This window comes from Taurulus bubalis (assembly GCF_910589615.1).
Source record: "Taurulus bubalis genome assembly, chromosome: 17".
In the NCBI taxonomy this organism is placed as follows: domain Eukaryota; kingdom Metazoa; phylum Chordata; class Actinopteri; order Perciformes; family Cottidae; genus Taurulus; species Taurulus bubalis.
Window position 1 is genome coordinate 15,031,883 of NC_136605.1, and position 61,085 is coordinate 15,092,967.

General features: G+C 42.0%; 3 protein-coding genes across 3 annotated transcripts; 2 read left to right on the plus strand and 1 right to left on the minus strand.

Moving 5' to 3' along the window:
* Window positions 1-8,995: 8,995 nt before the first annotated feature.
* Window positions 8,996-16,659, plus strand: nptx2a (neuronal pentraxin 2a; the record flags this gene model as incomplete). Its single annotated transcript, XM_079232638.1, has 5 exons — window positions 8,996-9,445; window positions 11,610-11,856; window positions 12,749-12,993; window positions 15,674-15,853; window positions 16,432-16,659. The coding sequence occupies 5 exons, from the start codon at window positions 8,996-8,998 to the stop codon at window positions 16,657-16,659; spliced, it is 1,350 nt and encodes a 449-aa protein (XP_079088764.1).
* Window positions 16,660-29,881: 13,222 nt separating this feature from the next.
* On the plus strand, window positions 29,882-55,659 carry baiap2l1b (BAR/IMD domain containing adaptor protein 2 like 1b). Its single transcript, XM_079233873.1, has 14 exons — window positions 29,882-29,983; window positions 31,941-32,016; window positions 32,232-32,318; window positions 38,776-38,837; window positions 40,246-40,317; window positions 40,913-41,047; window positions 44,245-44,397; window positions 44,750-44,905; window positions 45,671-45,785; window positions 46,154-46,370; window positions 48,663-48,725; window positions 49,646-49,865; window positions 54,601-54,647; window positions 54,736-55,659. The coding sequence occupies exons 1-14, from the start codon at window positions 29,930-29,932 to the stop codon at window positions 54,806-54,808; spliced, it is 1,530 nt and encodes a 509-aa protein (XP_079089999.1). The 5' UTR covers window positions 29,882-29,929; the 3' UTR covers window positions 54,809-55,659.
* A 139-nt stretch (window positions 55,660-55,798) lies between these two features.
* bri3 (brain protein I3) lies at window positions 55,799-60,679 on the minus strand. Its single transcript, XM_079232802.1, has 3 exons — window positions 60,219-60,679; window positions 59,135-59,243; window positions 55,799-57,130 (listed from the first exon to the last, which is right to left on the minus strand). Exons 1-3 carry the CDS (start codon window positions 60,361-60,363, stop codon window positions 56,998-57,000), a joined length of 387 nt encoding a protein of 128 aa, XP_079088928.1. The 5' UTR covers window positions 60,364-60,679; the 3' UTR covers window positions 55,799-56,997.
* Between the last annotated feature and the right edge of the window lie 406 nt (window positions 60,680-61,085).

Sequence of the window (61,085 nt, forward strand, 5' to 3'; positions counted from 1 at the left end):
TAACAACAAGAAATGTTGTTATGGAGAATGCTTCTCAGAGTCTTGCCCAAACCAATACATGTTTTATTTGAACAGCAGTGTGCTTTTCAAAGTTGTGATTTAAGAAACTCTATAATAATAATAAGGCATCTTCCATATTGGCATATTTACATGCTATTTGAATCATGTGACGAACAGTGGATATCACAACCATAGCATTTAATAATGCTCCATCAAGTTGACTAGTTGACTAATTATTAATGGAAAATGTACCTGATCAATCTGTTTTCTTTAGTATCAATGAGTTGTGCATATTTGCGCACATGAAAAAATAATTATCTAAAGCATCTTTGAGTCCATAGAAAAGCGCTATATAAAATGAAAGTATTATTAGTATTATTATTATAATTATTCTTATTATTATTAATAGACAACATTCTAAAGAAAGGCTACCAAAATTAGCTCAATTTTATTCATAGCATCAGTTAAACCGTGTGGAAAGAATGATAGTGTTGCAGTTTGGGTTATTTTTAGATTTATTGTTGCTGCTTTTATTTTGTAACAGTCCATCCTAAAAATGTTTAGGATGATGGTATAATGAGTTTTACTGACATAAACTTGACTTCATTAACACGTGTTATCTGTGACCAACACACATGTATGTTAATAGAGGAATTTAATGTTTTATTCTATAATCAGGTTTGTCTAATATTACGGTAGATTTCTTTGCTGTGTGATTACTCCTTCAGGTGTGAAATATGTTACAGTGCATGGGCACTCGATCCGTGAAAAATGTAAGAATCAACATCCCTAGTTTCCATGGTGATCTCCTGCAACTTTGAGACCATAGCTCAAGCTCTTTAAAAACAAAGCCCTTCACTTAAGATGCTGTCGACATCTGAGCAAATCAGGACTAATATGTCTTGTTTGAATGTATAAAAATTCACAACATGGTGTCAGGTTCCATCAAAATCTGACTATTGGTTTATCATGGCTCACGTGGACAGACCAACAAACCGGCATTGTAGTGCGATGCTTATTTGTGTTGCTTCAGCTCAAAGTTCCTCACAGAGTAAATCCAAGCCGTCCTGCACGCAGCTGGCTTTACTGCTCATCATGTAGATGTATATCAGTCTGCAATAAATAATCTTCATACAGCAAATCAAGTGTGATGCTCGCACATTCACGAGAGGTAATATAGTACACAACCCAGCAGAAACACATAAACTGCCCCACACAAACACTCACCTTCAAGTGATGAAATGTTGCAAGAAGACTCGTGGGATAGACTGCTCTTACTGTAGAGGTTAATTGATTTCCAGTTGCTTCATTTGAAGTGGGAGTGTGTTTTTTCTGATCACAAAGCTGAAAGACGAGGCCTGCTGTTCTCTCGGGGTTGTGCGGCACATTCCTCAAATAGCCCTCCAAACACTGGCCTGTTATTAAAATACAGAAAGAGATTGAAAAAAAAAATCTCTCAACAGCTAGTAATATCTATTGTTGTGCTAAGGGAACTGTCTGCGAGAGCTGAGTGCATTTTATATTACTCTCAACAATTGAGGTATGGAGAGATGGGTCACCGGAGGACTAACTGCATTCTGAGCATTTCAATTGCAGCGGGTTAGAGCTGTTTAATTGATTTCCTTTATTTTATTGTTTTTGTTTTAAGCATGCACACATAAATACACATGTGTCTATACACACAAACACTGACTCATTATGGCCCGGCGCTGATGGCATACCATGTGGTGTTTGTGGGCGGTCATTCCCTATGGCAGCGAGTGAATTACATAATGGCAACCTGTGAGCCACCCTGTTTGTTTTCAGTCATTGAGCTGTGTGCTTTGCCATAGACTATAAATTAGACGTTTTCGCCCCTTCCACATGATGCAATGCTCACAGCCTTGAGAGCAATGTAGCACACTGCTCAGAGCAAAGAGAGAGCTCTTTAGAATAAATCTCTTCAATATGCCTGCAAACCTTGAGGCGTTCATAATAGTTTACCTGATAATAGGTTACTCCTCAAAACGCAGCAGATCACTGTTTGAACGCTAAAACAGAAGTCATTTTGACTTATGCTGAGCGAAATAAGTAAATGTTCAACATCGCATGACAGTGTCTTGTTTCATTTGGCTCTGCATCACAAAGCTCAAGACGAGCCAACATGTCTTCAATAACCTTTCCTTCACGTGTTCCCACCCATTTCTTTCAAAGTGAGCACTTGAAAAGTCTGATGACATGACCAAGACAGAAAGAGATTAAGTTCTTTTCAATTTGAACTGGATGATTCTCTGCTCAATGCCATCCTGCAGATCAAAGGAATTGGCGGGCTATTGAACTAAGTCAATCTGGGCTTTTTCTTTTTTTTTTAAAGAAGGCAGCTGTCCTACATCCAGCATGATAGCTGCATAAAAAGCTATTAATGATGCACATGTGGAGAAATAATGATCTAATTTCAATTGGATGTGTCTTGCAGCACTGCAATTGGATGGAGAAAAGCTATCTGTTTGTTCTACGCTGTATCCTCCTTTGCCAATTAATTTACCAAGGCTAATCATTAGATGGCTGGATGTCTGTGTTACAAAAATGTAAGAGTCAAGTTCTGCTCTCTTAGAGGACATGAGGGAGTTACAGTAAATTCTCCTCGAAACTGCATTTGATACAGAGCCTGATGATAGTTATTATGTGGAATCTACAATGTTTGGGCTGGCAGAACAAATCAATCTGTGGCCTTTGCCCTGCTATGCAACTCACTATATATATGAGGTGACTATCCTGTAAGCACTTTCTAAACTGTGTGCATCGAAAGGACACACGGAGAGTACTAGCCACTATGTGAAATGGATAAATTGAAACTTTACATGATGCTATCCTCCCAAGAAAAATGGATGCATTAGTAGGAAGTGGAAAAGAAAGTAGTGTGTGATTACAGCCATAAAATCCGCAGATGAAGGTGGTTCGGGTGGTTGGATGGGTCAATCAAATGTTGGACTTTTACACAAGAGCCTTTTTTGCTTCCTGTTTCTTACAGACAATCACAGCTGGTTTCTTTAACCACGACCACGATCGTTCCCTGACCTTAACCAGGGGGTCAACCTAACTGAACCTATGGTGAACAAAGCAGTCTAAAAAATACAGAGATTTAGATAAGGTTATAATTTGTGCGCCCAAGTTATTATCTTCTGCAACAATCTAAAAAAAATATGTATCTTGTTTTTCATGACTTCCAGGACTCCTCTGTTAGTATGCTGGACAATTTAAAACGTTATAATCCTTGTATGGTCGCCCCTGCCATCAGTGTATGAATGGATGTCAATGAGGTGAATGACATGTAGTGTAAAAGCACTTTAGACAAGAAAGACGCTGTACAAATACAAGTCCATTTACTATTCCTGTGTATACCAACATTGTCAGCGTTATCCACCTCCAACCTCAGCAGGTCCAAACAGCCACATAACTGACACATGTGTGGGTGTCCAAGGCCTTTAACTCTACAATAACGTATCATATTCTATAAGTTTCTATAATTCTATAAGTTTAGCATAACATATTTGCATCTAAAGTCAAAATAACTGCAGCTTTTGAATAAATGCAGTGAAGTAAAAAATACACTGTTTCACAATAAAGTAGCATGAATTGAAAGTACAATTCCCTTAAAATTACACTTAAGTACAGTACTTGAGTAAATGCACAGTTTACAAGAAGCCAATGTACAATGTACTCAGTTCGCTATGAGTAATGAATCCACAAGTAACACCAATATACATGTTGTAGGTCGACAGCAGAGACATAAGGGCAGAGATTACCAGCCGGCAGATGCCAAGACATCGCCTACAAGCAGATCTGCAGCAGACCAATAAAGCAGCTGCACATTGCCAAGCACACAAACAGCGACTCAACAAAGCCCGAGCATGAGCTCACAATATTCCTCCGGCTTGAAGTGCTGTTGGAGGCTGACAGCTGATGTGAGGAACAAAAAGAGATGCTGAATAGCAGCAGCGGGGAGTGCGTAGCAAACACGATTATTCCCCCACTAAGTCGTCCTGAAGCAACATTTCTGTTGGAAGGCGTAGTAGTTTGCAAAGGAGCCCTGGCCTGCCGGTGCCCAAAGCTGTTTAAATAGATTGCTTATCACAAAGGGTGCGTTAGATATATTGCAGCAAGGAGAGTATGTCATACTGTATGCAAGTATGTACCACTACTCAGTCAACACATTTTCACTCGTCAAATACTGACGCGAGGTCAGTGTCTATTCGCTTTAAACTGTAGCGCTCTATGGATGTAGCAGGAATACACCTCTGTCTAAATAGGAAGTTAGGTTTAGGCAACCAAACCACTTAGTTAGGTTCAAGTAAAAGAGCATGATGTTAACTTCACTGACTAGCGCCTCTCATCACTACCGAGTGTAACTAACAGGGTTTTCCTGGACGAAATGTTCTGTTTATTTGACCGTTCCACCTCCACTGGCGCCCGTCCTGTGTGGACTATCTGGCTCTTTTTTCTCCCTCAGTTGCTCTGACTGCTTAATAATGACGCAGGTGGGTTTATATTGGAATTAGTTGAAAGCCCGTTGCATCGCTATCAGACCACTGATCAACGGTAACGGTCGGTATTTGACGAGTTGGTCGTGATGCCAGGTCAACTTAGTTGTCTGAATTTTTTGTTTCTTTATGTCTGTTCTTTTAATTGTCTCATTCTGTGACTGTATTTACCTTCATACTCTTTTAGTACAATGGGACAGTACTGAGCCATGACCTTTCTTTCTTTATTGTCATCAAAACATAAAGAAAATACTCAATATCTAGACTGCAGACAACCTACACAAGTGCAATTTCAAGAGCTGCAGTTTTCATTATGTTGTATTATTCAAATCTTTAGTAGAGGAGAACATTCTCAGACTTTTATTCATAATGTATTTCACTACAACAAATATTTAACATTGAAAAAGTCACATCGTGTGTGTGTGTGTGTGTGTGTGTGTGTGTGTGTGTGTGTGTGTGTGTGTGTGTATCATGATTTTGTTGGAAATGTTGTTCTTTGTTCATTGTCCAGAAACGTGACTGCAGTGTGCGTATTACAAAATCTGACTCACAGATTTCACATTTGTGATGTGCTCTTCTCTCCTTTGTGTCCGTCTTGGTACGCCTCCAACGGCATGTGTGCTCTGTGTGCGTCCGTGTGTACAACGTGTGTGTGCTATCCTCGTGTGGGAGTTGTTCCGGCCACCGACAGCTCATGTGGATGAGCAGGTAGCCAGCAGCAATGTGGAGGAATGAGAGATGGAGGCACGGTGAGAACACAGGAAGAGTTGTGACTAAACGTCTATGGGTGTCACGCGGGGTGAGTGTGACTCCGTCCAGAGGCTCTGGGTGTTCAGCGTCCACTCAATAGGTGGAACTCCAAAGTAGTGAAATGCCAAAATGGTGAGTAGGAAGGTGTGCAAAGGAGGATCTGACACGTGAAACAGGCTCGTTAAGAAGACGTCAGATAACTGCTGAGGTCTGAATAGTTCCATTACCAAATGTGAATTATTTCAAAATGTAATCGTAAATACGTGGTCTCATATTCACAAACTATATTCCACAGTTGTATGTTCAATAATTTACCAGACTCTTAAAGGACCAGTGCAGATTTCAACCAACTAAATACCCATCGTAAATGACCTTATGTAAAGCCAGTGTTTGGTGTCTCCGTACTGGGCAGATGATTTAACATGCAGACTCTGTGGAGAGGACTGGATCTCCAGATATGAAGAGCTCATTCAAAAGTAACAAAAACACAATGATTGTTAGTTGTAGGTAGTTAGTTACACATTAATGAATACATAGTTATGAATAGTCACTCCATTTCTGTCAATAGAGCCGCTCAATGCATCCCATTGATGTTAATATAAGCAGGAAAACTGCAATTCCACACAACAGTTGTCGAATCAATGCTTCTTTTATGAAACATATTTAAAAAAAACTGTTGCAGATAAAAAAATGTTGATACAATTCTGGTAATGTTTAGGCTGTAGAGGGGAGGAGAGGAGATGTATCCCTAAAACATATGATGACCAATGTATATTTCTCTGTAAATCAGTGCCTTTGCTTGTACCGACAAAAAAATAAATCATTGTATTTAGTAAAGAGCAAATTGTAACTCTGAGATGTGTTCATTTATATGGGAAACTTCAGATAAGAGTTCAATCCCTGCTGACATCTTAACCCTCGCTGAAGGCGCTTAAAAAAGTAAAGTTACTTCACCCCTGCGCTCACCAGTTGCAACATGAAAGGGAAATAACTTTATCCCATCAACTTTGAAGTGAAAGTTGTCATCTCTGCTCAGTCTTCAGTACTCCCACTTCGCTTCTGCTAGCACCGCACCGCACCGAGGTGGGAGTGGTGGGGATCAGGGAGGATATGAGGTTTCCATGGTGATTGTGTGTCCCTTTTTCCCCAGGGGACCTGTCATATTAGAAACTGCCTTCCTTAGCATTGACTTCACCGGCCGCTCCCTGTCAGTCCCGGTTCTGTGTTCCCATTGTACGCTGAGTGTGCATTAATACCGGCTGACATTCAGCTCTTAGGCCCTGTGAGCAGATAGGAGCTGATGGCTGTGATGGGCAGCACAGTAATGCTGCACACCGCGCTAAGAGAGCATCCCGCATGGGCTATCACTGCCCCACCGCTTCATGTTTTAAGGGAATTATCTTGAGAAATAAAAATTGATGAGGCAGTTTTGGGAAACAAGACGTCTCTGTGCTTGATAGCAGCCATGCTGCGCTCCATTCATAATCTGAACTGAGTCGACGTCTGGCTTTGAAGTTTTTTCATATTCCACAATTATAAGCAGGTATCTGACAGACGCCTGCTCCCTTGTCTCAGTTTGATGAAACATGAAGGGAGCTCCAAACAAAACCTGCTGTGATTCTCTTCACTCTTTATCATTGTCAAAGGAGGCTAATGGTGTCATCTTGCCACCGAAAAACATCTGCCTGCAGATTTCTAAATATATAGAACCGATAACATAAAATCCTGTTTCACATGCAACAGCATAGAACTGTACTTTGCTGCCGAAATAATGATCACTTCTTTTCAAATGTTGTTCACTGTGGGTATTTTGAGAAGTGTTGCCATCCTGAAAAGGCTTTGAAATCAGTTTTCTCCGAAGGTTTGACGTGTTTAACGGGGTGAGATTTGTGTCAGAAGGGATTTGAATATTTGAAAATGTTTGTCACGCAGTGAGGTTTGTATGTACCGTGCCTCCTGATAGATACATGTTTTCCTCTTGGACTGCAACCGACAATTTCAGGAACTGAAACAGACAGCAACATTCATTTTACATGCTATTTTTTTCACTTGCTGTTCCTGTGAAACTGTTATCTAATGATTATAGGATAAACTCCCACCAGCTAGATTAATAAAGCAAACACCATGGATTATTTTTAGTTCTATTTGGCCCAGGTCACAAGTATTTTACTCACCACAAACACACACCACAATTAAACACGAACAAGCTTTCCAGTAAACCGTTGCATGGCTTTATTATCAGCAATGAACAAATAAAATAATTACTGCAGCACTGCGTCCTCACATCAGCAGCCCATGTGCCATATCAGCCGGGCATAAGAAAGTCTCTTAATAGCTGGCTCTACCAAAGCAGTTTCAAACCTAGATGGGAAAAAATAATCCTAAAACAGGTTCTACCCTTAAATGAGACCAACCTGGGACAAGACCCCATAATGCAGAGTGCACTCACTGTTTAAAGAACACGTATAAGTAATTATGTTATGCTCTATTGAGTTATGCTATTTATCTGCATTACATTTTAACAGCAAACCAGAGCCAACCTGTGACTGTATTCAGCATGGCCTTGGTGCCATTCAGCATCGACCATCATATTTTCAAGGCAAGACATGAGTGTTTAAGTTTAAGTCAAGTGTTCGGTTTCATTAATGTGAATTAAGAAGGAGAATGAAAGTCATTTTCTTATGCACAAGAATGAGAGAAGGCAATGGGGGAGCTGGTTTTAATCAGACTCCTCATTTAAACTGTGGATTTCAATTGGAGTAACTAATCCTTAAAGTTTGACGTTAGACCAAGTGTTCCCTGTTGGAAGAAAAAAAAGTTTTTAACAAATGCAGACTCTGAGGGGCATAGAGAGTGCAACAATCCCCTGATACAAGATCCCGACAGATGTGAAGTTAGCAATCAATACTCACAGTATCATACTAGTGTGTATTATGACCCTATCACGAATGTTTGATGCTACAGTTACATCATAAAAGCTACACAGAGCCGCATTGTCCTCCAGATGGTATCGTACACACATAAAAGCAGGCAACCCACTGAAAACCAGAACTCTCAATGTGTTTTTGTTTCATATTTTAAAGCTAAACAGGTCATAAAGATTCAATGAGATAGACCCGTGGGTCTGAGTTGGGATTCAGGGATGACGCAGCTACTGTATCCTGGAGCTGAATAACCAGAGCGCACAGATGATGAGCGGAAGCGCCAGTGCGCACCTCCCTTTAATAATCTGGCTGAGCAGCGTCGCTGTCTTTTCAGCTCACTGACAATCCAGCCGACCGGAGAGGCAAGACAGGCGAAGCTGACTTCTCTGCAACCCTCTGTGGATTTAAAAAAAATCAAGATTACAAATCAGTAGAACTTTTTGCGTGTCCTGTGAAAGGAGCTATCAGATCCTGATACCGAGTTCCCACCTGCTGAAAGTAAGAATTGAGATTTGTTGGTGTATTTTTTTTTTTTTGCAGGAGCGACCATGCGGTTTGTGGATGTATGATTTTATGATTGTTCACTGCGGATTTTGATTAGTTTCTTTCCATGGTTTCAATGTAAACTAAGTTTGGTCTTCTTCTTTTTTATCACTCTTTGGAAGTCTAGACAAATGAATTCAACCACTTGAATCAACGAGTTGTTGTAATAAGTTTATTATTTTACGGGAGACTTCAAACCCTCAGTCAGTAATTCCGAAGCCTTTTTTCCTTTAAGTGGAATTTGCGGATCCAGTCGGGATGCTGGTTCTAGTAGTTGGACTTTTATACCTGGTCAGTGGACACACGGTGCGAAGCCAGGATGCTACAGGTAGCCGCTTCGTCTGTAACGCCATTCCCCCGGGCGCAGAACCGGGCTGCGGGTATGGTCCCACGGGGAACCGTGTCCAGAGCAGCAGCCCCGTGGAGGACGAGCTGCGGAACACGATCATCCAGCTCCGGGAGACCATCCTGCAGCAGAAGGAGACCATCGTGAGCCAGCAGGGGACCATCAAGGAGCTCAACTCCAAGCTGGTGCGCTGCGAGGCGGCAGCCGACGAGTCGCCGCAGGGCAAGTCCCGAGGTCAGGGCTCCAGGCGGAAGGAATACGTCAAGAACACCATGGGGGACCTGCCCCGGGACCCCGGCGATACCATAGACCAGCTGGGCAAGACCATGCAGAGTCTCAAGGGTCGGCTGGAGAACTTGGAGGTAAGATGGCACACAAATGCTGCTCATGCGTAAACGAGCCAGATAAGCACTGATTTAGTTTCTCCTAAAAGCTATTCATTATTTCTATTAATAGCCACCAACGAAGCCACATGCAGTACACATATGTTCGTGCTTTTTTTTAAATCAGAGATACACGCGCCTTGGCAATACCTTTTAGCCCTTTCATAATGTAATATTCCTTACTATGGAGCACCGCACACACGTCTGACAATAGGCCTACTATGTGCTGCAGGAGTCCTCTCAGGGGGATCGTGAGATCAAAGGGTCACGTAATAGGCATGTCACATCAAAACGTTGTTATCATCAAAAGATAACTCTGAAGGCGAAACCCGCAGTATAAGAGTCGTCAATAAGAAATGAGCAACAACAAAACAAATACACGTCAAAAGTGTAATCACGCATGTGGTGCCGGGATTCGTAACGCAACCTTGAATAATGTATGCCAGCTGTGTGTGTGTGTGTGTGTGTGTGTGTGTGTGTGTGTGTGTGTGTGTGTGTGTGTGTGTGTGTGCGCGCGCGTGTGTGTGTGCGCGTGTGTGTGTGTGCGTGCGTGCGTGTGTGTGCGTGTCCGTGCGTGTTCCACATAATGTGTTATTTGCAGTGGTGCACCTGGTTATTCATAGAGCAACAACAGCTGATGAAATTAATTCCCGCAGATTTCACCTGCATCACATGCTTAATGGTTTAGTCGTTCATAAATTCCCGTTGCCCTGCAGAGCTTTATCTCCACCCGCCTCAGGAGACCTGCTGTGTGTATTCATTCCACAAGGCTCCGAGATCACAACTGATATTGAGGTCACCTCGACTGAAGTGCTTCACATACAGCAGAAGGCCAGTGTGTAAGCCATGGCTTTATCTCTTATGTCATGTTACCAGTGTAGTACATTTTTCAGCATCTGAAATGCCCTGATAACATAAACAATTACAACTCTGATTATTTAAATTCAAGGTTGTGTCTATACAGTATGCTGCATTGCCGATCCATCCATCTCTCATCCGTCCTTTAGTCATTTCCCTGTGTCCCTCTCTCCTTGATGGGTTGCTTTAATACCCCGATCAAATCAAGGATTTACTGCAGCTGTGAGGATACATATTGTATTGCATTTTAATCACATATCTATTGATCTGCATCTGCTTAACATAATTATTGTAAGACTGGCTGATAGTGCATGGGTCCCTTGAGCAAGATCTCTCTAACTAATCAAACCCATCTACATATCTCAACAATTGCATTTAGGACCTTTTGTTTGCACCAGCTTGGTATCACTCATTTGAGCTATTCAGATGGCTCCACTGTGTTTTGAAAGATTAATCAAACACTGTGAATGGGTCACAAAGTGTGTGAATCCCAGACAGCAGGACAACATCCAAATGAACATCTGAGGGCATTTTGCTGCACGGTGAGACACCACTATAAGCGTGGGACTGTGCAATTTTTGTCAGTCCCCTTTTTTCAAAAACCTTATGCGATGGTGAGAACTCAGGGCGACATCGTGGCGCCTACCTTTATTATCCTGCCCATGGTGTTTGGCAGGTCACCAATGAAAGTCTGCCGCAGGGACAAACTGTCTTCCTTTTATTATTGCTGTATCAAAAACAATGATGCTAAAGGATATCAGGGCTAAGGGTCAATACAATCAGTCCTTTACTGCAAATCCAGGTCTTAATGCAGACTGAATGCTTGTTTGAGTGCACAAGAGTAATTGGATTCAATCTCTTTGTCATTGTTTGTATGTGTCACTACCTTCTGCTCCGTCCATCCACCCATCATCTATCATCCGTCCATTCATCCATCATCCATCTGTCATTCATCCATCCATCCATCCATCAACCACCATCCATCAATCCATCAATCCATCAATCCACCATCCATCCTCCATCTGTCATTCATCCATCCATCCATCAACCACCATCCATCAATCCATCATCTTCATCCATCATCCTTCATCCATTATCCATCCTCCATTATCCATCAATCCATCAATCCATATCATCTTCATCCATCATCCATCATGCATCATCCATCATCCATCCATCAATCCATCAATCCATCATCTTCATCCATCATCCATCATCCATCAATCCATCCATCCATCATTCATCATCCATCCATCCATGCAATATTTCCCTCTCGGCCTCCCAGCAGCAGAATTTGCGTCTCCCCAGCACAAACGTGTCAACTGGAGGGGTCTCGGCTCTGACTCCTCTGCCACCAGAGCTGCGCGAGCTGCTGCGGCAGCGTCTTGGGGCGCTGGAGGGCCAGCTTCTCCGGAAGGTGGCCGATCTGGAGGAGGAGAAGAGCCAGCTCTACAATGAAACTGCGGCCCACCGCCAACGCACCGAAAGCGCTCTCAATTCCCTCCTAGAGAGGATCACGGAGCTTGAGAAAAGTAAGTGATACAATGGGTGCTGTGAATTGTTGGCCAGAAGTAATGCCAGACTTTTTTTTGTCTGCCAGATTTAGCTCTAATTAGTCAATCCTTGTGCAAATTCCTGATGATGGAAGTAGAAACCTCAGAACGCAAGTCTTTTATTCTCAGAGCAGTTCCTGGTCTTGAAAAATAAGGCTTGAAAAGCAACACTGAATGTTTAATTAGTTTAAGAACTATTGGAGAGATGTCCACACTCCAGGGAATCACTTTGATGGTAGACATCAGAATAACAGAATATCTTTGCCGAAAGCAAAATTACTTTTGAAGATTATGTCACCACTCACCGGACATCTCCTGTGAGACCTGTGTCCCCCGAGACGTAGTCGATTGAGTCAGGGGCTGTTTAAAGGATACAAGTTTTAACCAAAGTTGATTGCTCACAGGAGGTGTCCACAACAGCACACCCACCTGTAGAATATAATGAGTCAATACAACAGCACCACAATAAATAGTATACCTTTGTGAGCCTTATTAAACTCAATTTACGTCAAGGCAATGCAGGCGGTGTTAAATCAATTCTACACTGACGTTTGAGGCTTTGTGGTGTTGTTTTGTGAGCTGGAAATGTGAACTTTTTTCTACCGATGATCACCCTTCAGTGAATGTGTAACGTGATCTGGTTGTCTCCCTGCTCTGGGCTTACAATAACGAGTACCAGGGATCGAGTACAGCACCCTGTCACCCTGAGAATATTGCGCTTGAGACTGTCGGAGAACATTATGACAATCTCCAGTTAGTGGCAGAGGACCATGTTTATTGCATCAACATCGGAAGAAGACTTTCTTGATTACATCAAATTATGACACACCAAAGGTAATTTTAAAAATATGTAATTATTGTCCATCAACAGGTAACAATGCCTTTAAATCACCCGAAGATTTCAAAGTGTCCCTCTCCCTTCGCACTAACTACTTGTATGGACGCATCAAGAAGAGCCTCCCAGAGATGTATGCCTTCACCGTGTGTATGTGGCTCAAGTCCAGCGCCAGTCCCGGCATAGGAACCCCGTTCTCGTATGGCGTGCCAGGCCAGGCCAACGAGATAGTCCTCATCGAATGGGGAAACAACCCCATTGAGCTACTGGTTAATGATAAGGTAGGTCCACAATGAAAAACTGGCACACACTGTTCTTTAGTTATTTGTTGATGGAGAGAAGAACAACTTTGATTATTTCCCTCTGCCCTGATTTTGTGAAGAGGGAAGCTCAGAATCATTCATGATCGCCTGGCAGCACCGCTGACTGTAATGATGCTGGTAAAAGTGGATCAGCAGTGGCGCTAATTAAATGCAAAGAATGCATGAATATGTTCATGTCGGTAGCTACTGTATGTACATGTGAGCACAACCATGATGCAGCTCAAAGGACACTCGCTGACCATCAGCTCTGAATATTCAATTTTGCACCTTATAAACATTTCATATCATTGACCGACATTCCATACACACACACACACACACACAAGAATAATTCATTAGAGAACTTGTGCTGCCGTATGTGCTTATTTAAAGGCATCGCCATCTTTGCGCTCTGCAGAAAATACTGTTGCTACACAGTCATACTGTGAGGATTCAGTCAGCGAACTGGATTTCAATTACTGTAACACAAGTGTTGGAAGTATGAATATTTTATGGCATTTAGTCTTAATAGTGTTAATGTTGATGCTGTAATAATATGTTTTCCTGGTGGCACAGTTGCTTTTGCAACAGTGCAATGTTGGATTTGGGGGATTTCTTTGTAAAATGCTCGCACACTGGAGAGGCCCGCCCCCTTTTCCTTTCTCTGTGTTGTTTACGTTGGTCGTTATTGGCACAGGCAGGTCTCCTCACAGTTATTCCCTTCCCTGTGCATTATACATGTGTTCAAGTCAGACAGATGAGAGAAAGATGGTGGGAGAAAGGGATGTGAGTATAAGGGAAAAGAGGAAAAGAGGGGAGGGAATAGACAAGCTGCAGAGTTGTTGGAGGCGACAGGGTGCTGAGGAGAGCGAGGGGAAAGAGCGAAAGATCAGAAGATGCCACGGAAAAAGGAAGTTATAATGTAGCAGAGAGAGAAAGCATCAGAGAAAAAGAGAGCAATGTGGAGGAGAGTGAAGCAACACTAGTGAATATGAATACCGTATGTGCAGCAGCACATCCATGTGTTGAACTTGTTCACACAGTGATAACACGGTCCACTGGGGCACATTTTCTTATGGTGTTTATTTGGCTGCATAGTGAGAGGGAAGCAGAAAGCTGCCTCGACTACCAAAAAGTGCAACATTGTATTTTATATTTGTGGGTGGGTAGAGGGACTCTTTATTGTTGTAAAGTAGCATCTTCATCCGAAGAGTCACTCTCTCAACTTTGTCAATATGTCTCCCCCAAAGGTAAAACCATGTAAAACATGCTATCTTTATTTTCCAATTGAATGCAGTTGCTAGGAGTTTAATCTGTAATGGATTCAACTGGTCTTGTACAATATTAAAAATGAGTTTGTGTGCATGTGTAATCTGATCGGAAATCTGGTGTTATATACAAGACAATTTCTCCACATTTTAGAAAATCTTTAAGCAGTTCTGTGCATTTTATTTGGGATTATTACAGAATTGTCATACCATTCAAAATGTATATGGTGGACTTGTTTTTCTTCGACACCGTACATGTGAGCTGATTTTTAACAAGACCTTTCTGACTGTTGGTTGGAAGTACATAAGTATATGACCTTCTTGAAACATTTTATCTGCAGAACCTCATCTACAGCCTTTTGGAGCTGAAGAAGAAAATGTCCTTTGAACCAGATGTAAAATATATCATATTTTTTCACATCAGACATTTTGACATTTTACAGCAGGAGAAGCATATCCGTATATCAGTTCAGGCGTCAGGGTTCCTGCGATGAGAAGTCAAGAAGTGTAATTCTAAAAAGGCCAGTGGGAAAATAAAAATCTCTACTATTATATTCACTATAATATTGTACCTTTTATTTTCGAGATTGAGATAATTTGTCGTCTTTTAGAAGAAAACTAGTGAGTCATGTATTCATAAAGTATGCTTTGTGTGGGTGTGGTGTTTAAATATTAAACTAGTTCTGTACAAAACATCACTGCTGTCATATTTAAAGTAGTGCAGAATATTTAACAAAAAAATATTTTTCATTTCTAAATTTCTAAATCTTTAATAGTAAGTGAGGCTTAGACTCTTCCAACTCAGACAGACTTCATAATAATAATGCATTCCCTGTCGTCCCAGTGGTCTTTAAATGCCACCAGGCATCCTTAACCAGGACAATTGCCTCTGTAATTGCAAGTGGCTTGGATTTTATTTCTAGTGGCTCTTCCCATCTTTTCAGGTTTTATGTGTAACTGCAACAAGACACAAGTGTGAAGTAACTCTGTAGGCTCAGACGGAAAAGGCTAATGAGATACTCTTAATCTCATGTGATGTTCTGTATCCTCAGAGGACCATGATGTCATTGGTTGGTAAAATCACCAGTTGTTTTTCTTTGATCTCTGAACAAAGCGCAAAAGCATAAGAGGACACAGTTTTGCTGTTAGCGACCCAACTGCTTTGAAGGATGTTCCATCCCTTGATGTCACCTGGGTAATCTAAATTATATATGTTACACTGGCTACATCTGGAGAATTCTCTGCAGAGGGCTGTCTCTTTGAAGCGCTAACCCTTCTAATTGCTGTCCTTGTTTCTAGCGTGCCCCAATTAATCTCAAACCTCTCTTGACTCCTCTTGCCCCCTTGTGCTCCCCTCTTCCTGCTCCTTGCTCTGGGAAACTCCTGACCAGGTGGCTCAGCTCCCTCTGTCAGTGAGTGACGGACGCTGGCACCACATCTGCATCACCTGGACGACCAGAGACGGTTTCTGGGAGGCTTATCAGGATGGCGAACGTCTGGGCACCGGGGACAACCTGGCCCCCTGGCACCCAATTAAACCTGGAGGGGTGATCATCCTGGGCCAGGAGCAGGTGAGAGCACGGAAAAAGCTTAGCTGGTAAAGAACAGGTGTGCTCGCATGCGTTAGGTGTGTGTGTGTGTTTCCTTGTGTCACTAAGATCCCTGGGTGCATTCTCCTCTGAGTTCAATGCCATAGGCAGGGAGCAGGGGAGAGAGGATAGGGAGGCTCTTCTCACGCTATCATGGCCCTTTCTGTATTACCTCATCCGTCTACTTTTAAAGGGCACTTTTACGCCCTTTGGAGCTGGATTAGCGGGTTATTTTAGCGGTTACCTTCATGACAGCCCATGTATAGACGAAAGAAATGTACAGTGACAGATGAATGGTATCCTCAGAGAGACATTACATCATATTGCATTAGGACGGATGCTTTCTGGCTTTCCCACAAGGTGAGATTGCTGCATGTTGCAACGGTATTGGAGACTGCACAACACTTGGATATTTAAAAGTGGCAGCACACTGAAAAATATTCAGAGTTGTTTGGCAGCTTGACGGAAATCAAACAGAATTGATGCGTTTTAATTAAAGTTTTATTACAATTCCGTCAGAAGGGAACTCACAAACTCTCATCTCCTGCTTTTCCTTAAAGGACATAGTCGGAGGCCGTTTTGACGCCACGCAGGCCTTTGTGGGCGAGCTGAGCCAGTTCAACATGTGGGACCGAGTGCTGCGGCCCGTGGACATCATGGGTCTGGCCAACTGCTCCGCCTACATGCCGGGCAACGTGGTTCCTTGGATTGACGCTAATGTGGAAGTGTTTGGTGGTGCGAGTAAAGCTGCTCTGGAGATCTGTGAAGATCGGGCTTTTGATTCCTAAAGGATCTGATGCAAGGAAATTCAGCACTGCAGCAGGGATCGAGAGGCCAAGAAATCTGACTGTTTGCTGCTTCAATCAAATCCCAAAGAAAAGGGGAACCAGTGCAACATTTTTACATATTTATATGGTATGACTGCACATCTGTTGATGTGTCCATTGAATTTGAACCCTGCAGACATTGCAGAAGACTTCAAATTAGTGTGTTCATCTGAAGAAGATATGCTGTTGCATCAGTCTACTGTAATGATATGACTTACTGTCATTCTGTGCTTTCTCTCCAGTAGATCAGCTTTCCTTTGACTCCTCTTTGAAAACAGCTCTTTTTGGTTGCATTCCTTCTTCTGACAATGCTGCACTGTATTCGTAGTGAATGTGAGCTCAAACAGGCTTTGATGTGCTGTGGAACAGTATTCCTGAGTTACATTGTAGATTCCTACACGCTGTGAGTATCCTCCCTGTTTGAGGAGAAATGAGGCACCAAACCAGAAAACAAAGGGAAATAAGGTGGATGTTCATGAGTTCAAAGTGGACAAAGAACAACCTTCGCTGTAAAATGACAAAATGTCTAAATTGTATGCATGAGCCCAAGCAGTGAATGGATGTCAGTTCAGAAGTGACAGCGCATGCTTTGTGTCAATATACAGTGTGTGTGTGTGGTGCGTCCAAAGCAAGCCAATGCAGCGTGCCGACAGCATTACGCAAGAGTGTGTGTGTATGTTCACGGGCGTATGGCTTGTCTTGCGTGTAAAAAGACCAGAGATTATGACGGAGGGAGGACATTTTCATTCTTGTAAATCTATGCTTAATACCTCTCTGCCCCTTGAGCAGCTGCCATATCCCAAACAGCTTTATGGACGGGCTGGCTCTGCTCAGGTTAATAGCGATGTCGGACGGCTGCCCAGGTCTGGCGTATCGACAGAGTTGTGGAGCTCTGCTGAGTGCGCAGTGAGGGCAGGGGCTTGACCTTCGAGGACAATCCTTAATTCTTCATCTGGGTAATAATTGTGCTCATGAATGAGTATGGTGGTGAGCAATGCGGAGCTAAGTGCGCCATGAAGATAGACGGATACAATCTCGAGATGCAGATGTCAAACGAGAGCAGCACTCAATGAACAAGAAGACACATTTTGTTCCATGGATATAATTTATTTTTAAAAGAATGTAGAAAATCAATAGATTTTGGCGCACCTTAGTGAATAAAATTAAATGCAGCTTGATTTTTGTTCTTAGTGTTGTGGTGAACATTCGTTTCAATGCTGTTCGTCAGTACAATAGTATCAAGCCTGGTGCTGGAGCCCCATAAGAAGACAATATAAAAGGGGCAACAAAAGACATTAGCATCGCTTACACCTCCAAAGTTGATTTTGTTCTTCCTTGTGGAATTTCTTCACATAGTAGACAATATCACACAAGTCATTAAACAGCTTCTATCCACCTTAGAAAAAAATACAGTAAAAAAAGATGGAATCGATTACTGGACAGCACAGAATGTTGTAAAAAGGGAGGGTGTACTTCTTGGATATGTCACCAACACAACGTGAATGTTCCTCTTTTGAGTGTCTTTGTTAACAATGTTTCAATGTAAAGTCAAGAGACGTCTGTTAAATTGAAAATGTATTTTTTTTGCTGTTTCTGCTCATGATTTTTGTCCATTAGCAGCACAATATGTCTGAAAAAGTACCCCAAAAAATGCATAAGTACTTCTAGAGATGCTTTGTTTATATGGTGAATGGCCTTTTTGTAAAAACCATATGTGCTTTTGCTTGTTCAAACTTTCTTTTTCAGTTTTTATAGCACTAACAGCTCAGTAGCAGTTCAGTAGAGGGACACAAGAAAAAGACAAATGTGTTTGCTATATCATTGTTTTAAAGTCACCTTCATGTGCAGAATCCATTCAAGTTTTGCAACTTTCTAACATTTGGTTGAATGTCCTTTTGCACCCAATAAAAGAGTGAACAAATTCCAGGTGTGACAATTAAAGCAGCGACTCAAAAACTTGACAGAACCGCTGATGAGCTGTTTGAACAGTTGAAGCATGTTTGCTTAGAAAATAGCATTGCACTGAAGTAGTGATGAGGTCAGAGTTGAAGCATTTATAAATGCAGCATTTATGTTTCTTAATAAGGAAATTGTATTCTTTGATGAAAATTATCACTATTTTTTTACATTTCTCATTGCACAAATTCAAACAGACATGTTTGTGTTTGCCTGGTTGGTATAGCCATATCATTTGTATGACTAGCCATAATAAACATGCAAGGATACGTCCTCTCATCTGGGCAATGTCATGTTGTCAGCAGTGGACAAATCCTCTGGACTGGCAGACGTCCAGGTGGAAATGAAATAATCTGCCCATGTGGATTATGGGCGCTGCCACAATGTAGGACACTGTGAGCCTTCTTCATTCTCCTCAGCGCGTTGGTGGTGACGCACAAGGGGGGCCTGTTTTTTAACAACAATCTGAGGCCTCCAATAGACAACCAGAGTTGTGAAATATGTGTGTTGCTGTTTCTTTTAGCATATTCTTTACTTCTAATTGTAATTGCATTGCTGCTGTAACATTCACTGCACTTCATGATGCTCTCAAATGTTAAGCACAAATTAATGATTAAAGAAAAACATATCAACTTGTGTTTAAATAAATGAAACATGTTGCAGATTGTCCTCAGAATCCTGGAGAACAAAAGACTGATGAAGATATCATTCATGGGTTAATTTGTAAAACACCACGTGGTTCCTTATCCAATCTTTTCTACGCGAAGATGCAAGATACATATGACATATTATGCAAATTAAACAAGAATTTTGTATTTCCGATGGTACAAGTCAAAGTTGGTGCAAGACGTGCAGCCGCAACATATTTCTGTCTTTGAGTCCCGGTTAAATTCATCCGTGAAGCTGTCAATGCAGAGAAGAGGAAGCAAGTGTGTTGGAGGAAGATGAGGGTCGGTGTCACCCGGCACAAAAAAATTTGAGGGGTTTACGACAAACTGATTGTTGCTGACAGGTCATACCTCATGCTTTAATTGCAGCCATTCTCCAACAAGTCTGTTGACTATTAACTAGGCATGAGACAAATGATCTTTCAGAAAGGTGTTGCATGGAACTAATGAAACCTAAGTGGGAAGATATCATATCATCTGTCTACATGACGGTGGTGTGATTCCCCAGGATGTGTGACTGAAAGCAACACTTTGTTGGTAATTTGGGAAGAGTAGATTTGTTCAAGTGATTGAGTTCTTCTCCCACTACGGTGGAGTTTATAAGGGAAATCCTGGAGGGTTTCGTGAGGATGTTATCTCAGCAGCTGCTGTAGATGTAATGATAACAGTACATCACTTAAAACAAATTACCATCTCAGCGACATTGCCAACTTGTCCGTTCCTTCTTTTCACATGACTGGATAGAGTGACAGTGAATACTTATTTGGTACAGTTTTATTAAAGCTTTCTTTCCCGTCCATACACTCTTCTCTCAGTCCTTGAGATAATCTGGTTTTTCAAACATCGCCCGAGGTCGTTTTAAAGTGTGTGAAAATCCCATAATTACAATCGAATCACAATTTGATCGCCATTGGATGCATGTGCTGATCTGCAGAGGGTGGAGGAGATGGGAGTGGGATGAGGGGTAGATTTAAAGTGCCATTCTGCTCCTAGCACCCTCTCTCTCTCACACACACACGGGGTCCCCATGGAGCCCCAAAGACGAAGCGCAGTTAAAAACTGTAAGAAAAACAAGTTTCAGGATTGAGACTTTGGCTTGGTAATTAAAGCCTGATGGAAGAAAAGCCTGTGCAGAAAGCGAAGCTCTCCGAGGCATTTGAAAACTGCTGTTTTCTTGGATGTCACAGACTATTAGTGAGACCCACAAAGCCCGTTCAGCCTGTATCACTGCCTTTATGAAATTATGCATCAAAAATGTTATATTCTGTTCCCATCTTTGATTCTGTCCGGCAGCGATTTTTAAATCAGTCACACAAGGATTCTCACTTTTCTTTTGGACAATATGTTAAATATGTTCTCTAAATATACATTGTTTATTAGTATCAGTAAAGTATTATTATTCTACAGACAGTGTGCATGTTTTCTCCAGGAGAGGAGGTTCAACATCCCAGATCTACCTAATATTTATGCTCAAGAGGAAGAAGAAAGAAATGTAAATGCTGTTTTAAGGGACTGAGAATAAAAAGAGTGAAAGCAGAGATGACATGAGGGAGGGATGAACAAATTAATCAGTAAAGAAAAGGAAACATCTGCGCAATGACACCTCTCTGAAGATCAAAGAGCCTGTGGATGCTAGATTATGATGAATATATCCATTCATATGTATTCAAGTAATGCACATATCTATATAGCATCTGTATAGCAGAGGATATTAAATCAGACATTTCTTCTTACAAAGCTTCATTGCCACAATGTTCTCTATTTCAGAAGATGATGTACTATATTTGTTCCAACCGAGACGATTTACATTTATAACAATATCTGGGAATGTCTGCTTAAACTTTAATAATTAATCTGAAAGACAGGCTGTAATTTTCTATCTGCAAGGATGAGAGCATATATCTTTGCCACAATCTCTTCAGCACCTGTGTGGACTGCAAATTCAACACAGTCCTCTTCTGTCTGTCTTTCAACAAGCAGAGACGCTCTGCAGCTACACATCTCTCATTGTGCATCGCTGAATGTGCCCTGTTGTTTTATCCAAAACACTTGTGTTCCACCGCAATAAATAAAGATGTTGACTGCAAAATAGCTTGTGCCTATCTGTCTTTTCTTGTGTGAAACATTTACTGGTAAGTGTGTGAACCTGGAGGGTCGTGCTCAGTTTCAAGGTCATTAAATATCCTTCAGTATGTTTCATTTTGACACGTTCCTTACTATATACTAAACATGGAGCTACAACCAGTAGCAGGCTAGCTTAGCTTAGCAAAAAGACTGGACACCGGGGGAAACAGCTCGCCTGGCTTTGTCCTAAAGTGCAGAAACTCACTCAATATATCTCGACACATCGTGGTTTAATAGTACCTTGGCTGCATAAAGTAGCTTCTTGGAACCTCTGTTGTGTGCTTGGCAACCACATTGTGATGATAAAATTCCAGTCACATCATGCTAGTAAGAGAGCTTTAGAGATGCTGCTTGTTTGATTTTGACATCTTTGGACAGAGCCAGGTGCTAGCCAGGCTAGCCAGTCTGAGTGCTAAGCTAGGCTAACCGGTTAGCCTAATCTTCACAGTAAGAACATGAGTGGTATCGGTCTTCTCATCTGGCTAACTCTCGGAAAGAAAGTACAGAAGCCTGTTTCCCGAAGTGTCGAACTACTCCTTTAAGCTACACAAAATATACAGTATGTCATTAGTTCATATTTAATTCATTCACATGGGAAATTCACATTGCCAGATTGCCAAATTTCTCGATACTTCTAAACCATTAACAGAAAGGAAATATGAACAGCTGTGAGAATCAGTTGTTTCTCAATTTCATGATGCAGAATAGAAGAACAAAATGTGACCTGAGTTGAGCAGGTGCGAAAATTAAACTCACCTAAAGAACGCAAGTGCGATAAACAAATCAGCACCTCTTGACTGGAGATTAAACACAGAAAGTCATCACTTTATTATCTGATGTCGATTCATAGGATTGACTCTCAAAGTCACCCAGTAATAAACTAGACATGTGACTCTTCATGATCCTTTTATCTTTGTGGAATCTAATCAGATGTCGGCAGCTCGCCTTCCCCCAGAGGTGCCGTGGATAAGTGTATTATCTAGATCATTCCACCGCTGCTAACGAAGTCACCACCAGCCAACGTTTCCTCCCCAAGAGACGAAACCACCCTCCCGTATATCGAGCACACTCTTGCTGTGTGATTAAGCCGCTGCTCTCTGCTGACATTAGTAGATCATGTGACTTTCATCAGGAAAAGGATCTGGGGACATAAAACCTTATATTTGTGGACATAAATCCATGAAGGCTCTATTTATAGAGCGGTGTACTATTTATGAATATGAACTTCCTGTTTCCACTGGCTGAAAGTAAGCCCATGCATCCTGTTTCGGATCAGGCAACAAACTCTAGTTTATTACTCACAGATAAGAGGCTACTGGTCCACGACAGATGGGGAACATGGCCGAGCATGTTTCAGTGACTAGTCTATTAAAAAAAACAATAGTTTTAGCTGGATGTTTGAGTTTTTTTTTCAACTGAGGGTGGATCAGCAGAACAACAGAGAGCATGAAAAATACGCATCTGTGGATCTAAGAGTGGTGTGAGAGGAATGGTTATTATACGATGAGCACGAGGCAGCTAAGATCAACAGCCTTGTTGCCAAGGTCACAAGCATCACGTTACCCATATGTTCCTCTTGCAGCCTCCACGTGGCTTAGAGGATGTTGGGTAAAGCTTCAGCAGATGTGTTGTGTCTTCGCGTGTGCTTTACAGAGGACCGGTTTATATATGTGTGTGCGCTCATGCTGTTTGAACACAGCGTACCTTGTTAGTGAGCGGATCGATTGAATTAGTATGTGATTCGTGCACCGGCTGTAAGATGTTTGTCACTGTGATTTTCGGAAACGCTGAATGTCTGTTTTTGTTCAAACTTAACTTTGAGCCACACACAGATGTACAGCTAATGAGAGTTTTCCGCACACAAGCATGTTTTACAAAATAGGACACAGACAGAAAGTCCATGAGGCAATACACTGGATCAACAGAGAGAAATTGCATAATTTGATTATGTTTCTGCCTTGCTCCATTTTACGCAATTCAATTCTTGTTGACGACGTGTCACGAATAGCCGACAACACCATTAACTAATCAAGCACTAATACATTCTGTTACGGTGGTGGTGAGATGCTATCGATATGCACAGTTGGAGGAGATTTAGAAGCAGGCAGGCACTCAGGAGACTGTCGTTCACCTGAGTTACAGTGGCCGCGATTGATCGCGGCAAGAGTTTCGACTGACTCATTGTGCCAAAGAGTTTCAAGGTTGTTCGCAATAACAGCAGTACATTTTGCATAATTGATAGCAGACTTGTACTACAAGTCATTCTTCATGAGGCCACAGACAACAAAAGGCATCATATTCCTCACTGATTGCCTCAGCTCCGGATGTGATCCAGCTGGATATGAGTAAGGACATGTGGTTTATGGACTAAAGAAGTTTGCATTAAAAGTTGTTTTGGAAGCCGTTTTATGGCTCTGACACAGCTAAGATGGTAATTCTGCTTTAAATTTTGAAGTGTGCATCTGTTGCTTAAAAGATCTTTTTTTTTGCAGACAGCAGATTTCCCAAATTAAGTTTGTGTTCTTAATCCTGATGTCTCTCTTATCATCTTGTGGGATTTATGAACTAGAGCCACATGCTATGATGCTTAAATGGCCGGAGGACGTTGCAATATTCCCACTGCCTTTCAAAGTGCTAACCGGTGCCCTTTGAGGACAATTCAAGGCTTGTGTAAATATGTACCCGCTCAAAGGTGAGTTACACTTCCATGTTTAATCAGCTATAGAAAAATGCACAGGCACGCACACAAACACAAACCTTTAACCTCTGTATCCAAAATGCATGATTGTTCTCTCCCTGAATCTTCATTCTGTTAGGATGCTGCTGCTGAACCATGAATTAGGAGCAGCACCGGTTACACCTCACCATGACACATAACTGCATCCTTACTAATCTGATGCCCTTAAAGCAAACATGACACAAGCACAATAATGTAAATTTAAGATTTTGCTGTGGAAACTTTCTCATATTCCCATATGAATTATAAACACTGCATCTGCTCTATGTCCTGTATTTGCAGAGAGGAAAAAATGCAATACATTTAATGGAAAGATAATTCCACGAATTATATGTTACACAAAGCTTCTCTTGTCTGCCATAAGGCAGATTTAGACGGCGAGGCGTAGATTCAGAAGGATTAGGAAGGTGTAATTAACCCAGATGCAAACCTTAAGTATTTAGGGAAGGAAATCGTGATGACAGAAACAGCAATTAGCGCGTATGCATGTGTGTGTATTTGTGTGCGAAGAGCCTTCAAACGCTCTCAGTTAAGGTCCCCGAGCACAGAGCTTTGTCGCAAAAGAATGACAGCTCTTGTCTCATTCAGACAAGATTTGTGGGCGAGATGTCTCAGTGCAGCATTACGAGCTTTTGTAGCTTGGAGATGTGACTTTGGTGTGATCAAAAAGTGTCTGGATTCCAAAAGAAGTTCTGCATAAACACAATTATGGGATCAATGCTCGTATAAATGCCTGCCGCCAGCGGGCATGGAGGTGAGTTTCAAAATAGTTAAAATGTGAATATACGCCCTGCACCCGGCTCCAGGCAGCAATACATTATCCACTTGTTTCCTCCCTGGAGAAGAAGTTCATTTGTGTGGCATTTTAAAGATTACACTGATTAGCCCCATAAGGTTGCTACAACTGCAGGTCAACAGAAGGTGAGAAAACAGGGCCGCATCGATCACGGCTACATGGCCCCTGTGCTGCTGCGTTGCTTAATATCCTTCATCGCTAATGAGTGCATTTTCTCCATGACATTTACCGATTGCAGTCACAATGCACAAGCTGCTTTGATTCTGTTCAGTGGCCTCTGACAGAGCACAGAAAACCAGCCCCCTGATGGATAAAACGACCACTTATTGTCGATGCAGGGATCGTAGCTGCTCTGTTTCCTGTTTGTCAATGTTTTGTAGCGTCAGTGAAGCATGGCGAGCTCATACATGGCAGGGGACTTTAGATTTACCCGACACGGCTTATCCAGTCAGATGTGGCGCCTGACATCAACTGTGTTATTAAATTTTCACACACTGCTGACCGCAATATCATCAGGAGCAAACACTCGCTGCTGTGTACCGTCGCATGCCCGGGCCTACTTACTCTGTGTGTGTGTGTGTGTGTGTGTGTGTGTGTGTGTGTGTGTGTGTGTGTGTCTGTGTGTGTGTTTTCTGTTTGTGCACTGGGGGTCACATTGCTCTGCTGTTACTTCTGGAGGCTGACTGAACATGTTTTTCCATGAAACATGTGTGTGTGTGTGTGTGTGTGTGTGTGTGTGTGTGTGTGTGTGTGTGTGTGTGTGTGTGTGTGTGTGTGTGTGTGTGTGTGCTGGTGTCGGTTTGCTGCATGATTCTCTGTTGGGAGATACAGAAGTGCAGTCACAGTATCTCCACCTCCAACACTGGAGGTACTTTACTGATTTATTTTGCCCCTTTACAGGGTCAACACAGACCTGGCTCTCCGCTCTGAGAATGATTAGTTATTAAATGTATATCTCATCTATAAAAGATAAAGTTATTGGACATGAGTGGACAATTAAATGGCAAAAAAAGGACCAAGTGATATGCAACTGTTCGCTCTTTGTAGACGAGCTGCACATCAAACCGGCCCGTGCCTTTTTTCAATATAATGTTGAAGAATACCTGAGCAGATGATTCAGTGATTTGAATCAGCAGTTTATCCTCACAAGAATAACATTTCAGACTTTTGTTCTGATCAAGTTAGAATAAGAATGAGTTTAGGAAAATGCTTTTACAACTGAGGATCAGCTACATTTACATTTCTTTCCCTTTCTTTCTGTCTGTATGTGTTCGCCAGAAAAATATGTTTTAAATTAGAGTGAAATAGTTTTGACCCTCTAAAATGTATTCCTTTAAAAATCTATTTTCATATATGAAGTTTTTTCCCTTACTCAAGTTCTTCCAGCCTCCTTCAGGCACCAGCACACCATCATCTATTCAAGTTTTATTTTAGACTGAGATTCATGTCTGCCTCGACTTGGGAAATGTCCTGGGAATGATTTGGTGCAGTTCAACCCCAAAAGCTCCTCAAATCACAGTTTCTGTACCCATCAAGACGAGCCTGTCAGCGCTCAGCGCCTGGTGTTTACTGATGATTTGTACCATGAATACTGTGACGCTGAACAATGTAATGGATATCCGGTAGCTGGTGTGTCACTAAAGTGCTTGTATATATGTTGTTTTTCTGCTAAATGCACCATGCAGTGCTTCCATTGAACTACATTTGCACAAGAGCCTATTGTGTCTATTTTTAGCTTTCATGGTCAAGCTGTTACTTACAAACGTCGTTGTATATGAGAATTGGTTGTTTGTCTTCAGGTCTTCAACTTAGCCAAAAGGATTAAGGCTAGATTTATGATCAGGAAATAATAGTCTTATAGCACATCGGGCCATGGTGTTGGTCAAAATGAATGAGTACGAAGACTTTTGCATATTTTTCTTCTTTCGTTGTATTCTGTCCTTGCAGTATTTTATGAACAGCACGAATCACGTCAATGAAACAAAGAAATAAAGAGTTTCAGAGAACGAGGGTTTAAGTTAACATTTTTGCAAACTGTTCTTTATCACAGCTTCTGCCGATTAGACTGGATAGGTTGTGGACTGTGAAAGCATGTGGTACATCTTCAAGGGGAAAAAGCAAATTCTTAGCCATCTCCATTGTCCACCGCTCTGTGAAGCACTGCCGGGAAAGATATGGCATGCCTGAAAAACAAGTTGGCCTTGCTGGCACAACACAAGAGGGCTGTCTTTGGAAAGCCTTGCTGCACTATTCTGTCACAGCGAATGGGAGGCTGTCCTTGCGAGGACATGCACAGCAGAGACAATGAACCAGAGGTCACAAAGAGCGTGGACAACACTGGCACCGAGTACAATACATGCAGAACTTCTACTAATATGTGATGTTTTATTATACGGGATATACTGTGCAATGCTTCTTTTCTCTTTATCATCTGGGCCCCAAAGTTAATGCTAATAACATCAATTACTTCATCACAGTTGACAGTTTGGCAGGTTGTATGATTGTCTGAATGGTCAACTCACTGATGAAGTAAAATGGGCAATGATGGGAGACCGGGGTGTTTTATAAGTCTATTTCACAGCGGCACACTCTGCGCTCAGCTATTCTTTACAATTTCTCAAAATGGATGGCACAGGTCAACTTTGGTGAAAGTAGATGTTCAACGACCAAAAGATCCTCTGACAGGGCATGAATACTGACAGCTGACTAGCCAAGACTACTTCAATTGGATTTAGATTTACATAGGGCTCAAAAATGTAAGAACATCCATCAAAGAGCAAATAAAAGTTAGTGAAAGCCTGACATTTCTTTTCAGCCCTTCAGAATTGACCCTTTATTTGGCCTAATATTCCATAAGTATTGATTTATGCCTACATAAATATAATTCAGTGGGAGGTTGTCAGGGCGGCCGTGATGCAGGCAAGAGAAAAGTAGTAAACCTCTCACCAAGTGGCTTTAGAGACTAATTAAGTTGTATGTGGCACTTCCGTGTAGCGTTTTTGAGTGCCGAAAGTAGTGGTATGTGTGCAGAGCCTGAGGGCACAATCTCATTTTACATTCAGCTCCTTTTGTAGCTCCCCTGGATGCAGGGTGCTTTCCACAGTTTTAACATCAAATGACATTTACAAAGCAAAGGCTCTGCATATTTGCTCTTGCAGTTGACACTTGTGATATTTGCCACTGCTTTGTTTGATTTGTTGGGCGTTGAAATAAATGCAGAAAGTTTAGGGCCTATGTGAGTTTGAATTGGTAATTTATTAGTATTGATCATGTCACCTTGTCATGAAATATAACAAGAAAGATAATATGTATACATAGCAAACACTGAGCATTGAAACAAGAATAACTCTACACTCTACACTCTATTTACACACAGTGTAAATACATGTTTGATGCACAGATATAGGGTATTTTGATCTCAAAGGTTATGAAACTTCTCTCAGCCTGAGAGAAAATCAGCTGACCATGAGGGACATCTAGTGGTAAGTCATGAAACCTCCTCAGTAGCATTACATTATTCAAGCAAAGAGCTCCCACTTGTTACTTCTACTGCACTGTTTTGCATGATACTTATTAATTAAAAGAACAAATTGAATTCCAAAGCTGTAGTGATAATATTTTTACAGTATAGCACTGCAATCTGTGGTGCATTTGAGTAAAGTCAATATGTTCTTAAAGCTGCACTTTAAGCTAATGCAAACTTTCACCAGGAAGAAATTCATGGGTAAAAGGAAAGCACTGTAAAAGCAAATTGTTCATATCAGTTAGTACAAAAAGTACGAACTTTTTAAATAAATAATGTAAATGTAACTTGACCTGAGACCTAAAATGGGGGCGTGATGAGTGTTTTCATTGTGTTAGGGATCAGTTGCCTCCAGGGAGCGCCCGTCTCCAGTATTTAGCTCACTGGCCACCTTTTATAACCTGCCTGCAGAAAGTGTCAAGCTAGAAAGAAATGTATACAGAACAATACTGGAACAAGGCCTTCAAAATAAAGACGTAAAAAAAAAACAAGGACGAACAATATTCAGTGGAATCAAGAGAGCTGAATCCAGACAACCACAAATATACAGAGTTGTATAAAAAAAGAGAAGATAATGAAGAGTGACACTAAAATAATTTGTCATTCAGTCAACAAGTTTTAAGTTTATGTAGTAAGAGAGGTAGTAGAAATGTGTTCATTTGTTACATTTTGTTTGTCAGAGAGATGAAAGCAATGTTTTTGTCAAGTCTAATGTTGCTTTCCACGTCTCAGATATCATGATTGGAACTGAGAAAGTATTTTTGAAAGTATGTTTCCATCCCAAGAAGTATATAAAGCATTTACTTTTGATATTTTAACTAGAGCTTCAATTTGCAGATAATACTTTTACTTTAGTGAAATGTTGAATGCAGGACTTTGCACTTTGTGATTGAGTATAGCAATGTATCTCTACAGAGCGTTATCACTACTTTACCGTAAGTTAATGATTTTAATACTTTTTTCAATCAATGAAAATGTCGCAAACAGATTTAATTTGAAAGCAGCCAACCGGAAGTGTTTTTATTCTTGTACTCGGGTCCGCTTGACACCTGTCCACCTTATACCTCCCCACCTTCACGGGCCGGCCTGCCTGCCCTCCCTCCTCTGAACCAACCACCTACAACAAGTTTGACAGCTCAGCTTTTTTGTGTGCTCATACGCAGAGCAGCAGCAGCAGCAGCAACAGGCAGCTAACTCTCCTTCTCTGGACTTTTATTTGTTTCTCTCTCTCAGCTTTTATCATTTGTGTTTGCATGTGTGCCTCCTGCGTCTCCTGCTGGATATGAGGAGTTCCATGTGTCCGTAGCTTTGGTCACTTTTCCCTGTTGGATTCTTTTTTTTTTTGGTTGCGTCGGTTTAGTTTTATATATATATATATATATATTTTATTTTTTTCCTAATCGGGCGTAGCGAGAGGATCTATAAACATGTCGAGGAGCGGCGCGGAGGAGGTGAACAAGCTCACTGAAAGTACATACAAGGTGGGTACTGGTGGGAAAACAACAGGTGAGACCACGACACGAGAGACACGAACCTCCATCCATGAAAGCTGCATGCATGTGTCCACTAATAAAACACCTCCACCGGCTGCGGGTCAACTTCCACGTTTACCAGCTGAAGGGGTTTTAAACAGCTGGTTGAATATTAAACTGTTTACTAATAGTGTTTACTAACAGGCAAAGATTGAGGGAAGCCTAAACTCATCCTGCAATATCTTGAACTTTTTTTTGGCTAATAATATCGCCATATATCTGATTATATGTATTATAAATTAGTGTCAATGCTGTATTCGAGCTATTTGAACGTCCAGGTTGGGTGTTGTGAGTTGTTAGCCTCTGCATCAGTAGAGACAGACTGCAGTGTTGAAACAGGTTTCATTAACAGATCTTACTTGGAGTGGCTTTAACAGACCATTAGTGAGTTTGGACCACTGGTTTTGAGGGAAATAGATCCACCCTAAGAGTTCCATTGTTGTGGTTTCATTAGGGTTAAAAGAGAAATCTGACCAATGAGTAAAAAGATCATGCATAAATGGATGTGAGGCAAAAATCTAGGTCAGTCCTCGACCAAAATAAGTTGATTTAAGACTGACAAAAGCATCACTTTAAATGTGCTTTATCAAAGATGTGCTCATTAGTTGAACAAAGCATTCAAAAAAGTATGAATCGAATAAAGAAATCATATCCGGCGAAGACTAAAATGACCAATTTATCCCACCATGAGTCCCACCATGAGCTTTAACTTATTACACTGTGTAGCCAGTCTGCATACTCTACAGGTGGTAAAGTGAAGGTGATGGGAGGGGATGTGAGTGGGGTACTTAATTATTTTTCTCATAATCTCTAGCCTTCTTGAGTAGCTTTTACCCGCTGGCCTCCTCTCAGGACAGCCTCCACCGCTCCTCGGTGTGATGAAATGCAGGAAAAAGACTCCGGGTTTAATAATTTAGCTGTCTGAGTGAGTTGTGTGGTAAGATTACACAGCGAACTCCTCGGCAGCCATCACCTCTGGCTCGCTGCTATAATCAACAGTAGCTGTATGTTTACTTGAGTGGTGCAGCAAGTTAGTGGAAAATTGTGTGGCCAAAAGATTTGTGTGTACACATTTCATCATTTCTGAAATGAGAGGATCAAAGGTATCTTTTCCTTTTGTACACTCAACTGGACAGCTTATGTGTCACTTATTGACAAAGGTCTGAATCAGTAGTGGGGGAGAAACATTGTTTTCCCCATGTGACTTAAAGTGGATTACCAAAGTGTAGTTATTTCCTGGATCCTGGTCTTGGGTGTGAACCTAAACTGAGACGATATCATGATGTCATGGTGTGTGATACGGCAATAATTGCAGAGATAAGAGTCTAAGACGTGATTACTGATGATAGTCCCACTTTCTGGCATTGATCAATGCTGGGTGTTCTTTATGTAAAAACCCTAAATGATTCATTGGAAACATCTTCTTTTCTTCTACTGGTAATGTGTCTATTGGTTTCCTCTCATCGGCTTTCTTTTATTCTTCCTCATTCTATCTTTTTTTGTGTTTGCATCCGTTCGTCAAGCTCTGTGTCATTTTCCATGGAGCAGCTTGTCTTCTTTGACATCATGTGTCATGAAGATCAAGACTGCTTGCATAGCATGCATGTTCATTACTTTTTGCCTAAAGGTCATAGGTCATAGCTCCTGTTAATGAATAGTCAGCAAGTTTTAACACTACTCTGTGTCCTTGTTCACATCTGACGTCACTCAGTCGGGTTGGACCGTCACCCACCTGCTGAGTCAGCAGCGTTACTATGGCATAACAAATACAAGCTTGAATGAAATCATCATGACTAACTGTCTGTCTTCTGTCTCCACCCCCCCAACACCCCCCTTCCCCCCCCCCCCCCCCCCCCCCCCCCCCCCCCACACACACACACACACACACACACACACACACACACAGAGTGTAATGGACCAGTTCAACCCAGGACTGAGGAATCTGGTCAACCTGGGAAAGAACTATGAGAAAGCAGTGGCTGGTGAGCATGTGTCTAGACTCTACATGAATAAACATTCAGTAACTCTTGAGTTTAGAAAAACAAATGCTTGTAACTAGAAGGTTAAGAGGATAATAAAGGCTTTTTTGGGGGTCCAGGTATACTTTCATAGAGAATATTTAGATTGTTGTTCAATACTCTTCAACATGCATTAGGGAGCCAACATAACATTAATGGTCGTTTTATCATTTCCCCAGCAATGATCCTGGCGGGAAAGTTGTATTTTGATGCAATGTCTAAGATTGGGGAGAATGCTGCAGTGTCTCCTGTCTCCAGAGAATTAGGTAAGTTTCCATGTTGCCATGTCCTCTGGATCTCTACAGCTACTGTAGGACATCTACAGTGTGGATATAGTTCCTGCTTACCTGAAACAGCTGTTTGTCTCACTTAGGACCCCGAGGCGTTTAACATTGGCTTCCAGGGGTGCATTTACACAGAGTATAAGTTTATTTATAGAGGGCATTTTCTGGATACTTTCTTCTCCATCAGACATCAACAGTTTCTCATTCTACCATTTATGTAAATGCAGCTGTTTTCATAGCAGTGTTTCACAATCAGTTGAAATAAAAGACTAATCGATGAGGTAAACAGTAATAAATGCAAGATAAAGCGAGATAACATAAATACCACCCGTCATTGTTTTACAACGCTGCCAGCTAGAGCTCATCGTGCAGGTAGGCAAATTTCCAAAAAGCCCTGATAACCAAACCTTGGCAGCTTTTTCTTCCGCCTGGACAGAGAGGAGCCTGCAATGAGGAATCTCATAAAGAAACAATGATCTGATACACAGCACCGCGAGAGATGCATGCAAAGTAATAAACTGAATCTACAAAAACGCCCATCCCTTTTACAGATGTGGCTGTGCCGCGGCTCGTCAGTTAAAGGCATCGCAGCTGAATCTTCATCAAATTATTGTGCCTGTTTTGTTGAGATACACAAGCCAGTGGGCACTGTAGCTTGAAGACAGCAGCAGTTAACCTTTGATTATTGCCACCGTGATGCTTGGGATGGATGTGCGTGTGGTGAGCTTAATACACTGTAGCAGAGGGTTTGTTTGCTTCTCACCAACTCCCCAGGCTTCAGTTCCCACAAGCTCATTTGTAGTCCAAAGATGTCTGGCCTTCTAACTCGCTGTCACTAGTGGCACACTTTGACAAAACCACACTATGTCTCTCAGCTCCCCTGGTGATTAGCTGCAAAGCTGCTAATTAAATTCAGCAGCACAACGGGAAGAGCCACCTGGTGTCAATATCCTGGGACACCTAAAGTGACACAAAAACATGAAACTTTCCTGAATACTCGAAGGGTAACAATTTGCAATCTCCTCCTGAAGAAATGTGGCTACTCACAACCGATTCTAATGGTGACATGTTTTAATTGTGCAAAAGTGTGATTATAAATCCATCTATTCAGCATGTTGGCAACAGTCATTGTTTCTGCTACAAAGACTTGAGTGTCTGCAGCATTTGAGAATATGGACAAGTGACAAGTGACCTGAGTTGATAAATGTAATCTCAATATGGTTAAATGTTCAACAGTCGGCTTTTTATGAATCTACAAGTGGTTGATAATCACAATAAATCTAAATGTTGCTTTGTTGGTGGTTTATCAGTTATAGTTTGTGATCTTCTCCCATCGTAGAAAGTAACCATTTCCTCTCCACGTAAACATGATGACATGGCAACACCAAGGTGTGTCATCTCTAGGTCATAAAATGAACTCAGTGTGCATGTGAAGCACTTTGGCTTTCGGTCTCTGAAAATCAAACGTGCCATGACACCGTGCCTTCTATTTTAAAGATGACAAAGGATTTTCACCCCAAAATAACCAAATTGCTTAAAGAAAGCTTTTCTGTATTTAGTGTCCACATGGACATTGCTGTTGCTTCCTGCTGAGAGGGCTTTTTTTATAGCAGTTTACAGTAAACTAGGTCCTCTTGTGGCCTCTTGGATTATGCTTCCTGTCATAGGAAGTGAAGAGGAAATGAGGGAAGGGAACTAAACAAATTGCCGGATATTATCAGTGTCCATCTAAGAAATTATAAAAAACAATTATCACCCGTTTTACTATTCAAAATAAACACAGAAATTCCCCTTTAAAATAAATGATGAGAAATGATGAGTCCGAGGGATGACGTAGACATGCCATTAGCATTATAAAACAGTTTTAATGTTAGGTGAATTACGCTCAGCGCCCACTAATCCCTGTATTAGAGACACAGACAGAGACATAGAGACACATGGTCTCATGGCAGATCCGTTTGGTCTGAGTCGTTATGGGGGATTATGCAGAGCAGGTGGTGATTAAAAGACACACTACAAACTAATGAGCCGGGCCTTTAATGCATCGTAACCGGAGTCTGCACCAGACGTCTCTAGAACCAGCCAGCATGGGCAACCTTTGAATGTGTCTTTCAAGGCAACAATATGAATTATGAGGAAGCAGAATTCCCTGCTCGAAACATGAGGTGTTTCACAAAGAATAAAAACGTCTCTACACCTTGTGGACTCGGGGATGTGAAGCTGCCCCGTCAGAAACCTGAGCTTCAGTGACGCGTAGCCAACCAGAAACCAGATACTCTTGAGAGGCATTGGAGGACCGGTGCACCTCGCCGTCCGCCCTTCTTCCTCTAATTCCTTTAGTCTCCCTCCTCCTCCTCCTCTTCCTCTGCCAGAGTTCAAATGTCAACAGCTCTTTCATTCAAGCACTCCTTCGCTGGTCAAACCAGGAGCAAGAGTTAAGACCTGAAGCTCCAGGATGTTAGTATTTGAGGTGAAACTAAGTGTCACAGAAGCTTGAACCTAAAATATGTTATTGGTTTCCTCAAACCATTTTCGACTAGGACCATACAACTGTTGCCAAAAAAAACCTGAAGAGTATTTAACAGCCTGAGAGACGCCGTGACCGGGGAGGATTTTGTTATCCGCAGGGAATTGAATCCCATCCAATCTTGTCCTTTTACAGCAGCAAAGGCTTTACAGACGCTTTATAGACACATACACAAACAGAGACACACACACACAAACGCAAACACACACGCGGCATCCTTTGATGGGCCCCGCCCGATCAAATGGCATCAGGCCCACTTTACATAATCCAAGCATGTTTGCATGGTGTGTCAGGTGGCTCTCTCTCTGCCAGGATGATTGTGCCCACAGTCAAAAACAGTGTAAGAACTGTGGGCTGCTTTGCATGCTAGCAGCGAAATGTTGTTTACAAAATCAGCTCTAAGTATGGAGTTTATTTCCCCACCCCCTCTCTTTCTATGTTTTGCACACGTTACGTTCTGTTGAAGTGAACAGACTTTCTTTATTTTACTTTATTTCTTCTACATCATCACTGCTCCACGGTAGCCACGGAGTGCATGGCTCAAGAATGAAGTTGATAACATTTCTTCAATGTTTTTATCTGTTGCAATCAAGTCTCCGTTGCTCACAGAATGCAGAAGAGCATGACCCATCGATCTGTTCATTAGGAATGAGAACGAACAGAATGACCGAGAACATTTTCTTTCCTCCTTGTGTCACTTGCTGTATGACGACATGTCAGAACATGACATGTTTTCTCACGATTTACGCCTTCACCAGAGGCAAGGTCAACCGATTCAAACCACTAAGTAGTGTTGAATGACGTCGCCTACAATGCTTTAAAAGGACAACAGCGCGTTTACTGCAGCTGTTCTGTTGTCTTTCACATACCTCGAGGAACAGAAGAACCATTATAGCCACAGTTTGCTCTCCCAACCATAGACCAGTTTCACATTTGCATACCGTCTGGCTCATCTGAGCGAAAAGTTCAACTTTAGGCCCTTAACTTGCTGAGTCGTCAGACGCTAGCTTCTGTGTTTAAGTCCCAGCTGTCAGCCCTGTGATGTAGAATGTAAAACGATGAGTGCAGCCATGACTCCAGACCCATGCACAGCCTGGGCAAACAGGTCTGGACTGTGTGGGTTTATCTCGGCTTGGTTTTGTTAGCTAATGGCGGTGGATTGCTGGCTGTGTAATTCACATCGTGACACGCTTTTGCCCTCGCTACTTGCTCGATGGAGAACACCTGTTGCTTGGCAACGTTTTGCACAGACCCTAACAACAATAAACACATGAGTGTGAACTGCTGTGGGATAAACGCTGTTGATTCACGTGACGCTACTGTAGCTTTGTGTCAGTAACGTTACACGCTTGCTTTGATTTCGTTATTCAGATGTGCTCTGTTGATGACTCACAACTTTGGGGCTAACAAATAAACCAGTCTGTCAGGTATTTGACTCTATACCACACCTAGTGACGTGTTTCAGATTGCATTGTTCTTAATGTGAGATAAGGAAACTTTAAGGTCAGATGTGGTTGTTAGCCTGACCGCTTCAGCGTCTGCTTTGCTGGTAACGCAGCGTCCATCTGAGTAATGCGCTGAACTTTATCTCGCACTCTGAGCCAGAAATCTCCACTTCAGTGTTAGTTTCATACAGCAAACTTTCCCGTTTCATTCCTACCTTTATTCTAAAAGTGTTAGCTGGTAGGTTTGTTCATATATCATTCATAACCTGAGTTATAGAACATTTTATTCCGGAAGAAAATGGCAAAATATAATCAGATTCATCTATTGGTAAAAAAAGAGAAAATATGTCTGAAAAAATTAAAAAAGAGTTTTGAACCTGGCTTTATCCAATGTTCAGATTTCTGCTCTAGTGAATTAGCTGATATTTAATGAGATAATACCTCATTTGCATATTTAAACATAGAATTTCAGAAAAGCTGAAAGAGCCAGGTCGCCATAAGGCAAGGTGGGGCAGTGAAACCAGAGTAGGGAAGGGCCGTGTGTACAATGAACAGGACAGTGATGCATCAGACGAGACGAGCAGCTTGTTGAACGTCAGTCAGAGGTTTGCGTCATAAATTTGAACACATCAGAACACTGTTGAGAAAAAGAAAATAGGATTATTACTTTTTCACGGGAGGAAATGCCACCTTTTTAAGAACAGAAAAAAAGGTTTAAAAAGGATTTAAACAGAAAGAACTACTGTCAAGGCACAAGGACAGCTGTTCCCTTTTATTACTATTTAGAAAAGTGGTGTGTGTGTGTGTGTGTGTGTGTGTGTGTGTGTGTGTGTGTGTGTGTGTGTGTGTGTGTGTGTGTGTGTGTGTGTGGATGACTCCTTTTCACATTTGGTGCAATATTGGTCTGCAGCATCAACAAACATGGACATATTGAATGACTAAAGTCTTATTTATTCACTGAGCATAAACGCCTCCACTCTGCGATGGCCCAGGTCTTCTATTAATATACAAATTAGCTAGTTTCTGAATCAGAAGCCACTGTATCTGTGGAAAATGTGGCTTTGAGCAACAGCTCAAGGTCACATCCCTATCTAGAGCTCTGTGTACAGTACAGTTGCACTAGTTGGCTACTGAAGAATGTTTTTTCTTTTTTTTGTCGTGACATTTTCTAACGGTACACAGACAATAAACTCCTATGGGAAAAGCTCAGTGCGGGAAAAATACATAACATCCTGTATCAAGTTTCCATTCTGAACATTTGCATCCTGCTTTTATATCTAGACGTCACATGATCCCGCGGGAGAGAGACAGTCATCATTTGGTCACATATCCTACTGCATACACAGAAACAATACCAAGCATACACTTTCTGTAATTTTAACTGTAGTTTGATTTAGATTCTTCGGACAAATGGACACTGCTGACGATCATCTAAATGATTTGCTGACATCTGAAGTTGCAGCCGAATATCAGCTGCTGTAGTGTTGATCAGTCTTTCTCTTCATAGTGACCCCCCATCTGTGAGAGACAAGTTCGCAGAATCGTTGGCCCAAACACATCTTTGCAAACACACATTGTTCCTTCATGTCTTCTGAGGGGTGTTAAAAAATGGTGTTTGTCAAGGGATCAGACACACACACACACACACACACACACACACACACACACACACACACACACACACACACACACACACACACACACCTTTTCCATCTGGGAGAAGCGCTATCCAGGCCACAGACAATATGTTAAGTCAGAATGAAGGCCATCCGGCTCAGAGTAGAGTTATTGATCATAATGTGAATGCTATTACTAATAAGTTTACTGTTTCCTATTATTTAGACGTTTTGGAAAAGGCAAGAGTTTGTAATGTATTTGTTTGTTTTCATTAAGAAATGAGGTTTTGTGAATTCAAATGTGTTTTTTTTGATCGCTGAAGGTGTGCACTGTAACGGGAAAGTCATTAAGAAAATTGTAATTATAATTTTCCTCATAATGCCCCATGATTCTAATTTGATTGCCTTCATGCAATGACAGAATGTCGTATTTTGTGGCTGCCCGCCATCTGAGCTCTTTTTGATTAGCTAAAACAGGAGGTGGTCCAGTTTTTCTGGTCCAGCAGCATGCATTTATCTTACTTTCATTCCAGCAATGGAAAACCTTAGTAACATAATCTGTAGCCGGAAAAATATGATGGCTTTTCAGGTTAAAAGTGACGCACATCATTTCTCAACGATGCTTTCAAACATACACTGTATATATTATGTATACATTGTGTTTATTGCCATGTACACTGTTGTCAGTGTATTTCTACTGAGAAAGTAAACAAGACGTTCCTGCCAGCCTATGCATCTTCTGACGTGTGTGTGTTTGTGTGTGTGTGTGTGTGTGTGTGTGTATAATGTGTACATATTTATGTATAACCAGTGACTATGTATTTCTCCTCCTCCTATTCTCTTTGTGACAGGTGTAGTGCTCATGGACATCTCAGAGGTCCACAGAAAGGTTCATCTTGAGCTGGAAGAAAATGTGAGTGCTGGATATGTTTTTGCGCCTGCGCGCATTCTTCCTGAAAATTCCTGTGTAACCTAAGTTCTCACTAATTGCGTTGCCTCACCCAAACGCACTTTTGTCAGTCGCTGAAACTGTTACTCGAGACAAGCGCAAGCAAAGCCTCAATTCACTAAGCACCATTTAGTGGCACACACAGTCAACCAGGAGCTTTTGTCTCCTCCTCCTTCCCCACCTTCACTAACTTGGACAGGCATAACACAAAGAGGTCGGATGAGGAAACAACAGGTTTGGGTTGTAGGAGCACCTGTTGGTTTCCTTCCTCGTTGAGAACAGGGGGCAGGCCTCAGCATGTCTCTGGAAAGCACCAGCTGCAATCTGTTGCAGACTAATTTAGATTATTAGCACGCTTACAACGGAGTAACGCTGCAAACACTGATTATTTTTATTATTAATTCATCTTTTAGTTGTTGGGCTGTCTTTAAGATAGAAGTCAGGTGGTCATTAGAAATTCCCAGTGCCCAAGGTTGCATCTTCCAGTCGTTTATGTTGTCACAAGTTTAAAAACTCAAAAGGTTTGTGACGATATGAGGTCGAAAGAATGCTGCAAAATGTCACATTAAAGAAGCTGTAACCTATAAATGTTTGACATTGGATAAATTACATGAACAAATAAACTGATAACTGATCGTCCACAAATAGTGAAATAGTTTCAGCATTATACCACAACAATTGGCAACATTTATGTTGTTAATGGAGCCTGTTAGATCTCAACACTGTCCCCACGAGATCTTTGCTGCATGAGCAATTTGTTTGGGAAAATAAACAATGCCAGAGTTTGATAATAACCTGTTAAATCTGAACTTTGGGGCAGAAAAGTTGCGAGGCACTCCTCCGAGACGTTGCTGCTAACGGCTTCAGTGAGTGGGTTGACCCATTAATGGACTCAGCTGGTGAGTCACAGCATGAATTCGGGTCACGGGAGAAAAAAAACGATGGAAGAAAAACCCTTTCACACACTTCGATGAGGGTGTGTGTTGTGCGCGACAAGGGCTCTCCGGTCTCCTGTGTGTGTTCAGTAATGGAGTCTTCTAATTCTTTGCTCCGCCCCATGTGGGGGCCGCCGCTGCATCCCATCATGGCAGTGGCGATGGAGGCACTTTGACACCCTCACACTAATGGGAGAGAGTTAAAGGGAAAGGGAGAGAAGTCTGTGGGCATTCCCACGCTTAGTTTCTGACTCATTCATCAGCGCAACCTCGGACTTGGCTCTAACCCCCGCACACTCGCACAGATATTCGCTGAACAATCGCTCTACATTTTTCTCTTTGAGACTTGCCATGTTGTCTCTGCAGCACTTCATCCTCCCATCAAGTTTAAAATCACCAGTGTGTCTTCTTCCCTCCTCCTCCTCCTCCTCCTGAAGTTCAAGAGGTTCCACAGGGATATAATAGCCGAGCTGGAGAGAAAGACTGACATGGATGTCAAATACATGACAGTAAGTCATTTCTGTGCACGTGCATGTTTGTGTGTGTCCATTCCCCTCATGAGAACACACGCTACTATAAAAGTTGTGTTATGTTTTTGATATGTCTGTAAGTTAAGGGCTTCATTTTAAAACATTTGATTATTGATAGTTGTAATCATGAGCAGGTAGATGGATGGAAAACTAAATTATATGAGGGTTTCATTGGCACTTAAACACTCAAATCAGTGCTATAATTTTCTGTCATTATGACTGCATACATGGCAATTACTGTATGCCCTAATGGGAGTTATTACTGCACCACAAAAAACAAGGTCATATTATCCAGCACCATCACGAAACAACGTCAAAACAAATTCATATTCTATAATACCCCACAGCAGCCTTGATAATGTGATACATGATGTTATATACAGTGATGACTTCAAAATGAGGTATAGACATAACTTTTTGAAGAGAAAAGTCACCAAGCTTTACTACACTGAATTGAAATTGAGCCGGTTATTCCAAAAGTGCAAACTCGCGTTTTGATTTCTGCCACCTAGCAGGGTGGATATCAGGTTGGCGTTTCTGCATTCACATGGCTTTCCTCTTCCCTCTGCTGCAGGCCACGTTTAAGCGGTACCAGATTGAGCACAAGATGAAGCAGGACTCGCTGGAGAGATCCCAGTCCGACCTGAAGAAGCTGAGGAGGAAGAGCCAAGGCAAGAACGCCAACAAGTACGAGAACAAGGAGAGCGAGGTGAGCTGGACGCACACGCACAGAGGCACGCGTGACGCTCCGTCTTTGCGTGTTTTATGTGCGCGCAGACAGAATTACACAGAAAACGCACTCATTCACAAACCTAGACACCCGAGATGCACCGTGTCAAAGACAGTGTAACAGTAGTCGGGGACAATGTGCAAAGTGTCTGTCTGTCTGTGCAGTCGTGCAGGAGAAGATCTGTTTGTTGTCGGCTTCTTTTGTCCGCTCCACTAATACACCCGCATGCCGTCCTCTCTGACTCCACCCCGCATGCTCGCTGATAAGAGGAGACACACACGTGCACAAAGGACGTTAAACATTTGATCAGAGTTGGCGGGTATATGCGACCGTACAATCGGAGCACCTATTTGCAAAGATACGCACAAGTGCTGCACTGTCTCCACACTCATGACAACCACGGAGATAAATGTGTGAAGTGGACATTACCTTGATGCATGAAAAGACAAACCTGTGATCTAATAGTTGTCCCAATTCTGTTTGTAATACGATCAATTCGTGATCTGTTTTAGAAAATAAGTAACTTATTTTGTCATTGTTGTTACCTCAGGTGTTTTCCCAGCAATAATTAATCTGTAAAAGGAATGTGAAACTATTACAGACAGTTATTACCCGGTGCCACCACACCCCAACAGGGACTGAGAGGAGTTTAATGTCAGAGCTGCGTCCATGAGAGGATGGCCTCAGATGTTGCATAACCGCTCTACCATCGATCGTGTGTGTGTGTGTGTGCGTGTGTGTGTGTGTGTGTGTGTGTGTGTGTGTGTGTGTGTGTGTGTGTGTGTGTGTGTGTGAGAGAGGGAGGGTCTGTGTATCCTGTCACAGTCTAGGTAGACACAGTCTACCTACCCCTACCCTGGTCGAGAGAGAGCAGAAGAGGGAAGAGAGAGGCAACCAAAAATGAATAACTCAAGGAGTTATATAACCAATATAGTTTTATTCCAGCTTTAACTTTTAATTTATCATTACCCAGAAAATAAAATGAATGATTTCATAATAACAAAAATTGTGAGAAAAAAAAGTCCCTTTCTCTTGTCATGTAAACTTAGATTGTCTCTTTTGGTGTCAGCGTGCTTCTCGTTCCTCCACACTCTTCCTCCACTATATCTCCATCGCCCCTTCCACGTCTTTTACTCTTCTCTCCTCTCCTCTCTCCCTACCCGTCACCAAGCCATGAGTCAGCTTGTTCGCTCGCTGCTGTGCTCAACAATCTAACTCAAGGCCAGGTATTAGGATTTAGCAGCAGACACCGATTGGCCGTGCGGACAGACACTTGGTCTTGGCTTAGAGGCGGGACTTGACAGCAGCAGAGGATTCACTAAAGACACTTCAATGCCTGAAGGTTTTACCCTCTGTGCATAACATAAACAAAGATCAAGATGCGTATCACGGCTCCTACGGGTCAAAGACGGAAAGTGTGTGTCTTATCTCTCTGTTCCCGCCCCTCGTTCTTCCTCCCTATGGTAAGACTTAGGATAGCATTTCACACTCCCACTTGTTTTCCCTCATCCACTTGTTGGTGGAAATTAAGCCGCCCACCTCTCCAGTTCTTTAAAGGTGCTTGTTGCTTGTGGTTTAAAGGTTCTTGTGCTCGTTCTCCATCTCTCTTAATTATATTCCATTGAAACAAGGTTAATTGGACAACAAACAAAACAATAATGAAATTACAACGACATAGTCGAACATCGCAATGAGCTAAATGATTGACATATTTTAACAGTGTGGCACACTCACCTTTCAAATTTGCATTTGCTGGTTTGTTGACGTGTAGCCACAGAGAGCCGCATTTTATGATCGTGTCTGTCCGAGATATCAGCAACTCTAAAAGGAGAAGTTCATGTCAGGACTTCCTGGAATTAGAGAGACGGACAGATTCACATTCGGTCCGGCGGACAGACGGCCCTGTTTGGACAAGGATGATGTCACCGCTGCTCAAAGTCGCTTTTGTCACTGAATACACACACATGTGTGCAGAGGTCATGTTTTTCTTCTCCTCGTTTTCATAGAAATAAGTCAGTATTGTTTGTTTCTGTTGGAATTATGAGGGCATGTTTATGATTTGTACACCAAGAGGAGCAGTTCTATAAACATTTTGGTTAGGTAATTAAATAGGAATTAAGCATTTTAATGATGTTTATGTTTTGCTAACTAACATTCTCCTACCCAGTGGCTGCCACATGACCACGTTCAATATGGTAAATAAAGCTCTGAGCGATTTAAGGCTTTATCAGAAGAGGACAGTTGTAAAAAGTGAATAGAGAGGGTGTGTGTCATTGTATCAACAACCGTTATGGGCGTGCCAATTACAGGCATAGGGATCGGGATGACAATATGGATCTCAGGTGGAGCTTTGGCAAGGAATCAGGGACAAAAGACAACGTTAAAAGAGGTGCAGGGGACTATGACTGTGTTTCTTATTACTCTTTTTGAGAAGAGTTTAATGTGTGTTATGTTAAAGATTGGTTAGAAAATCATACAAATGCATTGTATGAGCCAGAATTCAAATCCCCATAATGATTCTATGTAGGTAATGTTTGCAAAGGCTCACACCTGGGCCCAGGTTATTAATGGTAACATTATTACTACAATCCATTATGTGTGCTGCTTTTTGCTGAAGCCACAACCAGCAATTGTGTTCATTCTTCCTCACAAAATGATCATATGAAATAAACCAAGATGATAAGGTGAAATAGGTGTGTATTTGTACATGCACAAGGACACACACTAGTCAAAAATCCTTTCAGTAGCCTTCTGACCTTTTTATAATCTCAGGTTGTCGCTGTAGATAACGCATCTCCTCCCTACCACTGCTGGGCCCGGTCCCATTTTCCTCCTATTGCTCCGTGCTTTCATGAAACAGCCAAAGCAACGTAATCTATCAATGCAGTAAACTGCAGTCTAATAATACCTTTCCCCATGCAAGAGAGAGATTAGGATATTTAGAAAGGATGCCTGTCCTTTCATAGCATTCACCCTGGTTTGTGTACAGATGGGCAGTAAAAGAGACAAGATGGCTTCAGACCGGGTGGCGGGGAAGATAAGACGTGATGATCTATTTAAGATGGTCGTTTGTAAGACGGCGGATAACAAAAGACAAACTAATGGATTTCAATCCATTCGTATTAACTTATTACATTATTGTTATAATCTTGTTCTGTATGTGCGTTTGTTGTCAGTGCCTGGAGACGTTGACCAGCCGTCAGATGGAGATGCAGCTGTTCATCGCAGACGGCTGTAAGGAGGCTCTGCTGGAGGAGAAGAGACGCTTCTGTTTCCTGGTGGACAAACACTGCATGTTCTCCTACCAGTATGCTTCCTTCCACGAGAAGGTACAAGTCCCTTCTGCTCCTCATGGTGTTAAGTCAAGCAGAAAGTAAAGCTGTTCCTTGTAGAGACGCTTCACAGGCTACATTGCAGTAAAGTTGTCTTTATGTTGGACTGAATGTGGCTTTGGGACGGAAATCCAAATATGTCACGCAGATTTTTAACTTCAAGTACATCCGATTCTACCGTACGTAAATACACATTCAACGATTTAAGACAATAGATTGAACAACTCATTCCCAAACCTCCATCTCAAGACTATCATGTTGCCATAGTGATGCAAATGTGTGCACCGTTCCTTCTGATTACTCATGTTTTCTTTTAATATCTTTTCTCGTGTCCGTGCCTGCTGGACAGGCCCGAGACCTGCTGACGGCGAAGCTCAACAGCTGGCAGGACCAGTGCAACGACGCCGCCGACATACCCGACACTATCACGACAATGATCGAGGGACTGCGCACGCCCATCTCCATCACGCCGCTGCCTTCTCCCTCCCCGTCACGGCACAGCATGGTAAGAAGGGGACCATGCTCGATATATGCCGCCTTGTTTCAAAGTGCTTCATCTCTGTTGTGTGGCAGAACACAATATCTCAGATTCATGATATACATCTAGTGACTACGTCTAATTTTTATTTAATTTTATTTAATTAAGCATCTTGCTAAATATACTTTAGGTTAATGTTTAGCTTTTGATGAGGCCACTAGTGCGATCATTAAACAGTAAAATTTAGATAGTGGTACTGGCCTCACTCCCAACGTGCTAAAAATAGTAGGTGAGCCAGGAAAAATATGCAGGATCTACCTGCATTTTTGCATAATTTAGTCACAAAATGTGGTCTATAATGATAGTAAATATAGTAACATAAAAACACCAGCAGGTTTTAGTATTCATTCAAGGATTTGCTTGAACGTTCAAGTTAGAAAAAGAAAGTGAACCCTTGGTTTGTAGTAACTAGTTCAACTTTATTTTGCAACAGTGGCCTCAGATGGTTCCTGCATGTGTTGATCACATCTTTACCTTGATCAGGAGGAACAAAACTGTTGTATTAGATTGATGTTTCAGGACTGTAGCTCTCTTCAATTCATCACACAGAATTCCAATTCATTTAAAGGCCAGTTTAGAGCACAATGATGTGGGTGTTAGTACTTTACATAGAGTGTATTTGTCTATAACTGTGTGACTTATGCATACATCTAGGTAATTCCAAAGGGTTCACTTTCTGTGTCTTGGCACTGTATTTGCATGCTAACGTTTCCATTAATGTTCTTGTGGCAGAACATGTCCGCTCCTCCGGCCCCCCCGCTGAAGGCTCAGACCAGTCCTCTGGCGAACATGTTCACCCAGGAGAGCAACGTCACCCCTGTAACCAGCACTACCAACAACAGCATAGGTATTATGGCATGGAACGTGGCACTGGTTTTTCAGTTATTATAAATGATTGTAGGTCTGTGTGTCGGCCGGCTCACCTCTTTGGTCCAGACTGAGATACCTTAACAAGCATTGCATGGGCTGTCGGAAAATAGATATTCAGAGGGATACATTCTGTTGACTTTTCCTTTGGTGCCACCACAAGGTTGGTATTTTTATATGGAAAACCTTGAGAACCATTACGTTGATCGCTATTGAGCAAATACTGTATTGGCTTTTTGAGCATGTTAGGATGTCGAAGATCAAAGCAACATTTTGCTCAAGTTGTCGTACTCTCACTGTTGCTCCTCATCATCATCATCCTCACTTGTCTTCCTTCCTCACTCCCAGACCACGGGAGCAGCGAGGAGAACAATCTTGCCAGGTGTGTGTCTGTCGCCACTGGCCTCAACAACATAGTGAAGAGGCCGCGAGTGCGCACCATCTTCCCCCACACCGCCGGCAACAACAACACATTGCTCAGCTTCGAAGAGGGCGACGTCATCGCCCTGCTCATCCCCGACGAGAGAGACGGGTGGATGTACGGCGAGCTGGAGAAGAATGGAAAGTGAGTCGAGTCACACAGTGTTGCAACAGTGTCTGAATTCTATGTTATTAAAGGCTAAGATGGCCTGCTGTTCGTACAGTACATTTGTGATGCAGTGCACGTACGTGACCAACCTATACTTCAGTTCCCTTATATTTAACAGAATATAAGCAAGAAAGATTCCTTCTGATATTTACAATAATCCCCCCCCTACGCTTCATCATAGCCTTCATCATCAATGTTTTTTTTCTTTGTTATGTTCCTCCACCCTCCTGCCGGTTACATGATTGACACGAGTTGGACCGTGCTGGCCAGATGGTCCCTCGTCAGATTGTTATGCTGACCATGTACACACACACACACACACTCACACAGCTCGAGGCTCACCGAGTGCTGCCCGAGCTGGAACACTCACTGATAAGGAAATCAAAGTAAAGTATGGCCCGAGGGTGGGATGGAGGATAGCGGACTGGAGAACCACCTGCTCCCCCACACAGACGGGCACCAACCAAGCTCTCTGCCCGGTTCTCTGATGTCTGATTTATTTATTTTTAAACAGGTTTGATCTGGCATCTCGGAAGTGTGTTTTTTGAATTTTAATTATTCATCAGGTTTGATCTTTACCACCATCAAGATAAATTACCTGGCAGATATACATTATAGAAAACTGATCAAAGGAAGTGAAGCTGCCGCAAAGTTAAGCTTTGGTCCAGCTGCTTCTGCTCTGCAACCCGGGAGAGCTTGAGTGCCCAAAGACCTAAAAAGTGTCCATCATCATGTTTGTCAGATCCCTGCGTCTGATGAGAGGGTTTCGGCTTTGACGCGTTTGGGTCTCTCGTTGGGTTTCTCCCTTTGTCTTACAGTATATATCTGCTTTGATAGTGTATCCCGGCAACTTGCCTGGCAACACCCAGGCCGATTCAGATACCCACACACACTGTTGATGGACTGAGGGATGAATGTCAGCAAGACACTGAGGAATAAACGATACACCGCAGCAACATTTGACAAATAATGACATGTGACCATGCGTATTATCATCGTGGTCACTATTCCATTTAAATCTGTCTTATTATTCAAACAGGCTTGTTAGAGTTTGGCTTTCTTGTCCAGGAAAAGTCAACACCCCGAGCTGCCAGTACTCTTGAGTTGTCCTTGAACAAGGTTTTTATTAATGCCAAGTTGTTTCAGTGAACCTGTGCAGTCGGAAACCCTTCCCTTGATAAATATAAACTGCTGTTAATACGAGTGAGATTGAGTGAGGTATTTTCCAGTAGGAGTCTTTTTTTATCTCAGGTGCACAAAGGTAACACCCATTTTCCATCTTAGATGTGCAAATATTAACATTAATCCACGTATATGTACTGATTACGAACAATCTTGTACCGTAACAGCACAATGACACACAGTCCTTGGTCTGAGCTTTTGATCGTCAAGCTGTGACTCCTTTTTTTTTTCATTCTCTCATGAAAATTCCTTTAAATGTGTTTTCAAGCCTAACTAATATTAATTTGTTATCAGATCGAGGTGAGAGGTTGCTGGAGCACCTGCAGTTGATGACATCATGTGACTAGCTTCATGCCAATGTGCTCAATATAGTTTTCAACTCCACAGTGAAGTTGTTTTGCTGTGTGTTTGTGAGGGCACCAACACATGAATGCTTGATTTGATCTCACCTCAGTTACCTTCATGGATCTCTGCAGCCTGACTCAATTATCGACTCATTTAATAAACAAGCGCAAAGTTTCATTCAAGCTCCAAACAAACACTAATCGGGTGTCAGCTCGGCAGCTTTGAGATGAGACTTCTTAAACCACAAGACCTTGATTTATTGAAGTCATTGATTTCCTTTGCTTAAGAGATGGAATCTAAACAGTCCCTGACCAACTGGGGAGAGTGGTTGTTAGAAAAGATAACTTTCATCAAAATGAAGGCATTTGAAATGGTATCCTTTGATCTCTGTTTACAAATCAAAGGCACCCATTCCTGAGGATTCATTTTTTCTGTGATGAATTCCAACTTTTGCTGCCATAGTAACCACGGTAAAACATCCACACAGTTTCTACAATAAGACTTAGAATAGCTCCATAGCGTCTCCTCAATAGTGTGGAAAAGAAGCATACGTGTTTCTTTATCTCCTGGTTCAGAGATGGAGGAAGTCGTTGAGGTGAGGGCCGACCAGCGTAGCGCTTCGCTAATCATTTAGAGATTCCTGTGCAATGAGAGCCGGTGGGCCGGCCGGCCGGCAGGAGAACACACCTCAGATGTAATCATCCCTAACGTGGCTTCTCTGTCTTTGTCTGTGTGCTGCAGGAGGGGCTGGTTCCCTTCATCTTACTGCCGTGCTCTCTCCGAGCCTCTCGTGAATAACAACGGGTAAGGAGACTCCACGTTCCAGCTAACACACACACACACACACACACACACACACACACACACACACACACACACACACACACACACACACACACACACACACACACACACACACACACACACAGCAGCAGGTGTTATGTTGCAGCCATCTGTATTGTTGGCTGTGTTTCCTCTAGTTACCCCTGTTAGAGTGATAACCTTTCTAATCTTATGCGGGACTCTCCTGTTCCTCAACCTTTGATTCCTGTTGCTTCCTCAATCTTTTAACCAATACGTTTCTGTTTTTGAAAGAGATTAAAACAATGTATGTTTTGTGTTACATTATATAACGCAGTTGTGAGGGATGTATCCTGTATAGTGTTAATACACCTTAAAAAGATATTTTGCTCATATAAAATATGTGTAACTAGAATGAATCTAAAATGTCACACAAGCTCAGCAAAATATGAGGAAACAGGATGTTTAGTGCTGATGAAAAGATTTTGCTGCTGATGAGAGAGGGTTCAGCGAGTCGACTCCAGCCTTTTCTTCAAAGAGACTAATCCCTATCGAATTCATTTATTAGATCTTAATGTGCTGCACCTCCCAGAGAGAGGCTGCCAGCCAACTGCCACAGAAAGTTTAAACTATAACCAGCGCCTGGGGACACACCACGCATAATGCATCCTGGTCCTTTTGTCCTTTTGGGGACCCTCCGCTGACTGTATTTAGTTTTTGCCCCTAACCTTCTTGTTATCATCATGCCTATAAGCCAAACACCAAGTAACCCTAAACTCAAGCTACAGCCCTTAAAGATAGAAATATAGAAGCACATGCAAATCAGTTGAAGTGGCTTTATTCTTCCCTTCCATCTTTCATCCTTTCTTTTCCTTCATATATCTATTTGTAATCCGTCCCCTCCTCTCCCTGCTCCTCCACAGTGTGTCTGCGGCCCCGTACCGCAGTAGAAGTGTGGTCAACCTCCACCATCAGGACTCAGAGACAGACGAGGCGACCATGGTGCTGCCCCCAGCGGACTACAGCGACGTCTCGCAGCGCAACGCCACCAAGAACAACATCAGCGCCATCGCCACAAAATACAACCACCAGCATTCCCCGACGCCCTCTGCAGCCTCCTCCTCCTCGTCTGATCACCTCACGGTCAGTCAGCGGGTTGTTTGGTTCACGTCCATTCATCTCACATTTTCACAGTTTTAGTTTGAGGAAAATGTTCGAATTAAAAAAATGAATAAAAAGTTTTGTTGTAAGAAATGTAATCAGCCCAGAGCACTTTGACCTTCTGCCTTCTGCCAGACCTTCCTGCCTTAGTGCCGTGATATAACTGGCAATGTGAGGCTTCGTCTCACCTACTGTACCTGTGTGTGTGTGTGTGTGTGTGTGTGTGTGTGTGTGTGTGTGTGTGTGTGTGTGTGTGTGTGTGTGTGTGTGTGTGTGTGTCAGATAAGCTTTTTATATCCGCTTTGGAAACCTGACCACAATCTGATACACTCTCAGTGTCGGCTGACATAGGCAATATACAGAATAACACAATAATCAATTATCGAGAGTTTGCTGTAAAAACGACTTCAATGATGTGAATATCTGCAAATGCATGTGAGGCACAAGCACATACTTATAACTACATAAGTAGTTATCGTGGGTATTTTCAATCTCTGCTTGTACAAACAATACAATGTTTTCTTATGAAATTGAAATACTGAATATACATTTTGAAAGGCATACAAAGGCAGGGATTTTCTTGGCTTATTTGAGGCTAAGGTGGTACGTAATGTTGAAAGATGACTCATTTATTATAAAGACAACAATGGTGTTGTTTACTTTTTTTTTATTATGAAGTTTATGTTGATCAAACTGCTGCTTATTTATGTAAAAAACTCCAGTCAGGGGGATTAGAGATTGTCCATAGGTGTTAATGCATGAAGAAGCATTTTTGGTTATGCAATTATAGAAAATAGAAGGATGTATGTTTTACTCTACTTTGACTGTCCAAAAGTCACCATAATAACCAACCATAGATTTCGATGAATGTTTTTTGTGTGGGAGACGAAAAGACAAAATATCTGAATTGTGTTCGAAAGGCGAATGCAAGCAGCTTTATGCAGGAAACCTGTCTTGTTTTTTACAAAATTGCGGCCTTCGCACTCTGTTCATCCTCTCATGGCTGTTGGGGCCGAAGACAGAGGCTCAGTAGGGCACAGCTGGGAAGCAGATCCGCGTTGTTTCTCTAATCCCCGGTGTGCCGATAATGAGTCTCTCCTCCAGTAAGAGGCAGCGCCACTGGGAGAGAGAGAAAAGAACTGAGTCTGGGTCAGCACTGCATACACAGTACGATAATTGAATGACGACGCTTTCTGTATCTTAGCAGCAGATGTCTTTCAATATGTCCCTTCTCACGAATGTAACACTGAATGTTTATTTAATATCATTATTTCATGCAGCAACATGGCTGTCTCTGTAGTCATAACTTTACAAATGTTGTCCCATTTGCAGACCATGCAAAGTGTCAACCAAAGTATGAACCAAAGTTGCGGCTTCTCCTCGATGAAAGCTTTTGTTGTTTGCCTGTTCTGGGTGAATGCAAATGTGTTGTGGGTCAAACGCACCTACATCTGTCTTCACGATCACTCACACGCAACCGCTGCACTACAGCACTTTTCTAGTCTACCTGGAGACTTGTGATGATATTTAACACTTTTTCATACCATATTAGTTATGTATGTTTCCCATTCAAAATGTTGGAAACATCTCACGCTCAGCCTGAGTCCAGTCAAGTGGCCGATGATCGCAACGACCAATAGAGACTCTTTACTAACCCCTTACAGCTGGAAGATTTAAATGATGTATTGTACATGCCATTGATACAAATGTATTTCCTGAAGTTAACTATATGGACTAGAATTGACACTCTGGGTGATATTGTCAATATGCTATAAGTCACTGCAAGTTAAATCAATCTTTATGCCCTAAAGCTATTTATATACTTTATAAAAGTTGTTTATTGTTGCAACTTTCCTGTGTGTGTGTGTGTGTGTGTGTGTGTGTGTGTGTGTGTGTGTGTGTGTGTGTGTGTGTGTGTGTGTGTGTGTGTGTGTGTGTGTCAGTGTCAGTGTACATCTCTCCACCACTGACTCTGCTTCATGTTGGAATTCCACTCCTGATGAACCCGATACCCAGGTTCCCTCTTTGTCGCTCTCTCGTCCTCCTTTCAGTTTCTCCAGTCATTGATTGTCTGTTTATCTCAACATCAGCACTTTTGTCTCTCCATCTTCAATGCCCGCCTCTCCCTCCCTCCATTTCCAGAATTTCGTTCACTTTCATTGAAGTTTATCCTCCGTTCGTTCCTCACCAACCCCGGTTCTAACTCGTAACACTCAGAATAGACTCAGAATAGACTTGCAGATGGGGAAAGGTTCTCCACTGCTACGGTCGTTCTGTAATACTAAAATATGCTCAGTGTATGAGTGGGTGACTGAAGCTGTGTGCTGGCGTCTGCACATGCTGGTGCTTTTGTGTTGTTGGGTTTATGGGGGCTTGTGGCTGCAACATGCATGGACATTATTCTCAGTATGATACGTGTCAACTTTTGTGTGATATACTGAATTAGTAAGGGCAAGTGAGAGCGTGTTTCCTCTGCACTGATTCTGGGAGGAAGTCAGTTTCATTTTCCTTTTTAATATTTTATGTTTTTCTATTTATTTGTTGATACACCTAATCGTAAAAATCTATAATATAATCTGTACAAGTGCTACATCGACATATTTTCACTTCACGAATTTATTTCAGCAAAACCTTTTTTTCAATGTTGTGGGTTGTTCCAGAGACAAAAAAGTGGAGGGAAGGGAGGAAGAGGAGAGGAGACAGGAGTGCCAGGGGAGGTTGGGTTACCCTGTAATGCACAATGAGAAAAAATTCACCCTCACTGTTTCGGTGCTTTTCGTCGAGGAAAAGATAAGAACTCACAGGAATGGATACATTTAGAGGATGGAAGCAAACGGAGAGGGAGAGTGATGCAGGAGATTGAGATCGACAAAGAAAGTTAAAGAAAGTTAAGGGTGCGGAGACGGTTTTGACCTCCAACCTGAGAATCATTGCAAAAGTAAGAAAAACTACAATGATGTTGTTTACACTCAGAGTTTAAAGCAGAATAGAAGACATTCATGCTGTGAATTAGCGTAGCGGCTGTACAAGCCTGTATTAAACTGCAGTCATGGTCCAACAAAAGTAGAGAGATGCTGTCTGGAGAATAGATTAAAAGTGTTGACGTGAATAAAGATGTGTGTCCTTTACCCGCCATGACTGCTGGTTGTAATCCAAACATATGTAAGAAGAGGACAGATGTTAAGTGCTGTATGTCCTGTGGGGAATAACAGTGGTGGCAGTGAGAGGAACTGTGTCAAGACTGAACCACTTTGTACAGAGAAGTCAGTCACTCGATCCTCCTCTGCCCTCTTGTGGAATATCTGCAGTACTGCACATTGATAACTGGAAGAAAAGGCCAAAGGCAAGAGCAACAGTTTATCTTCAGCACTTATGCTGACAAACTGTTTACAAAACAGTGTCTGTGTCCAAGATTACTACCTAATTAACTCATTCACTGCTCCCTATATAATAGACTCTGGTATACTTTGGAGTAAATTGAGATTTCTGACAATTACGATTTTTGGAGCAGCATTCACATACTGTTTTGTACAGTTGTGGGAATTTACTGGCAGAACATCAGATACATTTGGACACTAAATGTAGTGCACTATATAGTAAATGTGTAGTGATGTAGGACAGTCTGTGGTCACATCTGGTGTGTTCATAGGCAGCAGCAGAAAAGTAGAAACTCTAAACTCGTGAGTTGAGTGTGTGGTTCTTTATATTTGTGCAAGATAGATTGGCTCTTTCTATTTCCCACTTCCCAGTCACTCTTGTTGTTTAGCTGTCCCGCTCACACAAAATCCCTAAAACGTAACCAAGAGTACAAAATCAGCATAGTGGAGGATTTCAGGTGGGTTAATTGAGGATGTACTTTAGGGATTAATGGCTTTATACGTCAATATTCCGCTTAAAAAAATAAATAATGGTAATCCTTTTGTGTGAAACTTGAATTTCTGTGAAATAATGAGGTCTCTCTTGAACATAATCCTCACCTTCAGGGTTTAGCACGCCCTACACGTCATAAGGAAATCTGTGGTTAATTGTGGAACAGACTTGAATTTCCAGAAGGTCCAGATTCCACACTCTCGTGATATGACACAACAGCATACTGCCTTTTCCCACGGTTTCCCTCGGCCATCTATTCATCCAGTGTGTCCAATCCATCAGCTCATAATATATATAAATATATATATATATATATATATATATATATCAGAACCATATATTGCCATGTATGTTTTCACATACAAGGAATGTGTCATGGAGGGTGGTGCATAACATTAAACAATAAACAGAGTGCAAGAAATGGGAGCATGTTTGAATTTACAATTAAATCTACAATAGAATACCAAATTAAAATAAAGTGCACAGATAACAGTACTTTAAGGTGAAATGTAAGTGTAATATGAAAGTGACAAGTGTAATGGTAAAGTATACGTGTGTATGTATACATACATATATATATATATATATATATATATATATATATATATATATATATATATATATATATATATATATATATATAAAATATATATATTATATATATATACATATATATAATATGTATTATCATATGTATTATCATATTTATATATATAATATATATATTATGTGTGTGTGTTACTGTCCATCACACCTGGCATAAAGATGGATAGTTGAGGTATTCATAGTTATATACTGTATAGTGTCTAATATGATGCATGATTGTGAACCTATGTTTTCTCCACAGGCAGCGCAGCCTAACGGCACCTCAAGACCTCAGCCTGCTTACCTCGCGTGAGTCTCATCAGCACATGAACGAGATGCTCTGCCTTTGTCTCCCTCAGACTTGTACTCATCACTTGTCTCTGCTGCGTTGTCACAGGGGAGGGAACCCGTTCTCCACAGTCCGGCTACGTCCAACGGTCACCAACGACCGCTCCGCACCGCTCGTCTGATCCGTCCACATTTACGCACAACGCTCCATTCCCACAACTTCCTGTCCGCCTTCCTGCATCGTGCAGCTCTGCCCTGCCTTTACCGTCCAGCGGCGTCTACTGGTCTGGAACCAGACAGAACTTGGCCAGCACTGAGACAAAACAATGCCATTTGAATCTGGGATCTCCTCACTGCTGCAAACTCTCACATTGAAGTAGTTGGGGACCATTTTATTTTCCAAAACAGATGCTCACATATTTAAGATACATATATTTTCTATTTTGTCCCTCTGTTTGTGGTGGCAATGTTAGGACCCCATTCTTACCGACACTTGAGAAATGGATGAATGAAAACGGTCAAAGGAAATACTGCAACGTGTTTATGCTGTTGATGATAGAAATGGTTTTCTGTTGCCACAGGACAGTAGAGGAACGTACTTTAGAGGACCTCTGCATTTCACCTTCAGGTCCTTAAATTAAAATGTTGCGTCTTAGTGTCGACGCTATGATGCTGACTGTTGCCGTAAGCAGAGAAATCCGTTCAAAGAGATGCCTCCAAAAATCTTTCGTCCCTCTTGTATATATATTTGTACAACCGATGCTATAAATAGTCCTTTGCCATCTAAACAGGACTTTTGCCTTAATGACACTAACATAACTTCTGTAAAAAAAATCTGTTCGCTGTTGTGTTCTTCAAAATGTGGACAATCACATCATCTTCACATTGGCGGTGCAGTCATTTCTGCTTTCATCATTGCACATGCAATTTTAAGACCACAGTCTGTAGACTTGTTTTTGACCGACATTACAATCTTAATAGAATTTGCTGTATGAAAAATAAAGATGTCTCTCTTCAATTTGTTTTGTTTATCATGCACAAGTAGTCTACAATGTCTGTCTGAATGCTCATGTATTCCTTTGTTCATATGAAAAGTAACAGAATATTTTAGTTATTAAAATGTTCATCCTTTTGAAAATGAAAAAGAGGAATTCAAGCAAGTAGTCAAAAACATAAGTAGCATTCATTTTTAATTACAGTAACAGATATATAAAAAGTAAGAACCTCAATCATAAGAGCGTGTGTAGTGTGTTTTCTAAAGCAAGATTTTCTTTAAAAATCACTTCCACCCAGTTCTCTCTCTCTTTTTTTCTGCCAAGGGCAGTTATTAACATCTGGCTGAGATGGAAGACGTAGACACGAAGACACTGCAGATACAGGGACAAAGACATTCTCAGTTGATTGTCTGGTTGGGAGGAATGGGGCAGGGTGACTTGTCACAGAGTACTAAGTTAAAAATCCAGAGATTTATATACATGATTGAGAGATTTCTTCAGTTTTTACTCTCAACATGCTTCCTTGAAGTGAAACTCTGCACGTTAAAGGAGGAGTCTGCGCTTTGACATAAGAGTCCTCGAAGTAGGTAGAAGTCTGAAGTAAAACAGTGATTGAGGTTGTAAAGTCGAGGGCGTTTCAGATTGTATGTACCTGAGGTCTGCATTGGCCCTGGAAAAGCACAACCCAGCAGAATAGTCGTCAAACAAACTATCAGTGCAAATATGGCCCCTAGAAATAGTATCAACAAAAACAGACAAAATGGTGCAGGCTTTCTGTCTGAAACGAGTCTATCGTTTCAGACAGGACAGTTTACGTCTTTTTTTTTCTTTTAGATGAAGAAGTTGTATGCGCTTTCCCTGTGACACACTGAGCCAAAAAAAAAAAAAGGTTTACATTTCCTGGAAAAAGCTAAGCATTATAATATGTATGCAGTGTGCCACCAAAGAGAAAAGAAACTTAAGCGCATGTTTTCGTTCATTCTGGCTTGAAAAAACATGAAGGAATCTGCTCAGATCCTTGGATAACCGAGCTAAAATCTACAGGAGAAATCATGACTGATGGAATCTCTGATGATCACTCAGCATGTAGTGAAGGCACTGACAACAGCTGGACACGTACATATGCTAGAATATATCCTCAACTGGCAGATGAAAATAGATTTCTACGCGTGCCTCGAATAAAACATCATAATTCACGGTAATATCATCTTGATAATTTGTTGTACATAACATAATGGCAACAGCAATGTGCAATATTAAGAAAAGATAACAAAATAAAAGAGGCATAAATGCTGGATTATGCGTGTGTGTGTGTGTGTGTGTGTGTGTGTGTGTGTATGCATGGAAGCAGGTGCACAAGCTGTGGTTTGGTCCCTCTAGCCGAAGGTGGCGCCACAGTTGGGACACCTTCTCTGACGCAGTGCGAAGCAGAAGAGGAGACCCAGGGGGAAGAAGAAGATGGCGCACAGGATCCCCAGGCAAGTGAAGTCATCTTCCAGGACACCAACTCTGCAACACACACGCACGTACACACACACACTTTTAATCACAAACTAGAAGTACCGCCTTGCGGCTGTATGCCTTCACCAACTGTCTGACTAAAATAACATCCTTTTATCCGGTTAGGCATTAGTGTTAAATTGTCAAAATTAGCATATGAATTATTTTGGCCAAAAATGTGTATCGTTAACTAGCAGTGACTTTCGAACACCAAATTCTAATCAGTTCACCCTTAAGTCCAAGTGGACGTTTGTACGTTTCTGAAATATCTTGTTCACAAGATTAGGAAGCATGTACACGTCTTGCAGAATAAACAATGTACAGTTTGTTATTATTATTATTATTATTATTATTATTATTATTATAATAAGGTCATAGAAGGCCAAGGTCTGAGCAGGATCACATTGTGATGAAAGATTACTGAATGCTTCTCTGAAGTCTCTCCTTATTATCTCCAATCTGAACCATGTCCTGACATTACACAGTAAACAGCAATCAGAAAGACACCTTTGTACGAGTCTGACCTCAAAAGAACTGAAACTTAGATTTGCCAATTCTTTACTCCTCGTTTAAAATCATCCGCGGTTAAAGTGTGCAAACATGTTCCCTTTTTTAAAAAAAAAAAAAAAAAAAAAAAAAGGTTGCTCAGCATTTGGCTTACAGTACTTATTAGTTGTAGCAAACGGGTCAAAATATAAAGTTAAATCTAGAAAGGTTGTGTGTCTCCTGTGACATTAAGACCAACAATAACAAATGATTGTCAGAACATGAAGCTGGCTTTGAAGTGGGAGTGTTGAAGCTCTCCGAGCAGCTCTAATCCAGAGTCACGGTGAGCAAAGTGCTCACCACGGTCTCATGACCGCCCCGCACCAATCAGCGAGGCCAGTAAATCTGCTGCAGGCCTCAAGAAGGACTTAACAAATGCAATGTTTCAAACTAGACCCTAAAGAGATGGGACATTAAAAGCTGCCTTGGAAAGCCCCTAATGCTGTAAAAAAAAAAAAAAGAAGATATTTCACTTAAATATGGATTTTTCTGACTTTTGGGGTGTAGATACAATAGAAATAATCTTGATAAATAGTCCTTAATTACACTAATAATATCAGATTCTGCTGCAGAGGTGACCTGGGTTTGACCTTATTAAAAATCACTAGCTTCTAAAAGAGGGCATGCTTACATAAGCCGACAGCGTTTGATCTACCATGGCACCACAGCACATAGTGCAGTGTACTGAGTATTTACACAATGTATTTGTACCCTGGTAACTGTGGCTTTTACTGACCGAGTAAACATGGCCATGGCCAGCAAATGCCAACTAAAACTCTACCAGACACACTCAGTACTTCTGAAAGGCTTACGTGCTGTGGACATGAACAGCACACTGCTGTGCATGTTTTCACAAAGTGTCAGGAAGCAGCATGTATGGCCATATATGACAGTAAACGATCAGGCACATATTAACCATGTGAACAGAAGTATTCATTCACCTCGTGACAACAATAACATCTCCTGCTCCAAAATGAAAAGTTGCCCAGCCTGCTCCCTTAAGTCCCTGGGGCAGATACACACTGTCTATTTCATTATTCACAGACAAGTGAATGGGAGGACATCTTATTTCCATTTGTTTTTGTGAACTGAGTCCTGTAACCACCTTGGCCTGGATCTGCCCACGTCACATGTTTGAGGCTGAAATCATCTGACTGACAGGAAGTTGATTAAGGCGCAGTGAAACCGATGTATAACCATCTTACAAAACTGAAAGTCACATCCCCTTAACGTTTGGTCACAAATTGGGCCTGACAGACACACACATTGAAAATAGCCAGGCCAAATGAAGGCGCACAGACAGAAACCGGTTTAGTCACAGTGAGCACGGGACACTCATCTTTAACCGTGAGCTAATCTACAGCTCTCTACACATCTATGTGCATGTGTGTGTGTGTGTGTGTGTGTGTGTGTGTGTGTGTGTGTGTGTGTGTGTGTGTGTGTGTGTGTGTGTGTGTGCGCGCTCACCTGCAGGCGGGGCAGCCCCCTACCACCACTACAGACGGTTGTAAGATGGTGTAAGTCCCAGGGTAGGGCTGCTGAGCTATGGCAGGGCTCATTTGGGCGGGTGGGAACCCTGTGGTTGAGAGAACATATTTGGGCTTGTTTTTTTTACCAATTAAACATGTCACCATATCCTGTTTGGCTTTTTTTGTGACTGTGTTGAGAGTGTGTTTGTAGGACAGTTGGGCATTCACAAGTTCAGTTCACTGACCCTCAGGGCATATGGATTTTTGTTGTGTGCTGTTTACCACCTGTGTCAGTCTGCAGTGATACTTGTGGGACACAGTAAACTTTGATACCGTCACCATGCTTGTTTACAACATGCTCTGATAAGGACGCTTCCCTGTGAGAATGAACACAGTTTAGCTCTACAAATACATGCACTCTTCCATAATATTGGCAACAACAGACTACTTTAATCTTCACAGAAGACCTAGAACATGTAATTTAGCAATTTGGAAGTTACAAATTACCCGAAAGGAGATTTTATTTTAGGACAGAGTAACTTCCTTGTCACTGCAGCTCTTATGCAATCAGTCAGTAGATGTACCAGATCTGGGGCTCCAGCAGCACAACTTGTGTCCTTCTCACATGCTGTCGCTCCCCATAAAACAAAAACACCAGATTGTGTGTTGACAATGTAAATATTTTCGACTCTAAAGCCGATTGGTTATTTCTGGTGAATTGAGCACTCATATTAGCCTATACTACCTTTAAACGCGCACAAACTGGTCAGTATAAATACCAGACATGGCTAGTGCCCTACTGCGCATGCGCAACATTGGAGCACCTGATAAACGAAACCTGTTTGTCTTCCGCGGTTTTTGCTCCTTAAGTCAGACTTGTTGGTTCAAATTGTGCCCGCTTTGAGGCGAAAAGAGAGTGACTCACCGAGAGTCCCGGGTCACAACAAAACGGCCTTTAAAGCTCGACTTGAAACGGAGACGGAAGTGGGCAGCGGCGAGACCTCTCTTCCAGTCTGGCCGCTGCACGTTCCGGTAAATGTGGAGCATGTCAGGGCGCGTGCAACGTAAACGGGGTTACTTGCCTTGGGCATCGGGGTACGGGTAGGGCGGCGGGGCCGGCGAGGGGATGGCCCCGTAGCCGGGCTGCTGCGGGCCGTACGCATAAGCCCCCGGGACGCTAGCGTAGGAGGGAGGTCTGTCCTGAAGGAGAGGTTTGCTGTCCACCATCTCAGCCGACGTGGTGCGTCCTCAAGTTTGGCTCGTTTTGTCTGCCCGTAACTTTTAATTCTTCGGCTACGACGCTGAACTCCGGTTACTTGACGTTGGTTGTCCGGGTGTAACGTTGGTTGACTCGCAGTGGCGACAAAAACAAAGGAAAGACGCTGCGCAAAAATGTAACTTCGTCCCTCTCCATGCGCCAACTTTGTGCCCTTTCGGCGCAAGAACCCCTAAATATTTCGCAAATGTCCACTTTAAAGACAGGAATGGTCCGACTCTCTCTGCCTATAGTTAACTTAACTCCATGTCGCTCCTTGTATGTAGTCCTTTGGCACCAATACGACAGCAATCTGTCATCACAGCGTCTTCTAACTCAGCTGGAACTCACGCAGGCTTTTCCTTTCTGTCTGGATTGTCACAAGAGAGGAATCATGTGATGCGCCGCTGTAGCGCCTCTGCGCACTGAGAGGCTTCTTAAAGCGACAGTACATGAAAATACACGGCTCAGTGCTGCATGCAGTGTGCGCTGCAGAGCCAGCGCACCGTGACCTCCCAGTGCAGACTGGCAAGCCCGGTGGCTCACGTGATGAAGTCAGAGCGACATGCAATTCATCAGGTTAGAGATCGAGGGTGTTCACACTGTGACTTGCATAGCTGCCGTCCTCGTTATCAGTACCCCTTCATGTTGCATACTATTGGATTCACATCCTCAGATTTAGTCACTAGTTCAG

Bases quoted from the DNA above. Each gene is read 5' to 3' on its own strand.
- bri3 (XM_079232802.1), bottom strand. From the start codon at position 60,363: ATGGTGGACAGCAAACCTCTCCTTCAGGACAGACCTCCCTCCTACGCT. The intron at 59,244-60,218 runs GCAAGTAACCCC...TCTCAACCACAG, and splicing joins CCCGTACCCCGATGCCCAAG to GGTTCCCACCCGCCCAAATG. The intron at 57,131-59,134 runs GTGAGCGCGCAC...TGTGTGTTGCAG, and splicing joins GGGGGCTGCCCCGCCTGCAG to AGTTGGTGTCCTGGAAGATG.
- baiap2l1b (XM_079233873.1), top strand. From the start codon at position 29,930: ATGTCGAGGAGCGGCGCGGAGGAGGTGAACAAGCTCACTGAAAGTACA. The intron at 46,371-48,662 runs GTGAGTCGAGTC...TGTGTGCTGCAG, and splicing joins GAGCTGGAGAAGAATGGAAA to GAGGGGCTGGTTCCCTTCAT. The intron at 54,648-54,735 runs GTGAGTCTCATC...GCGTTGTCACAG, and splicing joins CCTCAGCCTGCTTACCTCGC to GGGAGGGAACCCGTTCTCCA.